The sequence below is a fragment of the Hibiscus syriacus genome, unplaced genomic scaffold (genome assembly GCF_006381635.1).
Source record: "Hibiscus syriacus cultivar Baekdansim isolate YM2019G1 unplaced genomic scaffold, ASM638163v2 tig00116954_pilon, whole genome shotgun sequence".
NCBI lineage: Eukaryota > Viridiplantae > Streptophyta > Magnoliopsida > Malvales > Malvaceae > Hibiscus > Hibiscus syriacus.
In genome coordinates this window covers 733400-786081 of record NW_024063483.1, presented here as the reverse complement: position 1 = coordinate 786081, position 52682 = coordinate 733400, and the positions used below count along the sequence as shown (strand labels likewise).

The 52682-nt window shown below is 37.4% G+C and overlaps 4 protein-coding genes, 2 long non-coding RNA genes and 3 pseudogenes across 6 annotated transcripts; 4 read left to right on the top strand and 5 right to left on the bottom strand.

Annotated features, from left to right (window-relative positions):
• Nucleotides 1-8715: 8715 nt before the first annotated feature.
• LOC120189267 lies at nucleotides 8716-12026 on the bottom strand (annotated as a pseudogene).
• A 1058-nt stretch (nucleotides 12027-13084) lies between these two features.
• On the bottom strand, nucleotides 13085-15958 carry LOC120189268 (annotated as a pseudogene).
• A 10334-nt stretch (nucleotides 15959-26292) lies between these two features.
• On the top strand, nucleotides 26293-27568 carry LOC120189208. Its single transcript, XR_005522491.1, has 2 exons — nucleotides 26293-26756; nucleotides 27004-27568. It is a non-coding gene; the product is annotated as an uncharacterized LOC120189208 (long non-coding RNA).
• A 295-nt stretch (nucleotides 27569-27863) lies between these two features.
• LOC120189353 (phospholipase A1-IIgamma-like) lies at nucleotides 27864-29159 on the top strand. The gene is made up of 3 exons (XM_039192657.1): nucleotides 27864-27867; nucleotides 27975-28426; nucleotides 28509-29159. Exons 1-3 carry the CDS (start codon nucleotides 27864-27866, stop codon nucleotides 29157-29159), a joined length of 1107 nt encoding a protein of 368 aa, XP_039048588.1.
• A 1750-nt stretch (nucleotides 29160-30909) lies between these two features.
• On the top strand, nucleotides 30910-36820 carry LOC120189206 (TORTIFOLIA1-like protein 2). Its single transcript, XM_039192523.1, is given in 9 exon segments — nucleotides 30910-31059; nucleotides 31561-31826; nucleotides 31829-32229; nucleotides 32406-32600; nucleotides 32684-32786; nucleotides 33028-33695; nucleotides 34588-35298; nucleotides 35848-36013; nucleotides 36643-36820. Coding segments are annotated over 8 exon segments (2508 nt in total). The 5' UTR covers nucleotides 30910-31059; nucleotides 31561-31576; the 3' UTR covers nucleotides 36657-36820.
• A 1079-nt stretch (nucleotides 36821-37899) lies between these two features.
• LOC120189207 (probable serine/threonine-protein kinase PBL17) lies at nucleotides 37900-38744 on the bottom strand. The gene is made up of 3 exons (XM_039192524.1): nucleotides 38602-38744; nucleotides 38313-38436; nucleotides 37900-38118 (listed from the first exon to the last, which is right to left on the bottom strand). Exons 1-3 carry the CDS (start codon nucleotides 38704-38706, stop codon nucleotides 37979-37981), a joined length of 369 nt encoding a protein of 122 aa, XP_039048455.1. The 5' UTR covers nucleotides 38707-38744; the 3' UTR covers nucleotides 37900-37978.
• An 883-nt stretch (nucleotides 38745-39627) lies between these two features.
• On the bottom strand, nucleotides 39628-40801 carry LOC120189352 (probable serine/threonine-protein kinase PBL17). The gene is made up of 2 exons (XM_039192656.1): nucleotides 40632-40801; nucleotides 39628-39950 (listed from the first exon to the last, which is right to left on the bottom strand). Exons 1-2 carry the CDS (start codon nucleotides 40705-40707, stop codon nucleotides 39628-39630), a joined length of 399 nt encoding a protein of 132 aa, XP_039048587.1. The 5' UTR covers nucleotides 40708-40801.
• Nucleotides 40802-42039: 1238 nt separating this feature from the next.
• On the top strand, nucleotides 42040-43501 carry LOC120189236 (annotated as a pseudogene).
• Nucleotides 43502-51338: 7837 nt separating this feature from the next.
• Nucleotides 51339-51594, bottom strand: LOC120189269. Its single transcript, XR_005522503.1, has 2 exons — nucleotides 51525-51594; nucleotides 51339-51452 (listed from the first exon to the last, which is right to left on the bottom strand). It is a non-coding gene; the product is annotated as an uncharacterized LOC120189269 (long non-coding RNA).
• Nucleotides 51595-52682: the final 1088 nt, after the last annotated feature.

Sequence of the window (52682 nt, the reverse complement as noted above, 5' to 3'; positions counted from 1 at the left end):
TCGGAGTTAAAAGTGATCCAATTCTTGTTACGCATTCGTTGTACAAGTCTCTTGAATGCGAGACAACTTTCAATCGAATGCCCCTGCACACCGCCATGGTATTCGCAGTGGGCGCTCTCGTCATACCATTTCGGGTAAGGGGGATTTATTGGATTCATAGGATAAGGCGACACTGCATGAGTGTCGAAGAGCTGTTGGTATAATTCTTTATACGTCATGGGAATGGGGTCAAACTGTTCCCTTTCCCTTTCTCTTCTTGGTTCTCTCTGGTTCTGTCTAGAAGTACCGGATGGTACAGCTGCTGTGGAATTTGAGCTTGAGATCGTAATCCCTTTGCTGACGTTGTAGGTGTTCACATTGTTGATCTCTCGCTCCTTGTTTTTCATGGGAGGCTTTTTACTGGAGTCTCCTCCCTCAATCTTCCCTTGTTTAATGGCCAACTCGATCATTTCACCGGCCATGACTAAATCTGAAAAACTCCCTGACGTGATTGCTACCAAATGCCCGAAGTAAGGTGCCTTCAAGGTCTGTACAAATAGCTTTCTTGTTTCCTTTTCATCCAAGGGTGGATGAACTTGCACAGATAAATCCCTCCATCTCTGTGCGTACTGTCGGAAACTCTCATTATGTTTCTTCTCTAGGCTTTGTAACATGACCCGGTCTGGTCTCATATCGTTGATATGCTTATACTGTTCCAAGAAAGATTTGGCTAAGTCTTTCCACGTCTTGATATGAGTCCGGCTAAGCTGGTTGTACCACCGAATAGCTGAACCGGACAGGCTCTCTTGAAAACAATGGATAAGGAGTTGGTCATTCCCGCCATATCCTGTCATCTTTCGACAGAACATAGTAATATGGGCTGAAGGGCAACTGTTCCCGTCGAACTTCTCAAACTCAGGAATTTTAAACTTTGGTGGAAGCACCAAGTCTGGAACTAGGCTTAGCTCCATTGCGTCCACTCCATAATAATCATGGTCTCCCTGGACCATCTTTATTTGATCTTCTAATATTTTTATCTTTTCTTCCATCTTTTTGGCTTTATCTTTCTCGTCAAAGTCTGGGACATTATAATCATCCGGATGATCATCAGGGATGATTGTAGAAGTTGGTATCTTCACAGCAGGTGCAACTTTCGCTTTGGTAGCGAATGAGTCCCCGGGTAGTGCTGCTTTCCCTTTAGTAGCAGATGCGTCCCCGGGTAATATTCCGGGTGAGAGAACCACTTGCGGGGTTGGTGGTATGGCTACCCCCTCGGAAGAGATGCCCCCTGATGCACTAGCTTGCTGTAGACCCGATAACTTGGCTATGATTTGGTCGACCAAGGACTCCTGATTTTTCTTGATGGACTCAAGAGTACTTTCACTGTTCTGAGCCATCTTATCTTCTAGCTCCTTTTGAAGTCTTGCCATGTGTTCTTCGATCTTCTCCATTCTGGCTTCCATTTGTCTCTTTTTTGCTCGAGTGTTGTGCGGGTGATGTGTATCTGACGCTTGTGGTGGTAAGCTCGGTGTCTGAGACATGTTCTGTTAGTTAATACGAATGTAAAAACATGGAAAAAACATAAAATAACAAACATGAAATAAAATGCAAGAAATGCAATGCATGATGTATGCAATTGGAGGCATTGATCCAGAAAAGTGTCCATTATTATAAATAACCCTTGTTCAGACAAAATGTCTTATCTTTTAAGAGACATAAAAACAGATTAAAGGTACATTTGGACTAAATCCTCTAGACCCCGAACAGCTTCCAGTAGGTTGACAAGTCTTCTGCCTTCATCTGTCACTGGTTGAATGCCCTGTCGAACCACACCCGCTTCCCTTGCTAGGCCGTGAAGATGACGGGCTGCTTTTTGCACTTGATCTAGGAAATCTCGGATGGTTGCGTCTCGGGCCCTCACCCTCCGCTGTGCTTGTTCCCAACGGAAACGCCATTGTAATCCTCCGTCGAAAGGAACTATCTGAAGCTCGTTTGCTTGCCTCTTGAACCCCTCTATAATAGCTTCTAACTCAGCTATTGTCTTGCCATCTTTCTCATGTTGTTTTTCTAAGTCAGCTACCCGAACTCTTAAGCGTTGGTTCTGATATTGACTATCTGCCAAGCGTCTTTGGGCATTCTTCATCTGTTCCTTCCAAGCTTTCTCATCAGGCCCCTCAAACTTCCTTTTCAGGCTATGAGCTTCGTCTTTCCAGTATTCAGAGGTTACCTTCAACTTGGAATTATCCTTGACCTTATCCTGATACCCTTTTCTCAAGTCTTCGAGCTCAAAACAGACTTTTTTTTGTTCTTTTTCCAGTTTCTCTGCCCGATCTTTCTGAGAGTCAGCATCGAGCTTCCACTGATAACGTTCAGCTTCAAGTTCCTTTATTCTTTGCTTCAGCTCATTATTCACGGCTTCAAACTCGGTCTTGGCTATCTCGAGTTCAGAAGGGACATGCATGAGGTGTTCTTCCATGGTCCGGGTGTCATCACGGTCGGGCACAGGGATGTTGTCATTCTTTCTTGACCTTCGCCACTCCACATAATCCGGAGTGAGCATGCTTCTGGCAGCTACAACATCCATCCGGAATACTTTCCTCCACGAATCGGCTGCTTCTTTGATCATCTTCTTATAGCTGTCGCCGTGATACTCAAACTCTGACTTAGCCAACCCGCATGTTGCTGGGACAAACTGACGCGCTCCATATTGTCTAAGTGCTAATAGCGGAGCATACTCGACTGCTCCCCAAAGTCCAAGTAAGGTCACAGTGTCGGAGTCACCACATCGAAAAAGAACATCACTGAGGAATAACCAAGGGGCTCTCCAGACGATATCTCGGTCTTGAAGATGCGTAAAGACCTTCATCCATTTTTCTTTCGAAGCGCCTTCATGCCATTTCAAGGTAATAAATTCACCTAGAGGTGAATAGGTGGTGCTGAAACGGCGGTAGGCAACCCCGTTAGTCTTCCAGAAGTGGCTGTGAATCCAGACCTGAAGGAGCTGAATACACCCGGTAAATCTTCCTCCGCCAGTTCTTCGGCAATGGTTGAGCGACCGAAAGGTCTCGGCCAAGATGGCTGGTGCTGGGTTAACTCGTTTAGAAAGTTGCTCAAATAGTTCCACTACGGCAACGTCAATGCACCCCAAAGCTTTCGGAAAGATAATCAAACCGTACAGACCCAGTGCAAAAAGGTCTATGGTCTTCCACTCATCAGGGTGGTTTTTCATTAGTTGCTTTATGTGGATCCATTCAATTCCTTCTCCACTGCCTCTACGCTGAGTCCGATCGATTACCCATTTCTCATCTACTCCTGCAACTTTGGCTAGTGCATTCTTGAAGGGCTGGCTTTTGATGTGTTTAATGTAGGCTCGCTCAAGCTTGATGTTTTCACAATGCAACAGTGTAGTGTATTCTTCGATGGTAGGCACCATGTCCTCTTGGTTAAAAGTGAAGCAACTATATCCCGGGTTCCAGAATTGAATTAATGCTCGGAGTAAGGGTTCATCAGTCTTGACATGGAGCAAGAGGGCGATATCACCATATCGTTGGCTGAACTTCTGCTTTCTGTCATTCTTCCAACTGTCCCAAATGTTTCGCAGCTCCTGGACATTATTCTGTTTCAGGCTGACAGCGGCATAACTAACCAGTTCTGACACATAGTTTCCCTGAAGACTGTCTCCCTTCTCTTTCTGAGCCTTCTCGGACCATAGTCGTGCCTCAGCGTTTTCAATCTCTTGTATTACAACACCTTTGTCCATTAACTCGAATTATTTTGTGTATAACAAACGTTTTTTAGGGATCAATAGCCTCTTGTAATGATGCAAGTGCTAGAAAACAAACACAAAGGCAAAAGCGTTAGTAAAATAGAAATAGATAAAATAAATAAGAATAATGGTAAATGAAAAAAAATAAAAAGGTTAGGAAAGAAATGTCCTAGGTTTTGGAATGTGGTTTTGGGGTAGGCTCTACTTATTCAAAGCCTCCCTTTGGGTTCTAAAAACGGTACTCGAGTTCTCCTTGCTGGCGCCCCCTTGGACCGACCAGACCCTTAGTCCGAACCCATCACAGGCTTGTGTGGACTAAGTTAAACTCGAGAGGACACATTCCCTTATGCCCATACGGAGAATAAATTCACACGAAGGCATAAGGTATATGAATCCCGAAGGCTACTTGCTAGGCCCATACGGTGAATAAATTCACACGAAGGCGTCGCTTTCACCCCCACTTAAAACGGGTTCGGAGCTCGGGTTTAGAGCCTTAGATGAAAAATGTTTGGAAAGCTGAAATCATGAGAAAACGATTAGTACAACTATTTACTCGAAAAAAAAGTAAGCAATAAGGATCGAAATTTTACCTTAAAATTTAAACTTACCCTTTTCGTTAAAAAGACAACTAGAAATTACCTTAGCCTGACTCACTTACCTGTGTCCCCAGCGGAGTCGCCAAGCTGTCGTAACCGTCTTTCGGTTGTGCCCCGGAATTGGGCTTCGACTTGAAAAATGTGATTGGAGTCGCCACCGATCATTTATTTAAAAATAAATGGGTTGACCGGGTACCTTATTTCTTACCTGATCTGCGTCTTACCAAAGATGTGTCGGATTCGGGAGTCGGTTACAGCTAAGGAAGGATTAGCACCCTTAAACTGCCCTTTCGGTACTATGTAATTTCCAGTTGTCTTTAATTAAGAAAGTTGTAAATTTAAATTAAAATGTAAAATGACGATCCAAATTACTTACCTTAGATTGCTTAAATTGTACCCTTAAAAGATCGAGACATATATTAGATAAGGAATGCAAATAAAACACCTAAGGTAAAATGGAAAACAAATAAGATGAGGAAAATATAGAATATAAAAATGATGGTAATAATAATAAAGATATATACAATAGATAAAATAAAAAGATATATAATAGTAATAAATAAAATAAAAAACTAAAAAAAACTAAAATAAATAAATAACTATAATCAAATATGTACAAATAAAAATAAAAAAAGGAATAAATAAATAATTAAAACATAATAAAGGTGAAATAAGATAACATACAAATGTAAAATGACAAGAATTAAATAAAATGTCCATATGTATATAAAAAATGTAAAATAATAACGTATAAGGTAAAATTAATAAAAAACATATAATAATATTAATTCCATATATATATATAATAACTAAATATGAGAGGAAAAAAAATCTATATAATAGTAATAGAAAAACTAAATAATGAAGATAAATATAATAAGAAAAAAAAGTAAAGAAATAATAAGATAAAATACAAAATGTATACATATATATATATAATATAGCATATAAGTAAAATGATAAAATATTAATAATACGTATATACGAAACTGAAAAAAAAAATATAAAATATATATAAATATTATATATATAATATAAAAAGATGATTAAAAATAAAATCCTGAAAAAGGACTAAATTGAAAGAATTACAGGATGGAGGTCAAAAGTCAAAGAAATATTAAGGTTTAATTCCAATTTGGGGGGTGAAATAACTCTTTTAAAAATGACGAGGGATCAAAAGAGTAGTTTACCCTGTTTTATTAAAAAACGCGTGGGTCACCGGCATAAAATCCAAAATCGTTTCAAAAAAATCTTATTTCCTTCATTTGATACCACCAAAAACCGTGAGCCTTCCCCCCATTTCACAGCATTCTCTCGCCTGTTCTTCGAGATTGAAGAACAGGGTCCCTGATTCCAGATTCCGGCCACCATGGCCACTTCAAGCCGCCTCGCCAGCCGCCGTAGAACGGCGCCGGCCGCCGTTCATCGGCGGCAAACCTTGAAAAGTTTCGATTTTTCTGGAAGCCCACAACACCCTCGTCATAAAAAACACCACCATTTTCTAAAATAAGCCTCGTGGGGGTGTAGATCTAGGAAAGAAATTTTCGTACACCCCTACTCCGGTCATCGGCTTTCAGCGCTTAAATATGGGAGAGACAACATGCAAAAGAAGGAAATCACAGCCCTCATGCGAGATCGACAGTAACGAACGAGGTAGAGCATGCTTACCCTTTTTATTCAATTTCGAAGTTGGTACAAAATGATTTGGTTCACTGCTTTGTCTGTGTATTTTTTTGCGGGTATTTCCTCCCCTGATCATGTTCACTTTACATGTATTTATAGTCTAAGAATACTAGTCTTAGTCCCGATTTTTTAGCATTTTATTTGGACTAAATCACTGCTTGGTTGGTTGTGGATGTATCCTTGTAACACACGTCGTTGCTTTGTTGAACATGCGAGAAATGACTGTGAAAGGAGGCGTGCGACCGTGAAACTCGGGAGTCGTTGGAGAGGCATGCAAGCTGTGGTGTCCTCGAGCGGCTGGAAACAAGGGATGCGTGGCTGCTGGTGAGGGGCGTGCTAGGGTCTGAAAACCCTAGATGGTTTGGGGTTTGACTTGGGCTTCAGCAGATGGGTTGCGCGTTTGGGTCACATCTGTTGGGCTCCATTTGATGTATCGGGCCTGACATAGAAACAAAACAAATGTAAATTTGTTAGTTTACTAAAACAATAATATTTATACCATATATAATATATATATATAACATATAAATATGTGTGACTTAAAAAAAAAAAAAAAGTGTGTCTACACATTTGTTTTGGGGTTTTAATGGATTTGAAGATTATTTTTTTTATTGTGTGGAGTTAATTGATTAGCTGATGTTTGTAGTATAGTTGGATATTAATTATCATTTTAAATTTCTTAACTATGAGTTGGTTTAAATGATATGAACCGATTTCTGGGTTCAGAATTTGGGTATGAGGTTTTGCTTTAGGGTTTATGAGTGACAAGAGATACAATTTTGGTCTTTTATTTCTTTAAAAATTGTTTCTGATTTTGTTAGAAGGGGGATGATGAAGAAAATCAGTAAGGATTCCCATTGATTGTTAGATGAGAACATTACCACTTCTAATTCATGTACATTTACTGATTACGTTGCTTGAACTAAGATAAATTCATGTACACACTTGAAGCTGCATGAATTCAAAAAATCTGTAGAAAAAAACATGCCGGCTTAATATGAAAATTGCGGCCAAATTATATATAAATTAAAAATTGTTTTTTAAAAAATCCAAATTCTTTTAAAATATCAGAAGCCCCCCTAAAATTTCTAAAATATCAGAAATAACCTAAACCCCAAAAAACTTGTCGACCATCCCCTTTTTCCGGCCCCATTGTAGCCACCCCCACCCCAACCTCTAATCTCTACGCGTGATGAAGTTTGCGCCGTCGTAGTTTGATATACCCAATTACATTATGATACAATCGACACCTCCAATGCAGCAATGATAAACGCAAATTGTTTGCGACTTAAATCAATGCAAAATTCAGTCGTTTGGTGTCTCAAATCAACGCAAAAATACACAAAGGCACTGATTATTTTACAATTGGACGATATCGATTAGAATTAGGATTAAGAGTTAGAGATTTGAGTATTGGGAATTTTAGAGATTTAGGAATTTGAACTGACAGCTGATTAGTGGGCGGTCGGTTACGGATGGGTGGTTGTTGACAACAAGGAGGTGGTCGGTGACGGTGGCCATGGTTGGTAATGGAGATGGTGAGTTTAGTGTTAAGGATTTTAGGATTGATTTTTAAGGATTCAAGGTTCTTTTTAATTTAAAGAAATTAAATTTTTAACATAAAAATACTTTTTAAGTTTTTTTTTAAAAAAATAATTTTTTAAAAATTGAAACATAATTAAAGCATCCAAATTAAAAAAATGATATAATTTATACACTTATTTTTATATTAAGCCATAGACACTTATTTTTGGACACCTAAATATGTCCATGTTTACAGGTATCAGTGGCTTTAATTTCAGGCTTGAACAGAGGATTCATAAGAGCATCAAGAATGACGTATACATTTTACGTAATGTAAAATGCACACAATCTCGAAAATAATGGAAATACATAGACCGAGTTAAATATCAAATTTTGAGTGTATTTGTCCAGTATTCTTATTGTTAGAGGGGAGTATTATTTTGTTAATAAGGAGAATATATTTAGAAAATAATCTTATTAGGTGAGTGGGTTAGTTGAAATTCAATTTAAAAAGTGAAATGTTCGATAATATATTTTGTTGATGAATGATGATTAACCATCAATGGTTCAAAATAATAACAATTTGTTTTATATTGAACCACTCAAATGTTACTAAAATTGAAATGGTTTAAACATTAAATGTTGATGCTTGATTTTGTATGAGAACACCAACGTGTTGACATACCCAAAAATTTACGTAGGAAATTCAAAACGGTGTCTTGAAACGTACGTATGACGTATTCAAATATAATGTCACGTTAACTAAAGTCAAATAAAAACATTAGATAGACGCAGCCACAGTTTGGGGAATTCCAATGATGATGGGTTTTGAATTTGAACCATCCTTTTTTTTTCATAGATAGATACAAAAAGCACTACATGTAAAAACTTTATAATGATTAATAAAATAATAATAATAATAATAATTATTAACGGTAATGAAATATCAAGGGGCAGAAAAAGGTAAACGAAAAAAAGAGAGGCAATAACAGTAAGGAAACGAACACTTGAAATTAAAACCCAACACCTTACCTAAGAAAACACTAGACTTCAACATTCCCTGCCCTCCAACCAGCCATGGATTATTCACTTTCTATATCTTCACCGCAACAAAACAACGGAGAAAAATCCCCTTGAAGTTTGGGTCCACGGTTCTGTGATCTATAATAAATAAATTCTAAAGCAGTTAAAAAAAAACTCACTCTGGCATCATATTCTACAAGAGACCACAACACCACCTCAAGGGAATTCACGATAAAGCTAGCAAACGACATTTCGGGTATCTCCAGATTCTGGCAATGAACCATTGGAGTGAGCAGTTAAACTAGGTTCCTTGGTTAAATCACCGTTTGTTGCTACCTCTTTCTTTTCATCTGCTGCAGCCTTTCCTTCCCATACCTGCAGTTTTGAGGAAACCAAATCAGATCAATTTTCATGGATGGACAAGCACACAGATTTATCAAAAAGGCAAAAAATTATTCAGTCGTGCAATGTCTCGCCTGGTTTTGCAACCGAAGTTTAGCCTTTTTCTCCTGAATTGCTTTCTGGCGAACCTCGTAAAATTCAAAATCATCTAAAATGCAAGTTTTGCTGGAATACTCCTTAAAGATTTTGAGCAACTTAAGCCCTTGCTCAAGCCTGATCTGCACAAACAAAACGGAGGTTACACTTAGAATTGGGGGCTGGGGGGGGGGGGAGAAGAGAGAAGAAAGAACATTAGAAACAAAGAATACCTCTTGTGTATCCCTGCTATTTGTGACGGGCTTATTCTCATTGTTCTCTAGGGTAATGTGCTTCAAGGAATTGTTAGGTACATCCTTAGCAATGTGCCATTTTACTGGGAAACAACCCGTCCACTTGTCTTGTTGCCAGAACTCCACGTTCTTCTGAAAGTCAACGGGCCCTACCATCTCTGAAAGGCCAACAAATTGCCCACTTGTATTGACCTATAAAATGTTCAATAAATTTGAAATAAGTTAAGCACGGCAAAAGCTAGGAAATTACCATTCGGTGTATGATTTAATAACAAGACACGAACCGAGAAAAAAAGAAATATAGGGCAGTGACCGGATTTCTGCTGAACCTCATGGTAAGCTGCATCAAGCTTTTTGTTACCATTTGGTGTGCTTGCCCAAACGTTGTACTTGATGCTTTTATGCACATCATCCTCACTGTATGATTTAATAACAAAGAATTTGGCATCTTCATAATCCACAGGGAATTCCTCTCGGTTATATTGTTCAAAGTCCGGAACAACACATGCTTTTTCCTCATCCGTGGTTTCATCTGAGGGAGTATTTTGCCCCTTGGTAGCTCCTTCTGTGACAAGAGTTGCACCCTTTTGGTTCTTAGGCCCCTTAGCCCTAGGTCCCCTGTTCAATTCATTGCAACTGTCCATGATATCATTGCCAGCACCAAAATACACATTGCCTCGTCCCCTTGGTCTATAATTGTCCGCCAACCAACCCCTTCCATTTGTACGCAAATCATACCCATTAGATCCAAAGCCCATTCCAGATCTGAATGTGTTCCCATACTGGCTGTATGGTTTGTTTGGGTACATGCCATTAATATAACCATGCGCAGTGCCCATGCCAGACATTGGCCCAGGATGCTGCAGTCCCTACAAATTTAAAGGTACAACCATCAGAAGCCAAATATTAGAACACCAAAATAACTAAGAAGAAGATCACTATAGTGTCAAATACAAAGGAAAATATTATATAAGTCAAATCATACAAACCATGTAATTGGAATTTGATTGGAAGTTTCGATTCCTTGAAGATGGAAAACCATTTGCTTTTGAAACCGAAGAGTTTATTCCAGTGCTAGTCACAGGCCTGTGTTGCCCATCGGAATAAAGAGTTCCATCAAGCCATGGGATAGGAGAATGAAACCCATCAAAACCATATCTTGGATCCTGATATCCGGAGGTAGGAACACCTCCTGCCGGTGCTCCCCGTCCATAAGAATTATTGGAATTAAATGTGCTGGGGTATGCTGGTTTTATGGCGCCTTGACCATTACTGCCCTTCACACAGCCTCCATTAGCAACTACATTGGAATTTGAATTCACTGTTTCAACAGGCAAGGGCTTTTGATCAGCAGCGGCAGAGGTCACAAGCTCCCCATGTGGCGGAGCAGAAGGGTTTGGTGTGAACGGACCACTGGTCAGAGTCACCGGCTGGAAGAAGGGAGGATACTGGTAGTGCTGAGGCCCATATAGTTGACCATCACTTCCCAGAGTCGGAACTGGGGATGTTGCAGGTGAATATGGTCCATATGGTGCATAGCCATAACCATGATCATACATAAGAGATCCATTGTCTGCATACACTCCCTGACAACACAGTATTACATAAATTTAATAAGAATTCATGAAAGATATCTGACAACAACTTCCAGTACATAGGAAAAACGAAAAGGACTCACATTACTCATTTCAACTCCATCTGGATTCACATATTGTGAATATTCATCCCACTCATTACCAGAGGTGTCAAAGCCTGCAATAGGCAATATACAGATTAAATCCAATTTTAGCCCCAATCAGTTCAGAATAACTGACCTGCAATCGAAGGAACAATTAGTTTACTACCTCCATAGTAATAGGCAGATGGATAACCACTGGAATATAGCACATAGTTGGATCCATATAATCTGGCAGCAAAGGCGTTGCAGATCTCTCAAAGATGGAACTTGGATATTCCCTGCGTTGCCTGAATCAACAGAACCATACTGATAAACAGAAGGCTGCAAAGAAAATAAATCACGGATTCAGATAACCATCAGACGGGGTATTCCTTGCGTTACCAGTCAGATGTGACCGACCAGATAGAGATCCAAATTCTTTCCTTCTTAATTTCAACAAAAACATCCGCATCACCTAGCACAGTTTTATCCATAATTGCAAAAGTAGGAAAAGGAGGCTACCTTCTTGGCAGGCTCAGGAATATCCACGGGCTTCTCTTGTGATTCTACAGACAATTTCTGCAACAGCCCTGCTGTTTCTAAAATAAAGCAACAAGTTAAAGAAAAACGAAATTTTGCAGTTTTCTTTACGATTCAAAAGAGCAACAAAGAACAAGTCAACACAAATTCAATCAATCAATCAAATAGAATACCAACAAAATTAAAAGAACTCTTCGGAATAGTTGAAAGAAGAGCAAGAACCATATAAAAGAAGCAAACAGCAAGTTTAATGCATAAGATGCGGATAGAAAAGCGTCAACAAGTACAGATCTATATGAAAGAAAGATTTAAATGAAAAATTGAGGATACGATCTACGGAGGGAGCAACTGTAGGCGCCATCACCACACCGAAGAATCTCTAAACCCTAAAATCGAATCCCAAAGCTATGATTGGGGGTTTTAGGAAGAGAAATTACACTCTCAGTCTCAAAGCCACCGCCGCCGAGACAGAGACAGAGACGGAGACAAAAACCAGAAAAAGGAGAGATTTGGGAAATTATGGGAGAGAGGGGGATATGAAAATCCAAATCCGGTGATTCAAATAGCACCACGAGGCTTCAATCAATTTTGCCTCTTTTTCGTTTTGGTCTCACCCAATCATACCTTTCCAACGAGCTGTTATTCCACGTGGCATTAAACTATTGGTTTGGTTGAACCATAGTTCATTTTTTATTGGTGGGTGACATAGTTCCGGTAACCGTCGGGGACGTTTCGTTGTTAAACGATCCGTGTGCCATTAGAGGACAAATTCCTTTGGAAACCCTAAATTAGTTATAATTGGAGAGAAAATCTTTTCTATTAAATAAATTAAAATAAATTTATTTTTATCCTTTTTGAAATGTACCTACCACTTATATTTAAATTAATTAAATCTAATTATTACAATTGAAATATATTTTCAATTCCACAATACCTTGATACTCCTATAGTTTTGAACTAGTTATATATTTTTTATTAACAATTTAAATTATATGTTATAATGGTTTATTCTGATTTATAATCACTTTAATTGTTCTCGTGAATTTATAAAGGTATAATTTTTTAATATTTTGTATCATTTGAAATATAATCGACAAAATTAATCATATATTTCAAAATTGCTAGTGTAATTTATTTTAAAATGCACTTTTCAAAATAATAATTAATATTATTATAACGATATTTTATCTTTTTATATTTTAAAAAGAAAAACGAAATTTAAAAGTACACTGAAACCATTGAACTGTGCTCAAATAATAGTTTATCATTAAATTTTTAAAAGTTAAAAATATCATTATATTTATCAAATTATTACAAAAGATCACTTTAACATTTAATAATTATAAAAGTTTGATAAATTTAATAACCATTTTGAAATAATTCTATAAAATGTAATGATCATTTAGTAACAGTTCCTTAAAATCTAATGACAAATTTTTAAATTTTAAAAGTTCAGTGATTAAAACGATTATTTGAGCATAGTTAAATGACCTATTATGTACTTCACCCAAAAACTAAAAACCACCGATCTAGTGAACAAAATTGTGTATAATAATGCTTTCTCTCGCTTTTAATTAGAATTTCATTTAAAAAGTTGAGCCATAAATGTTCATTAATCCGTTTAAAATGTTGGTGAATCTTTCCACCATAAACCCTACATTGAATGCTCAAATAAGGGCAATAAATAAAAATAAATATATAGAAGGGAAGAAAGGAAGAAGTTATAGTTCAAGTAGTAACATCCTGCCATTACTGTGAAATCTTTAAAACAGGGAAAGCAATGACATCTCGGATGCTGGCGGAATCCGTCAAAAGCATTACCAACCTATCAATTCCAAGTCCCTACGAACAACCGTTTTCACCGTTACATTTTGTCAGAAAAACTCAGAACACATCGATCCATGTATGTATTTGTATGCATGTCAGCTTGCTAACAACCATTTTCACCGGTACATTTTGTCAGAAAAACTCAGAACACATGGATCGGGTACGTATGTATCTGTATGCATGTCAGCTTGCTAACAACCATTTTCACTTGTACATTTTATCAGAAAAACTCGGAACACATGGATCCATGTATGTATGTATGTGCATGTCAGCTTGCTAGGGACGATTGCAGGTCCAGATTATGTGCAACAATATCAATCCAATCCAAAAGGCATTCTCGGAAGTCAATAGCGCATTCGGGGCTCGGTTATAACCCAGCATGAATATGATCAGGTGGAACCAACTATCCTTGACAAATTTAACAACGAATGATTAATGTCAAAATCTGCAAACAAGAAGATGAGCGTACCATTCCCGAAGCCGGAGGCATTCCGTATTCCAAAGCAGTAAGAAAATCATCATCGAGAGTCACTTCATACATGGAGTCCTCATTTTTATTCTTTTCTTCTTCCGTGCCATCTGCAATGACTTCTGCTCTCTTCCGTGCCAAATCAGTAAGAAAATCATCATCGAGTGTCACTTCATACATGGAGTCCTCTCCTTTTCAATTTTCCTCCCACGTTTTTCCTTACCGTAGTAGGAGAAACCATATCTGCTGTTGCTTCCAGAAGTTTCACCTGCCGCTCCTGATGCATCTCTAGTTCTCCTGGGCTGAGACGGGGGTTGGGGCTCCATGGAGAAATCTGGAAATGAACAGAAAGTTGGAGGAAAGGGTTTTTCCTAGCCGAACCAGATTTCTGGAAAATAAAGGATAATAAAAAACGATTCTCGACACAGGGTAGGAGGGTTCTGGACGCAAGAAGACGCTGATTCTGGTGGAGAAACGATGGTGTGCACAGGCGGCGGAAAGCGGCGAAAAATGGCAGTGGACTTCTTGAAGATCTGCGTTGATTGAAAGTCTCAAACGCAAATCTAAGGCCAGATTTGATATCACAGATAACCGGCGATCTTCACAGGAAAAAATCGGCGTCAAAAGGTGGTCGGAGTGTAAAAGTGACTCTGGATTCTGGAGACAAACTAACCAAGAGATTGAAGTGTTATAAGAACAGCCTGATAGCAAGAAAAACAAAAGGTAATTCAGCATCACTCCGAAAAGTGGAAATACATCACCTTTGCTCGTTTGCGGAATATATCAGCTACTTCAGGATTTGCAATCATATCAACATACCTAAACATGTGCGAAGGGGGGAAATATGGTCAAAAGGGAGAAACGATCCAGCAATATCAAAAGAAACACCAAGAACAGGACATATAAGGACACACAGTTTGCAATGTGTTATATGCATAGTAATAAGCATTTCTCTTCCTTGATGTGATTGCTAATGAGTAAAAGAATTAATGATATTAATAATGCAATGGTAAAAAAGAATAAAAATAACTGATAATTGTCCAAATAAAGATAAGTGACATTAAGAATATCTTATATCTTCCCCCTTTTTTCCTTCAAGGGAAAAAATGTAAAAGAAGAAAAAAAGAATCAAATATCCCGCAAAATCCATTGAGGAGCTCAGTAGGATGGGATTTGAAGGAAATATGTGTTTGAATGAGTGCATTACTAGATGATTCACAAAAACAAATAAAATAGATGTTGCAGATAGAAAATCACCTTTGACGGTAGCGCTTATCAATGTCGGTTAAACCTTGAAACTTGTCCGGCAGCGGAAGTAGTGATTTAGTAAGGATTGAAAAAGAATCCACCTTAACAGAAAGTTCCCCTGAACAGTGAATCAGAAAAAATGCAATAAAACAGAGGGAAGTTGCTTTGACTTTGACTTTGACAACATACACAGATAGAGAATAAAATAGAAGCTACAATTAGAGTAAATCCTCTGTAAAATGAGGAAGTTCACCTTTCTCAGTCCGCTTTATAGAGCCAGAAGCACCCAATATATCACCAATATCAACAAGTGTCTTTAACTGCTCAAATTGATCATCCAACAGCCTTTCCTTCTCACAGTATAGCTACAATCATTTGACAGAAATACAACAATCTAAAGTTTTAATCAAATTATAGCAGAAACAATAGATTATAAATGAAAAACGAGAAAAAAACCTGATAGTGCCGGAGTCATCTCTTAAAGTGAGGAAAGCAAGCTTCCCAAATGATCTACGAGCCACAATTCGGCCTGCAATGGAAACATGGTGACTCCCGCCATCCAACTCCTCGCCATTGCTAAGATCCTTGTATATCTCTTGAAGCTCCCTAGCACTGTGACTTCTATCCAATTATATTCGTACGGCTCCAACCCTTTGCTCCGCAATTGCTCCACTTTCTTGAGGCGGATGGCACGGACGGCTTCACGGTCCGAAGTGGAAGTGGAGGTGGAGGTAGGGCGGTTGCGAGTGTTGGTGATGGCGTTGGCGGCGACGCCGGTATTTAAGCAGCGGAGGAATAGAGTAGGGGAAGCGCCCAATCCAAAGAGTTGCTTCAAACTCGAAGGCCTTGCAATGGATGAGGATAGCCTCCACACCTTCAAGCCCTCCATCCTCAGTTTCTTTTACTTGCTTTTCACTGTTATTACCAGTTTACCACTATTATTACTCTTCTTTTCCCTTTTATATGCTTTCTATCTTCAAACATTTTTCATTTTCTATTTTCATTAATTAGGGAAATAGATCATTATAACACTAATTATCAAATTAGTATTTTATTTAAATTTAAAGGTGAATTAAAATTTAAATATTTTTAAATGGCTATACCATTAAATTAACCTGAATTAATGTCTCAATATTTAAAATGTAATAAATTATAATATAGATTATTAAAATATTATTTTTTCAAAATTAATAATTAAAATAAGACATTTTAAAAATAAAAAAGCATCAACGTCCTAATTTATCCTAAAAGTTATTAGAACTAAGGATAAAGTACATATTCCGACTATATGATATTGTTTTATTGAATTATTTAACTATTAAAAACTATAAAAGGATCTTACGATTATTAAAAATTACAAAATTATCATTTGACTATTCATTATGTTCCAAACTCATCATTTTTCTTTAAGAAGTTTACGTCACTCTGAGCTGAACGTTAACATGCTGACTGAAATATTATCTCATAATCTCAAATGACTATCATATCGCAATATGCATATTAACGTTCAACTCAGAATGTCGTTAAATCGTTATTTTTTTAACAAAAAATTATGAGTTTGAAATATAATTAATAGTCAAGTGGTCAGTTTGTAACTTTTAATATTCGAGGGGCTCAACAAAATAACTCTCTATAGTTGAAGGATCATTTTATAATTTTTAATAATTGGTAGATTCAATAAAATAATATCATATAGTCGGTGATCATTTATGAACTTTACCCTATAATCAATTATAAATTAAATGTTAAAGTAAAATCAAAACTTATAATGATTGAATTATAAATGAAACAAATTAAATTGAAAAAATAATTCTCTGATTCATTTATGTTGTTCTCGAATGTTTCTTATAGTTTTATTATTTGTTTGTTTCGAAACTTTATTCTAATTATTGCTCTTAATTTTAACAAAATAATCGATCTTTTATTTCATTATTTTGAATTATATTTTATTCAAATATGAATATGAAGTGTTTTAAATGAGATTAATTTCTTTTTTTTAAATAATTGATGTTGTAGGGTATTACTTTGTTAAATCTTCTAACTATTAAAAATTATAAAATGGTCCTCTAACTATAGAGCACTACTTTGTTGAGTCTCCAGAGTACTAAAAATTACAAAATGATCTTTCAACTATTTATATGTTTCAAACTCATCCTTTTTTGTTAAAAAAATTGACGGTCATCTGAGCTAAACGTTAATATGCTGACTAGGATATGATAAAATCATATTTTAATGATGTCTTCTGACATTGCAGTTTATTTCAAGCACTGACTCAATAACATAATATTTCAAGCACTGGCTCGACGACACAATATAAACGGAGAGTTGATCCACAAAATATAGCTCAAACGGTTTTGTGATCAAATTTTATAATATCTCAATTAACAAATTAACGTCCAACTTAAACGACCATTGAATTTTTAACAAAAAAAAATTATGAGTTTGAAATATATAAATAGATAGATGACCATGTTGTAATTTTTAATAGTCAGGAGACACAACAAAGCAGTACCCTATAATCAAATGACCATTTTATATCTTTTAATAGTTAAGGGATTCAAAAAATAATATCTTATAATTGAGGACTGTTGTGTACTTTATCCTAGAATTTATAATTATCATATATTTACAAATATGATTTAGGCTTTAATTGTAGAAAAGTTTAATTAAATCTTTAAAAAAAGTTAAAATCCCATCATAATCCGCCCCAATGACCGTAGGGTTGTTCAAAGTTTGTAGAAGAGTTTAATTGAATCGAAGTTTTTTTTTTTATTAATCAGTCGATTAACAATTAAAGTTTTGTTTGATTAATCAGTCGATTAACAGTTAAAGTTTTGTTCAAATTTAGTCGGTTAATTTGGATTGAAATTAATTAATTAATCAGAATTATTAAATATTTAATAATATATATATATATATTATTTATATATTACTTATTATTAAGAGTGTTTAAACTTTGATTCTAACCGAATTAATAAAAAATATTAAATATTTGATATAATATATATTATTTATAAATTTCAGTTAATTCAGTTAATCGATCGATTAATTGAATTTTGTTTGGTTCGATTAAAAATTTTCGGAAAAAAATTCAATTAGATTAACGATTAAAACTTTTCGGAAAAAAATTCAGTTTGATTAACGATTAAAAAAATTAGATTAAAATTCTTTTAAAAGTTCGATTTGATCGATTAATTGAATTAACTGTTGCGGAAGACGGCTATCGGATAGAGCAAAATCGCAACTGATAATTTGAGAAAATAAAAATGAAGATAAAAAAGACACAAAATTTACGTGGAAAACCCCTTAATAATATAGGGTAAAAACCACGGGCAACGGTAGAATAATTTCACTATGAGAAAATATGAATTACAACTTCTCTCAATCGACCAAGGAGAAAACAATGATAATTCTCTCTTGATAAAAAGGAGAAAACAACTCTCAAGAAACTCTCTAAATTCTCTCTAGTATTGGAAGAAAGCTAGAATGTTTTGGGATGGTTTTGAAGCCAAATGGGATAGGGTATTTATAGCTAAATCTTAAGGACTTAATCTTATAAATACACTAAAGTTTAATGACTAAAGTTTGTAATTTGACCATATAAAAAATCAACAAAATTGGCTTTTAATAAAAAAAATTTCAAAGCCACCGGCTGCTTAGCATCCCATGTGGTTTGATTTTTCAACAATCTCCCACTTGAAGATTTGATTGGAACAATCATATCTTCATACCATTATTTCTACCTTGTACCATCATGTTGCTTACGTCTCTGACAGGCCACAAGAGGATCGACACCAGGTAAATTTATCAGCGTTGATTGCCTTTGTCATGAAATCTGCTATGTTGTCTTTGGTATGGATTTTCTGCATATCTATTGTCCCTTCTTCCATCTTTTCACGAATGAAATGGTACTGAACTCGTATGTGCTTTGTCCTTGAATGAAATATTGGATTCCTTGCTAGATGCAAGGCGCTTTGATTGTCACAAAACAGATAGACATACTCTTGATTGTGCCCAAGCTCCTCCAATAACATCTTCAACCAAATTGCCTCTTTACTGGCTTGTGTAGCTGCTACATATTCTGCCTCTGTTGTGGATGTAGCCACAACTGACTGCAATTTTGAAACCCAGTTTACAGCTCCACCAGCAACTTTGAACACATATCCTGTAGTAGATCTGCTTTTATCCAAATCCCATGCATAGTCAGAATCTACATACCCATTGATTAGTAAGTTTGATCCTTCGTAACATAATGCAACATTTGAGGTCCCTTTGATGTATCTCAGGATCCTCTTTACTGTATTCCAATGCTCTTTGCCTGGATTTGCCATGTATCGACTAACCACTCCCACTATTTGTGCAATGTCTGGTCTTGTGCATGTCATAGCGAACATTAAACTTCCCACTGCTGATGCATATGGTACTCGAGACATCTCCATCCTCTCTTTTTCACTACTAGGACTCATACTGGAGGATAATTTGAAGTTAATAGGAAGAGGGGTAGAAATTAGCTTACAATTTTGCATGTTGAATCGTGACAAGATCTTCTTCAAGTAATTCTTCTGTGAAATCCAAATCTTCCTATTACTTCTGTCTCGGTGAATTTGCATCCCTAGAATCTTGTTTGCTGATCCCAAGTCCTTCATTTCAAATTCCCTAGCCAGTTGTGCCTTCAATTCTTCAATATGATCTTTGTTGGGTCCTGCAACCAACATGTCATCTACATACAACAGCAATATAACAAAATCGTTATCACCAGACCTCTTGAAATAAACACAATGGTCTGCATTAAGTCTGTTGTATCCAAGGCACATAATGAAGGAATCAAATCTCTTACACCAACACCTCGGCGCCTGCTTTAGACTGTACAGAGATTTTTTCAACCTGCAAACCAAGTTCTTCTTTTCGTCTTCTTTAAAACCTTCAGGCTGGAGCATATAAATCTCTTCTTCAAGATTTCCATGAAGAAAAGCTGTTTTAACATCTAGCTGTTCCATATGTAAATCCAATGTAGCACACATTGCCAATACTACTCGAACTGTTGTTAGTCAAACCACAGGAGAAAAAATTTCATTGAAATCAATACCTTCTTTCTGAGCATATCCTTTGACCACCAGTATTGCACGATACCTCTCCACTTGATCGTCACCATTTCGCTTGATTTTGAAAACCCATTTGTTACCAATTACTTCCTTCCTTGTGGTAGTGTCACAAGATCCCATGTATTATTTTTATGAAGAGCTTCGATTTCTTTTTGCATCGCCATCATCCACAGGAAGCATCTGAGCTGTTTATTGCCTCCTGGTATGTTGATGGCTCACCGTCCTCTGTTAAAAGACAGTATGCAACATTTCCTTCTATAACATAATCTGAGTGCCAATTGGGACGTCTTCTTACATGATCTGATTGACGAGTTGTTGGAGCTTCAGAACTCTCTGGTTCTTGTTCATCATGTGCTGGTTCTGCTTCAGAAGAATCTCATTGTTCAACTCCTTTTCAGCGCTGTCGTCGTATTCTTTTCTTTGTAGCTTATCTTCTACAAAGATAACATCCCGGCTAATGATCACTTTGTGGGCAGTGGATCCCACAAGCGATACCCTTTACTCCATCAACACATACCCCAAGAATTGTATTTCCTGAATTTTGGATCCAACTTTGAAATTTCTTGGGCGTTGTACATCACTACGCAATACTTCCAAATACATCGAGGTTTGAATAATCAGCTGGTTTACAATCCCCATTCATTGATGTTCAGCTCTATTGCAGTTGATGGAGCTCGATTCACCAAATAACAGGCGGTATTGACTACTTCTGCCCAAAATGATTTTTCTAGGCCTGCGTCCCTCAACATTGCTCTTGTTATTTCTAACAAGGTTCTGTTCATCTGCTCTGCCACTCCATTTTGTTGAGGAGTGTTCGCCACTGTGAATTATTTTGATGCCTTCTTTCTTGCAAAAGTCTCAAATTTTCGCTTGGTATTCTCCTCTATTATCTATTCTGAAACAATTGATTATTTCCAGAATCAAGTTCCACCCGCGCTTTGAAGATTTTGAAAGTTGAAAACCACATCTGACTTCTTCTTAATAGGATACGCCCAACATCTCCTAGAGTAGTCATCAATAAATGAGACAATTATTTTGCTCCACCTAGGATGTACTGGTGCTTGCCATACATCAGAATGAACTAATTCTAGACATTTTTGCCTCTAGAATTTGACGTGTTGAATTTCAACCGGTGCTGTTTACTTGTTATGCAATGCTCACACAAGTAAGTGATACCTTTGTTAGCCTGGAAGTAGCTTTTGCTCCACAAGAACTTTCATTCTTGTTCTGACATGTGTCCAAGTTTCTGATGCCATAGCATTGCAGAATCTGAACTACATGAGGCAACAGAGGCTTCTGCTTCTAGCAAAGTCTCCCTTCACATGTACAAGTTTGCTGCTATCTTTTCGCCTTCAGCACCACAGCGCTCTACGGAACACCTTCATGATTCTTTTTTGTGTCTCAATCTTGCTTGCATTATTATCCAACAATCCGTAGGATAATAAATTTTTCTTCAGTCCCTTCACGTGTCGCACATCTCAAACAACTTTGATTGTTCCATCATACATCTTCAATTTGATGGTTCCCACGCCAACGATCTCTAAGGCATGATCATTGCAACTATACACAGATCCTCCTAAAACAGGTTCATAATGATGAAACCATTCTCTTCTTGGTCATGTGATATGTTGCTCCCGAATCAATGAGCCATATATCTATATATCTTTTTCTACCTTCCACGGTGGTTAACACTTCACAACATAGAGCATCTCCATCATCTGAAGTGTTTGCGGTATTGCTTTATGGATTGGAAATTTTATTTAGACTCCAACAATCCTTCTTCAAATGACCCTTCTTTGCACAGTTGTAACACTTTAAATTCTTCTTGCTCCTTGACTTCGATCTACCATTTTTGACTGCTACTTTGGCCACGTTCTGTTGATCTCCCTCTCGTCGTTGTCAATGCTTCTGCTTGTTGCAGATTTACTTGTCTGTCTTCCTTGTTCTTGGGCCGGTTTTCTTCTTGTAGAACAGTAGCTGCAACGTCATCGAAGACTAGACTGGTGACATTACTATTTGTCAAGTTGATGATGAGTTGATCATACGAATCTGGTAGACTTTGAAGTAGAAGTTCAGCACGTTCTTGTTCTCCTATTTTACAACTTAAGGATGTAAGCTGAGAAAATAAAGTGTTCAGTGTATTTAAGTGTTTCGTCACTGAAGTAGATTCTGACATACGGAGAGTGTACAATTTTCTCTTAAGAAAAATTTATTGTGCAGCGATGTGGCCTCGTACAATTTGGTGAGATGATCCCATATCTCCTTAGTTGTCTCTTCTCCTCGATGCTTGACAATACTTCATCTACTAATGCTATATGATAGTTTGCCATAGCATTCTCGTCCATCTCGTTCCATTGATGTCATCTGCGAAATCCACGGCCTTTCACTGATAGCTGTTAGACAACCGTATTCCTCAGGATAGCCTTCATCTTCAATTTCCACAATGAGAAATTTTCCCATTGAATTTTCAATATCAAATTTCGTTGACATACTTCTTTTACGGATAGCTCCCATTATTTCACTATCGTGAATAGTTCTCTGGAACCTCAAAGAATGGGTAATACCTTCTTATTTTCTTATGTTGGATGATCCACCTTTTGGTGGCAACCACAAAGATAATAAGCATATATTACACACTCAAATCTGACTCTGATACCAATTGTTGCGGAAGACGGCTATCAGATAGAGCAAAATCGCAACTGATAATTTGAGAAAATAAAAATGAAGATAAAAGAGACACAAAATTTACGTGGAAAACCCCTGAATAATATAGGGTAAAAATCACGGGCAACGGTAGAAGAATTTCACTATGAGAAATGGAATTACAACTTCTCTCATCGACCAAGGAGAAACAATGATAATTCTCTTGATAAAAAGGAGAAAACAACTCTCAAGAAACTCTCTAAATTCTCTCTAGTATTGGAAGAAAGCTAGAATGCTTTGGGATGGTTCTGAAGCCAAATGAGATAGTGTATTTATAACTAAATCTTAAGGACTTAATATTGTAAATACACTAAAGTTTAATGACTAAAGTTTGTAATTTGACCATATAAAAAATCAACAAAATTAGTTTTTAATAATTTTTTTTCAAAGCCACCAGCTGCTTAGTAGCCCATGTGGTTTGATTTTTCAACATTAACCGTTTGAAGATTCCTAGCATGAAATTTGGAAAAGAAAAAAAAAAGTGATGGGTGGATCCATAGCAAGCCGTTGGCGAGAACTAGGCGGCGAGAACAATTGGGAAGTTCTCCTTGAACCTCTACATCCTCATCTCCTCAGATATATCATTCATTACTGTCAAGGAGTGCAGCCATGAAAGATATGTTCAACGCAAAAGACCAGAGAACCTGAGCCTCGAAAGAAGAGTTTTCTCAAGGCTTGTCTTGTAAATGGAAACCCATACGAGTACGACGTGGATCGCTTCATTTATGCTGGCACAAGAGTTCGGTCCTCATGGTTCGGATATGTAGCAGTGGCCACCGATGAAGGAAAGCGTGCCCTCGGCCGGAGGGATATTTTGATCGCTTAGAGAGGAACCATGACAGCCTGGGAGTTGCTCAATGATTGCTTCATAAAACAAACGTGAAACATCCGATACAGAGACATTCCCCACCGCCAAGGAACACGGTGCTAAACTGCACGGGGCCTTCTACTCTCTTTATACTGGAAAAAGAACTCGACGCAAAACTAGAAGGTACGTACTTGTTTTCTACTAACCTGTTGTATAAGTAGATAGTAAAAACAATAACTTCATTTCCTTGCTACCCTGCTTTCTTCGGGTCCTGGACGCGGTAAAGGAACTTATTAACAAGTACGAAAATGAGGAAATAATCATAACTGTGACGGGCTTCAGCTTGGCTGCACCACTCGCAACGCTAACCGCAATGGGCATAGTTGCCAATGGATATAACAAGCCCACCACCGGCAACAAGCCGTTCATGGTCACTGCCTTCACGTACGGCGGTCCGCATATCGGAAAACGCTAATTTGAAAAGCCTACTTGGTAACTCGGCAAACACCTTCATCTTCTTCGTATAAAAAAAGATTTAGTTCCTAAACTTCCACGGAGTTCGAAAACCAGTTCAGAAATAAATTGATTGTTGACTCCTCGGTATCGAACAACTTGAAGGGAATCTTTTCTCCTTCGAGTATGAAGTCGATGGGATCCGTTTTCTATTATATGCTTTAATGGCATAGGCACTAAGCGCAAACGTACCCTGCGTAGTCGCATAGTCCCTCTAGATGATGAACTTAAACGTATCCGCGGAGATGAAGACGAAGATGAATCTCAACCAAATTCAGATGAAGATGAATCTAAAATTTCAGTGTAAAAGTTTGATAAATTTAATTATATTTTATAACAAGTTGATAAAATTTAATGATCATGTAGTGTTATAGATCCTTTTTTCAACGGATTATTAGAGATATTAAATCAATCATCAAGAGAAAAGTACACCATTTCACATCCTTTAAAGAACGATCAATGCCAATAAAAAATCTGGTCTACTAGCTACGTACTATTGGATTTCCCAATTTTCAAAAGGCTTACAAAGTAAATTGAGCCCTAAACTACATCTTAATTCTTATTTTGGTCCTTCAACTTTTTTTTAATCAAAGTGACCTTTAAGTTTCATTGTCTAGTCGTTTTTGACCCCATTAACTGACGTGTTAAATATGTGATATTTCTAATCAATTAATATACATGTGAAGGTTAATTGTGAATAAATGATTCAGGGGTAAACTTAGAAAAATTAAAAATATACATCAAACTAAGTTATGAATTCAAGAATGCTCTGATTTCTTATTAACCCGATTTTTACACCAAAAAATCGTTATTGTTTCATAAATTATCATTAGATTTTTATTAAATTTTTTATGAATATGATAAATTAAGATCTTTTTGGATGTTGGCACTTTAATCTCCAAATTTGATCATTTTAATTGTGGCTTACTTTTCTTTAAATGTCTTTCGAGAATTCGTATATATTAAAAACATCTCAAAGTCCAATTATTTAATTCAAATACAAAGAAGATGGTGAAGTCTTACATCCCAAATCATGTTTTTTATATGTTCCAACTACTCAATGTGTTTAAATATGGTTAAGACATGTTTGAGTCTTTTGAAACTCAACTTTATGCATTAGAATTGCAGGGCATCTACATAACCTCAAGGCATCAATACCATGCATTCTCAATCTCAGTTCTTGCAAATTAGTAAAAAATATCGATATTAAGTATAAAGTATCTATACATGCCTAGTTATTAGTACCTTCAGTTAGGTGTCGATACTTATTTATTTTCCAAAATTTTAGGTAGTATAATACACGTGAAGAGTATCAATAGTCTATTGATCATCAATTTTAACTCTTCTAAATTTTAAAATGTCAAACTTGTAAAACATCGATATTTAAGATAAGTACCGATGTTATGGTAAAATATTGATATCTTTTTCCTAGTATATACATAGGTCTATTTTCTTAATTTTTTACACCATACTAGTAAGGTATTGATACCCTTATCATGTAAATTTTCTGTAACCATCAATCGGGTAGGAGTGTACTCATTTACTGACTCGCGTACCATATTTTCATGATATACAGTAAGCAATAATATGAATTGAAGAGTATACAAAATTGTGACACAATATGTTGTTGTCAGACTATTTAAGTAAAAATTTTATTATGAGTTTTGAGCTAACAGTTAAATTTATAACTACTAATATGCAAATAATTTTAATGATTGTAATTGGATTTACATATGTTAAATTTTAATAATATTTTTATATAATATCACATGTTCTATATATTAAAAGTTTTATTTATTTTATTATATTGCCTCACTAAATAAAAAACTTAGTGTGTGATTGGTTCATACGTAGGTATTAAACTAACGAGCAAGGTAAAACGCACACCAGCGTCATTTTGAAAAAATCAAGTCTTACACCATAATAAGTAAGGAGGTCTTATTTTATTGTATTTGTAGTTATTGACATACATATTAATAAGTTTATAGTTGTTTTAATATTTATATCAGTTAATTGTTAAAAGAAATAAAATTTTACTAATTTTTAAATAATATTTTTTATAATTTATGTGACATATTTAACTCGTATACGGTACGAATATGAGTTAAGGGTGTTATACAAAACCTCTCAGAAAATTGCTTTTCAAGATCAAACAACATTTTCTTTCTCATGTTCTTCTTATGTTCTTATCCAACAACTCATTTTGATCCACGTAAACACCCAAAATCATATCCAAACTAATTTTTTTAGGATCAAAACACCTAAAACACCAAAATCTTCAACCTCTTTCTCATCCAACCCCAAAAATCATCAAGAATAAAACCTAAGCTAAACCAAAATCCAAAAGGATTTTCCCAACTTCACACAACCTAAACTACCAACCCCTAAACCAAAACCCAATCGCCACCATCTCCTTCGTCGGAATCCAACACCGACCGAACACTAGCCACCACTCGGCTATCAAATCCAACGCCAGCCGACCACCTAACCATCACCGACCCTAACGCGTTAGAACCAAGAAACAAGCAAAAAAAAGCTCACATTGAAACCGGAATCAACGACGAGCGGTGGTGGCGAAACTTCAAAGGTAAAAACCCATTATTTTCCAATACTTTACTTCGAAAATCCTTGGATTAATCTGGATGCTTGTTGTGTGATTAATGCTAATAATTGAAGCTCATTTTATATTAATGAAATTCGACTCTTAATCTAATCGTTCTCGCTAAAAAACAATTAGAACAGGCTTATATTCAAGAATGATCTTGAGCTATATTTTTCTTTTTTTCTTTTCCTTGATTTTTTGCATGCTCGAAACATGACCGGCGGCGATAAAGCGACGACTCGACGAGGAAGATGACTGGACATGCGCTGGTGACTCGTCGGTGAACTCTCGGGTCGGCTGTAGAGGGCGAAGCTTTCTTTGAAAGATGAAATCTTAACCATTGGATCTAATCTTGATCCAACGATTGAGATTGATCCTTGCTTTTTTACTTAGATGCATGATGTGGTTTGATGAGAGCCATTGAATCTAGTTTCTCATCCAAGGGCTCACATGAAATTGTGTTTCTTTCACATGGATTAAAGCAATAGTGATCTTTGGATGAAAGCTAATCAAGGGTGGAGATTAATTTGTGTTACTTCACAAAGATTGGTGATGTGATCACCTAAAAATTTGAACTACTATAAATGCCTCATCTAAAAAGTTGAACTAACATAAATGCTTCATCTTTAACTTTTCAAAACAACAATCCCCCAAGGCATCCAAAACCGGCGGCTGAAGCATGTATTTAGGCTAGTTTTTGTTGTTGTTGTTATATTTGTAAAAATATGGGCTATTATTTGGGCCTAAATAACTATGTAAATGGATTATTATCTAATGCAATGGACTATTATTTTTGAGTTTTTATTATTCAAAAAATAAAATAAAAATAGACTATTTATTCTAACAGGCAAATTATATAGTTTATACTATGTAATATAAACTATGCAATATACAACTATTTAATATATAATACAATATGTAATGCAATTATTTAATATGAAATTATACGATATGCAATGCAACTACTATTTAATATTTACTATTACATGCAAATTATTATTTAATATGTAACCACTTAATAAAAATTATATACACACTATATGCCAGCTATATTCTATATACACACTATATATTATACACATGCCCACACCCATGGGTGCTGACGGGGAAAACCAGAGAAAAAGAGAGATGGTAGCTCCGTAGCAAGTCGTTGGAGAGAACTAAGTGGAGAGAACAACTGGGATGGTCTCCTTCAACCTCTAGATCCCGTTCTCCGCTGCTGCATAATTCACTATGCTCAAGGAGCTGGAGCCGTGGCAGACCTCCTCAATAGTAAAACCCATGAACCAGACGCCTCCAAAGAAGAGTTCTTCTCCAAGGCTTGTCTTGTAAAAGGAAACCCATATAAGTACGATGTGACTCATTTTCTTTATGCTGGCTCCGACTATGTTGAGTCGTCATGGTTCGGATATGTAGCAGTGGCCACCGATGAAGGAAAGCATGCCCTCGGCCGGAGGGACATTTTGATCGCTTGGAGAGGAACCTCGACAACTTCCGAATGGCTCAATGATGCTCGGTTTATAATTCAAAGAAACGCTTCGGACCTGTTCGCCACTGCCAAAGAACATCATGCTACCGTACATAATGGCTTTCACTCTCTTTATACTGGAACAAGACCCGATTCTACTCATAGCAAAACCAGTGCCAGAGAGCAGGTACCTATATATATATATACTTGTTTTCACCACATATTTAATTTTACAAACCATTGATTTCTTGTTGCGTTGCGTTTTCCAGGTCCTGGACGCGGTGAAGGAACTTCTGAACAGGTACAAAGACGAGGAAACCAGCATAACCGTGACGGGGTTTAGCTTGGGTGCAGCGCTCGCAACGCTAACTGCAATGGACATTGTTGCTAATGGTTATAACAAGCCTTCCACCGGAAACCGAAACAAGTCGTCCATGGTCACCGCCTTCACGTACGGCGGTCCGCGTGTCGGAAACCCCGGTTTGGCACTTGTATTTGATACACTCGGCGATCAACTTCATCTTCTTCGTATGAAAAATGAAAGGGATTTCGTTCCTACTCTTCCACCGGGGATGTTCTCGTACGCTGAATTCGGAAACAAGTTGATTGTCAACACTCATGAGTCGAAGTTCTTAAAATGGAAAGGACCATTCGGCTTATACGCTGCTTTTCCCGACGAATACGAAGATGAGCTCAACGGCACAGGCTCTCTGATGAAGACGAAGATGGAAATGAACCTAAACGCAAACGCACCCGTAGAGCCATTGGCTCTTTCGATGAAGGCGAAGATGAATATGAACCTAAACGCAAGCATCTCCGTGGAGGTATTCCAGAGTACTATAGTTGTCACAATATGGATTTATATGCTCATGGAGTTGCGATCAAAGACATCGAGAAGAACACTCCGGCAGACAAACTAGACCATGATAGGACTCGTGAACAAATACTTAGACCGTGTGAAAAATGAGCACAAAATTCCTCCGAACTGGTGGGTCGGTGAGAACCTCAGAAGATGGTTCAGTTGGAGAATGGTCGCTGGATGGTTTACTGAATCTCGATGGCGTTGCTTGCCTTGGTTTACAAGGCATTTTATGATATATATTATAAAATAAGAACGCAGAGCTAGGGCTTGGTGTTTCCGATTAGGTTTACATTTTATGCATGCTATAATACTTGGTTTGCAATGGAATATAGGCCTTGGTTCTCGATTATAGTAATATCTATCCATAATTTTATTTAATTGATAATATATTTTGATTCTTAAAATTTTATAAATTTACATTTTTAACATAAAGTTTTATAATCTGTGCGTGTAATAGTGTTATTGGTTAGTTTTTTTCAACGGATTATTGGATATACTAAATCAATGATCATTAATGCCAATAAAAATCTAGTCTAGCGGCTAGTATTGTCTTTTTCCACTTTTCAAAAGGTTTAATAGATAAATTGACCCCTAAACTATATTCAATTCTCGTTTTGGATCTGTAAGTTATATTTTGTTAATAACCATTCTTAAAATTTCACTGCATAATCGTTTTTGTCCCCTTTGACATAACGGTGTTAAAAAATTGTGAGGTCTTTCTAGTTAATTAACGAGTTACTTGTGAAAGGTCAAATTAGGGAAGAGATATAAGTTAAGAGCTAGAATAAGAGAAAACTTAGAAATATATACATCAAACCCAGTTCTTTTATTTAGTTTTTTCTTTATATTTTAAAATTTTAATAATTTCTTAAGCTTTTATTTTATTTTTATGTCTAAAGATTGAATAAGTCTTCAAACTTTATATAAAAATCAATTATGTTCTTGAACTCAGTCAAAAATTAATTACTTTATTTTGTTATGTCATCATTCACACAAGGACTATCATGTCAATAATGTATACCATCATGCATGTTCTTCCCAATAGATTTGGAGGTCTTGTGCAACATTTTAAAATAAGACCCCTAAAATATTTTATAATAAGATAGAATTGTAAAATATCACAATATACTATATTACGATTGTTTCTTATAAAATAAAATAAAAATTCAAACATATGAAATTAAGAAAATATCACAAAACAACTCTATAATCATGTCATTATTTAAAAAGTGTTAACATTTGAATGCTCTTAAAAGCAAAATCAAGATATTTTTAAAAAATATGGGGCCTCCAAATTTTGAAATCCTATGATATATCACACTCTACATTTGTTTATGGACGGGCTGCCATCATATTAGCTCAATTAAATACCATGTTAATACTTTTCTCAAAAAAAATCTATCATGTTAATACGGTAAATGTTAAAAATGATTTTCATCGATCAAAGGGCAACTTAAATCCAATTACATGAACCTGAGAGTTGAATTGATGTAATTAAAAAGGAAGGATAATATTATGAATTTGAGAAAATTCCTTAAGCTTAAAATTTTAATTAGATCACAAATTATTTTGTCAAAACTACCATTAGTGACTGAATAAAGTGTTAAAAAATTAAATTATTTTGAGTTAGATGACTAATAGGATAGTTTTCCTAAACATTTAAGCGCAAAGAGAAAAGACGATCGAAGTCGTCCATTGGGAATATGCCTTTGAAAATGACACGTGGCGAGAATAAGAAGATCACACGGTCAAAGCACTCCCTCAAATTCAAAACACGCAGAGAAAGCGCGAAAACTGAAGCAAAGCAAAAAACAACAACGTACGGAACACTGAGATTCGTGCATTTCCCTTTTCTTTTTTTGAAAATTTAAATTTCATATTTCATCTGTTATTTACAATTTTCCAGTTTAATCAGCTTTGAAGCAGCCCCGTTTCGCTGATGTTCTGGTCTCTTGGGAGTAAGTTACTAAAAATTTCAAATTTCTGCTGCAGTAAAATGATGTTGTTTTCGCCCTTTCAGCTCTGAGTTTCCCGTATTTCGTTGTTAAGTGTAAGCTACTAAGCTGGGTTTCTTCTTTTGGAATTTATGAAGTTTTCTGTTTGTTTACCGAGAAAATCTAAGAAAATAACAGAAACGAAATGGAAAATTTGAAATCCGTGTCTTCCGGGTTTCAATTAGGCGATCGTCCTGTTTGTGATAGGGTTTCGGTTTTTTATTTAAAAAGGGTTTCATGTTTTCCCAGATTCACAAAGATTATAACTATTCTAATTAGAAAGGAATGGAAGATGGTGTTTAAGTTTCAGAGTTGTCCATTGTGTGATTTCTTACCGGGTAAATGAATAGAATCTTTTATTGGTAAGAAGAAATCTTATATTTTATTTCATTCTTTTTTCTTTTTGCAAATTCATGTTACAATCAATGGTGCTTCCTGTAAAACTCTTTAATCCTGTAAAAATAGGTGGATAGCTAGTAGCATGATGAAGGCACACACGCAAAAGAAAGCCAAAGGACCCTCCAAGATCACTTCACAACAGGTAGCTTTTGAGCTAAAGAGTAAGGTGAATTTGGCGCTGAACAAGTTAGGCGATAGAGATACATATCAAATTGGAGCTGTTGAACTTGAGAAAACAGCAGAATGTTTAACCCCGAATAAGATTTCCCCATTTTTGTCATGCATATTGGAGACTGATTCAGAGAAGAAGAGCGCGGTTAGAAAGGAGTCCGTCAGTTGATGGCTACGTTAGCTAGATTCCATCAGGGCCTAATTGTTCCCTATCTAACTAAGATGGTTGCTAGCATCCTTAAGAGGCTTAAGGATCCAGACTCGGTTGTGAGGGATACTTGCCATGAAACAATGGGTGTTTTGGCTTCAAAATTGAGTGATCACGAAGATGATAATAATGGCGTTTTTATTATGTTAGTGAAGCCACTTTTTGAAGCATTGGGTGAACAAAATAACTATGTGCAATCAGGCGCAGCTTTGTGCTTGGCAAGGGTCATTGACAATACCCATGATCCTCCAGCTTCAATTTTGCAAAGGATGTTGGCTCGCACTACAAAATTGCTGAAGAATCCACGCTTAATGGCGAAATCTTCAGTAATTGAATTAAACAGAAGCATTATCCAGGTCCGTTTTAGGTTGGATGTGTAACAAATGATTCATAAGTTATTGCTATTTCCATCCTTGGCGATTCATGGAGTGGGTTTTATCTGCTGCTCCTTCACTATCATTGTTTTCTGTTGATTGTTTTCAATATACCTTCTTAATTTATGGTAAAACTTGCATTTTAATGTTCATTCCAGGCAGGGGGTGCTACAACACAAAGTCTTCTGGCTGCAGCGATGGCTAGCATTCAAGAATCTCTTAAAAACAGTGACTGGACAACACGTAAAGCTGCTTCTATAGCATTGGGAGAGATTGCTTCAAGTGGTGCATCTTTTTTGGGATCTTTCAAGGCTTCCTGCATCCATTCCCTGGAGTCATGTCGTTTTGATAAGGTTATAATTTGTTCTGGATTTGTACTCTGGGGAATTTGCTTATAAATGGTTGTACCATATTATGAGGTTCTTGTCTCTTATAGGTCAAACCAGTTAGGGACACAGTCCTGCATGCCCTTCAATACTGGAGAAGTGTTCCTGGACCTGATATTTCTGAACCCTCCGAGGCTGGATCTTATGTAAAAGGTTTAGTAGCTGGTGTTCTTACTCTTATTTTGTACTGAATTGTTACCCTTTGAAATTTGTTTCGCATAACATGTTTAGTTTAGGTGGCATTTGGTTGTAATAGAACTGGTCTCATTAAATAGCCTCTATAGCCGAATTGGAAATCTAATTTTGACTGAATATGATACGGTGATATTTTGTTTACATTACTAGTCTGTTTCCTCTTCATATGCTCTTATTTGTTTATTTACACTTTCTGCAGAAAACTTCTGTGGAGGTGATTACAGTGATGTCACCAGTAACAATGACTCGGGTTGGAAAGATGTCTCGGGGAAGAAAGTTACTACAAAGTCAGCTATGAGAAGGATGCCTCTATCTGCCAGAAAGACATCTCAGAATTATGTTCAAGACCCTCAAAGTGGCAAAGATGATGATTGGAATATTGAAATTTCTGTTTCAGAGAAGCATAATGTTTCTTTACCAGATGTTCAGAATGAAGAATCTGAAGGGAGTACAGTTACCAAGACATTGGATAGAATTTTGCCCTACACTACAAGTACACAAGATATAGGATATGAGTTTGTCCCTGTGGATGGCAAACAAGAATGTTCTTCAGTGTCCAACCTTCTTAGTGATAACTCACGGCCTAATTTTGTAACTGGTTCTCATAACCATATTGCCGAGGGACAATGGCAGAATTCCATGGGACGAAAACAGCGGTATGCAGGTGATGAAATTAACAACGAGGAGGAAGATGGTGTGTGCTCTGGAAAAATTAGGGATTGTAGAAGTCATGATTCAGCAATCAATGAATCAAGTCCAGAAACCATCTCGTTATTTTGTTCACGGATTGAGAATAAAATTGTTGGCATTCAGAAACAACTTTTGGAGATTGACAGCAAGCAGTCCAACTTGATGGATCTTCTCAAGGTAAATCTCAATAGCTAAACGATATATTTGCGATACTCTATGCATTCTAAACCATTCTAAGCCATAGGATGACCTTCAGCGTTGATGGTTTATTCTTTGGCATAAAATGCTTTTCACATATATATCTCATCACCATAAAGGACCGATTTTGGTATATTTTCTAATTTTTAGGAATATAAAGTTGAAATGTGAAGATTCTGAGTTGTTCTATCATGTCGATTTTCTAATTTTCTCTCTTTTGTTTTATATTTATTGGTCAACTTCATTAAGTAACACCATGAGAGCACATTTGGTACATAGAGGAATCGGATATGATGATTTCTTATTTGATGTTCATTGTGTCTAGTGTTTCTTTAGAACTGAAAAGTTAGATTCCTTAGATTTTATATGAGTATATGATTACATATCCTTTGGAGAGGGAGATTTGACAATCCTAAATTTTTGTTATGCATGCGCCAAAAATAAGATGCTCTAAATTAAAGACGATCACTCATTTTTATGCTATACATGTCAGCTTTAGTATTTTAATAGAATAATCTGGAAGTTAGATTAGTTATTTATATGGATATGGTGGCAAAACCCTATGGAGAGGGAAACATGGATAAATATACGTGGATAGGATGCTGAAAATTAACATGAAAACATTTTTTTGTGCTTGCAACCGAAATAAGATAATAAAAAAAGATAATTTACCCATTGATCCTGTATCATTTTATTCTTCCGTCATTAATCCTAAGCACCACATGTAAACTGGTGCTATATCTTATTGTCTTGAAGTCCTGAGTTTTTTGATATTCTATTTCTACCTTTGAAAAAGTTTTCTTCCAGTAATAATTGCTTGACAGCCAGTATTAACCTTTTCTTTCTGATCATGAATTATATTTTCTTTTAGGCATTTTCAACTGGTATAATGGATAGCATGTCCTTACTACAGTCAAAGGTCTTAAGTTTAGAACATGTATTGGATCAAATGGTGCAAGACCTCCTGCAGAAAGGAAAGCATTCTAATTTAGCGAATTCCAGACTTGAGAAGCAGGGTGCTGGTGCTTCATTTTCCCGACTGCCTACTTGCACTCCAAGGCCTTCTGTAGATATTCGTAACAGACAATCTTCTTTGCTGTCAGTAAAGAATTCTGATGTTTGGGAGGAAAAAGCACTTTGTAGAAACAGGTCACCCAATTGCGCGAAACAGGGTATGGAGCTATGGACTAATCATACTGTAAGATTTTGTAGAAATTCTACAGGGAATGATGTGACTAAAAGCTCCGGGCTTGGGGCACAAGGCATTGGCCAGGTCAGAAAAAATGAAGCTGCCTCTACTTGTTCTTCTGTTCCAGCTATGAGTGGCAGACATGAGTATCCTGACTACAAAGATGGTCTATGGCAACATGTGAAAAGTCTTCTATGCCAAGGTGACTTGGACTCTGCATATGCAAAAGCTCTGTCTTCTGGTGATGAACTTGTCCTCGTTGAGCTTCTTGATAGAACTGGTCCCGTTCTAGAAAGTTTATCCCAAAAGAATGTCTACAATATTCTCAGTACTCTGGCATCGTACCTCCTGGAACAGAGATTTATGAACTGTGTTATTCCATGGTTGCAGCAGGCAAGTTTCAAGTCATACTTTTAGCGTATTATTCAGACTCCTGTTATACATGATTTCGTATCACAATTTAGGGGAGGGTAGATTTTTCTGTTTCTTCGAGATATCTATTAGAACCCAAAGATATTGCTTTTAGTATTGGTAACAATATTCATGCATGTACCTCGGTCAGTATTGCTGAGCACTCCTTCCCAGCATAACTTGCTTTTCCAGTTGCTTGCCCGAAGAATTGTTCACTCTGTATGTCTGTCCAAGGTTGAGTACTTGATGTACCATGGTTGCTTTCTATTTCTCTCCAAGTTCCATCATTTTACTTATTGTCCCTTCAATTGTTTCAATGGTTTTCCATGTACAGCTTCAAACTTTAATTTTATTCAAATTTCTTCTTGTGGCTTAATATAATACGTATTACCTAATAAAAGATGTCTCTTGATGTGTCAAACCAATTACAATGACCTGAGTTGCAATAAGAAATACTATCAATCATGGTTTTTAATAATTTTGAGAGTTCAAATCAACATACTTTAACCCTCTATGATCCTTGGTTTTTAGGTGGTTGATTTGAGTGCTATCCATGGACCAAGTCTCCTTGTTCCCTCTGCTAAAATAAGAAGGGAAATTTTATCTGCAATTCAGGAGGCCATGAACATGGAGTTTTCTAACCCTGCTGAAAGAAGATCGGTTACTCAACTGGCAGTAAGGTTCCACCGAGAATGGGGTAAGGAAGTTTGCTTGCATATGATTTCATTTGTCACCCTGGCTAGAGTAGAGAACGGGTTAAGGATCATGGAAAGGATTTGAGAGGACTAGTAGTTTTTGTAGGCTATATAATAAATAGGTAGATAGAATCACAAAGTTCATAACCGTGCTTGACCTTGAATTGTTTATCCTCTAGTAAACTTGAAATTTGTGTCCTTTAGAGTTCAAATACATCTCCAGAATTTTGTGACTTAACATTGTCATTTTCTATTTATCACAAGTCTGTTTTCACTTAGATTTTCTGACTGCATGTCAGTGTTTTGATGTTCAGTCAAGGTTATGCTAATAAATGTCAAAGTATGCTACTCCAATAAACGTTAAGGTTTCTAGTTCAGATTCCCCTTGTGAAAAATACATTTTTAATACTTAAACTTTAAACAAAAATTGAATTAAACAGAGTTAAATAGATTTAAATGGTCTTTATTGGATGGATTAGATCTTGGATAAATCTTTGATAACTATCAATCAGACCTGATGTTAGTTCTGGTACACCATCATCTCTTATACTAACTTCCCTTTAAGAATTACTCTTCTATCATTTGCACTCCCAATTGAACTAGTTCACCTTTTTTCTGCTTTTGTTTACAGGAAAATGCTCATAGTTATTTACTGGTTGAATGAAAATTTTCTGCATGGATTCGGACCATCGAAAGAACAGCACAGGCATAATACGTTTTATCCATTGTCCCGACTGTTTTTGCTGTATAGAGGTCCTATGAAGTACTCTATAATTCATCTGTTCAGGTATTTTCTGCTTTTCACTGCGGGATTGCATGCCAATTGTTTGAATTGTTAAATTTTCGTTATTTAGTATTAGTTTGTTAAAGATGCTTCACCAAGTTTGAAATGGCATAATGAGTTGGTATCTATTTGTCTCATTGCTAGTACATGAATATCTTTTTCCAAAAAGCTAAATTGCCCTTATTGAGGTAAGAATGATTACTAAACGAAAGAGTTTTGTGAGCTATGAGTTTAGTACAAGGTGGAGACGCTAGTTTATATGATATATAGCCAATCGGATTATGAACCCTAAATTTCTCTTGAAGGCCTCAACCTCCTATACCTTTTGCCGGACTAGGATTTCTCAAAAAATGGCCTGAAAGAATTTAATACATGGCCAAAGATTTGAACCATTCTCTTTCGATCTCCCAATCCGGCCATTGGATTGAGGCTAAACATGAACTGTTGCAGTAATTACAGATATCTTTAGCTATTAATTGAATGAAGTCCTGAAGATTTATGACTTTACATGGGATAGTAGACGTTACAATTATGAAAATGGAACAAGTAGTGAAGTCGAATCTTTGAACAGTCCCTAGTCAAATGTATTAGGGTAAAGCATTGATAATGTGCATGAACTAGTATATAAATGCTAAGCCATTTTGCTATTGAAAAGATAGACGAGCAAATTATAAAAGAACAAAAGATTCATTTATTTCTTGAATTTTATACGATAAGTTGAAACAAAATGTTCAGATGTCAAAATTTACAAGTGCAGCAGCCATGTTAAAATTTACACTTTGGCCACATTTCAACCTTATCTTCAGCTTTAGAACTCAAAGGCTCAAAAAGTTTAGGCTCTTGGGGAGGGTTTGCTTCGGCTTCTTTCATTTCCAGGTTGATTTCTTTGATTGCACCCGTCTTGTGAGTTTCAGTTCTCCTAGTATTTCTCTTTTTCATAGTAGTTTGAGGGGACTTGTTGGGAGAGTTGTCGCGGGTTACACTGTTGTGGCGAGCCCCTTGGCTCATCAAAGGTCGGCCTTTCATCTGAAATTTCTCGAGACATTCGACCACTTGGCTCATCAATGGTCGGCCTTTTGGGTTTTCGCTGAGGCAGAGGTAGGCCAGATGGGCAATCCTCATTGCAGCTCTAGGCGAGTACTGACCTTCCATCTTAGGGTCTAATATCTTTATAAGCTTCTTGTCATGGTTCAATAGTGGTCGAGCCCAATCGACCAGGTTCTGTTTTTGGCCAAACACCTTGTCCATTTACTCTTCTTCCAATAAGCATCTCCAGTAACACTACTCCAAATCCATAAACATCGCTCCTTGCTGTTAAATGGCCTGTTTATACTGCAACTTGGTTAGCCATTATCATTGAGTATCGACATAACTAAACATCATGTAACCACTATGTCAGTTTATGAAAGGATGTTACAAAAGTAGCGCATCACATACATCTTATATAATAATATTTGACGAGTATCTAAATCTGGACACGGTTTAATCCTCTCAGAAACATAATTTATGTTACTAACCAGTCAAAATATATTCAGGAGCAGCGTAACCGTGTGTCCCCATCACTCGTGTTGAAACATGGGTTTGGTCTCCCATTGCTCCATCCTTTGCGAGTCCAAAGTCTGACAACTTTGCATTGAAGTTCTACATGTTTACATGCATTTTTAGTCTAAAATCCGACAAATTTGGGTATAGGATTATATATCCTCTTAAGGATTCTCTAAACGGAACATTCCCGTGTCTAACGCTCACAATCAAGTCCGAGTGGAAACTAATGAAATTGAATAACAAAGGGAAAGATGAATAAACCTCATCGAGCAAGATGTTGGATGTCTTGAAGTCACGGTATATGACGGGTCTTTCAGCACCATGAAGGAAAGCAAGCCCTTTTGCCACATCTAGAGCGATCTTCATTCTTTTCGACCAAGTTAAACTACAATCAGCTCCTAACAACCAACAATGATAAATATGGTAACAAAATGCAAAATGCTTTCATTCTGAGTATAACGGAAAACAGATCTGTAATTGTCGTCGATTGGCCGTCAAAATCGCTTGAGATTGTGATTTTCATCCTATGGTTCGCAGGGTATAAAACATTGATTCACTGTCGATCGACTTTTGATCAATCATGATTTCACAGGGGTTTTGGTCGCCGGGGGGAGGTGAGGTCGGGTGGAGTTTCGTCGACGGCAAAGGGCAGCGGTCAGCGTGGGTTTAGGGGTCAAAATGAAGGTTTTCAAAGTTTTGGGGTTATTTCAAAATTTGTGTTTTTCTTTTTGAAAAATATATAATTTTATTTTTAAAATTTTATATAGAATTTTTAAAATTATCAGGTCGTGACAAGTTAGGGATGACCCATTTTGAGTAACAAAATGAAACGTTAGGCACCAAACTAGAATAAAATAAAAGTTAGACATTAAATTAAAAAAAAGGACATATGTAGGGTACCTTTTATATATTTAAGTCAAAAAGAAACTTGGAAAAAATGTAACCTGACATTCACACTCGAGTCGGAGAAACATGGGGAAAAAAAGGACTAGGTTCCTATATACGCAAATATATAGCACAAACAAAACAATTAACACCTCAAATAAAAAGAATTACTTTAAAAGATGCAAGGAGAATAATGCGAGATTTACCAGCCATTCTCTATCACCTTGGAATCAATTAGGATTAAGCTCTTTAACGGCAACTGCTGTGGATGGCATGGGCGGACCTTATAGTTGCCCTGAGTATTGTATGTAACTATTGCTCTTTATTATAAGAAAAAAGTAATATCCTATTTAAAATTAAAAAAAGAGATCATGCCCAAAAAACAAATCTTAAACTCATGAATCAAGCACCTATTTTCAGTTTTGTGAGAATTGGGATACGCTTTTTGTGTGACCCCTGAATTTTTATCCTGGGTCTGCTTCTGGTGGATGGGAAACCAGGCCTCACATTCCCATCTATGAGTCTTTCATGAACGACCCCAAAACCCCCTTCGCCAACGACATGGTCTGGCCGTAATTCCTTTGTAGCCAACCTTGTCTCCTCATAAGTGAGTATGCAAACGTTGCCGTATCCAGAATTCTGCCGTAGATCTTTGACATCCTTGATGGATGTCAAAGGAAAGACGGTTTTGGTTTCATTTGATCTCTGAATTCCTGAGTTTTTTTCTGTCGGAAATGCAGTGATATTAAGTACTCAGTTCAAAGTTGTTGATTAAAGAAATATTCTACAAGCTAAAGGCCGGTAGTCTATTAAATAAAAATATGAAAAGATTCAACTACGAGACTGTTACTATTGTATCCACGAGTGCTTAATAAGCCCTCACGAATATGGTAATGTCCGAAACATCGAAATTCGTCATCATTCAACTCTATACAATTTTTCAAACAATATGTTACACAAGGCTCGATCAGATTTCTAGGTTGTTTGAACTCTATTCAATCAATTCATTCTCATGTTTCCTTTAGTATTCAATCAATTCATTCTAATCATGAATATGGTCATGTAGGAAACATCGAGATTAATCCTCCTCTCGATCCTATTCGATTCTCGACAGATCGGAATTCAGTCTCAGAGTCGGTTCCACTAGTTCTAGATTATTCAAACTCTAATCAATCAATTAAATCTCATCATTCCTCTAGTTTTCAGCAAAAAAAAAAATCCGTAACATATCAAATTTCTCTACACTGCAACTCTCCATTGTAGCAAACGTTTTACAAATTCAGAATTTTCATCAAATTTAAGATCAATGTTAATAATCTAACAAAGTTTCAACATAGAAACAACCCAAAATGTCAAATTAGACCCAAAGAAACATTCAGAAAAAGGGAAATGAAATTTATTCAAACCTGGAGTCTTCTTGGGAGATTTGGAATGTTTATGTTGGCACGGCTTTTTTCCTTTGGTGCTACCACAAAGCCCCATTAATCCAAAAAACCCGGACTCTGAAAATCAATCTGAAATCGGATTTCACCTCCCCAAAGCTTGGATTACAGCGATATACATATGTATGTATATATTTATCACATTGTGTATATACATTATATATATGGGTTCTCTGGCGGGGAAGAGAAATATCGACAATGTATTGCGGATCGAATCGACGATAGGATTAACTGTTCTTTCCATGTTGTTTTTTGCATTTTTTTTCAGGGACGCTGCTGCCGCCATTAACGGGCAATGTGCCGTTCACTCGTTCCAATCTAAATTCGAAGCGCGGGATTTTGGATCAAACTTTATCCAATGTTTGTTTTTGGGGTTTTGGATCAAACTTCAATTTTAGGAAATTCATTTGATTAAGCACAATATTTTAATCAACACTGGATAAAGATTGTTTATAACAAACCCGGGAACAACATTCCCGCGCTTAATGCGTTCATATAAACTATGTTTAATGTTAAAAATTATTATGAGTAATGTTATATGATATAGTTATAATGCTCTTATTTTTAAATATGATTTGGGCAACAAATGTGCATGGAGTTGAAATCAAAGACATCAAGAAGAACCTTACGAGACGTAAATTAGATCATGATATAGCACTCGTACATAAATACTTAGATCGTGTAAAAAATGAGTATAGAATTCTTAGTGGGTTGGTCAGAACTGGAAAAAAATGATTCAATTGATGAACTGTCGTTAGATCATTCAAAACCAACAAGCGTTTTTATAAAACACCTTACTTTTGGTGTTTCAATTAGGGTATAGTACATATATTTGTCACTAAACTATGCTGCAATATCTTTTATGGTTATTAACATTTCAAAAATTATTAAAGTTTCGAAATTATCATAAAATGATATTTAAATTTTATCAAACTTACAAAATTATCATTAAACTTATCGAATTATCGTAAAATGATTTTTAAACTTATCAAAATTTTAATAGTATGGATAATTACAATGTAATATCTGTTCAGAACATACTTAATCAATTAACAATACACATACCGCAGACGTAGTTGCTTGAACCCAAAACTCCTAGAAAGAATAACATTTCCTTTTATTATTGAGACTACTTGATGGTTCATTTCTTGAGAGAGAGAGAGAGGGATAAAAATTAATCTTATGTCACAAATCATGTTCTTGATATGTTCCAACTACTTATATGTGGTTTAGATATGGTTAGAACACGTTTTGGGTTTTTTGAAACTCAATTTTATATATTAGAATTGCAAGATATCAACACACAGCCTCAATGTAACATGCATATAAAAAACAACTAAAGAAAGAAAGGGGGGGAAACAGAGAGAAAGAGTTATGGTTAGCTCCATGGCAAGTCGTTGGAGAGAACTAAGTGGAGAAAACAACTGGGATCGTCTCCTTCAACCTCTAGATCCCGATCTCCGCTGCTGCATAATTCATTATGCTCAAAGAGCTGGAGCCGTAGCAGACCTCCTCAATAGTAAAACCCATGAACCAGACGCCTCCAAAGAAGAGTTCTTCACCAAGGCTTGTCTTGTAAAGGAAACCCACATAAGTATGATGCTGGCTCCAACGATGTTGAGTCGTCATGGTTCGGATATGTAGAGTGGCCACCGATGAAGGAAAGCATGCCCTCGGCCGGAGGGATATTTTGATCGATTGGAGAGGAACCTCGACAGCTTCCGAATGGCTCAATGATGCTCGGTTTATAATACAAAGAAACGCTTCGGACCTGTTCGCCACTGCCAAGGAACATCATGCTACCGTACACCATGGTTTCACTCTCTTTATACTGGAACAAGACCCGATTCTACTCATAGCAAAACCAGTGCCAGAGAGCAGGTACATACTTGTTTCCCACCTCATTTTTATTTTTACAAACCATTGATTTCTTGTTGCGTTGCGTTCTCCAGGTCCTGGAGGCGGTGAAGGAGCTTGTGAACAGGTACAAAGATGAGGAAACAAGCATAACCGTGACGGTGTTTAGCTTGGGTGCAGCGCTCGCAACGCTAACCGCAATGGACATTGTTGCCAATGGATATAACAAGCCCACCACCGGCAACAAAAACAAGCCGATCATGGTCATCGCCTTCACGTATGGCGGTCCACGTGTCGGAAACCGCGGTTTCGCACGCTTATTTGATACACTCGGTGATCAACTTCATCTTCTTCGTATGAAAAATGAAAGGGATTTCGTTCCTACTCTTCCACCAGGGATGTTCTCGTACGCCGAATTCGGAAATAAGTTGATTGTCAACAGTCATGAGTCGAAGTTCTTAAAGTGGAAGGGACCGTTTGGCTTATACGCTGCTTTCCCCGATGAATACGAAGATGAACTCAACGGCATAGGCTCTCTCGATGAAGACGAAGATGGATATGAACCTAAACGCAAACGCACCCGTAGAGGCATTGGCTCTTTCGATGAAGGTGAAGATGAATATGAACCTAAACGCAAGCGTCTCCGTGGAGGTATTTCAGAGTATTATAGCTGTCACAACATGGACTTATATGCGCATGGAGTTGCGATCAAAGACGTGGAGAAGAACACTCCGGCTGAAAAATTGGATCATGATATAGGACTCGTGAACAAATACTTGGACCGTGTGAAAAATGAGTACAAAATTCCTCCGAATTGGTGGTTCGATGAGAACCGCAAGAAAATGGTTCAGTTGGAGAACGGCCGCTGGATGGTTGTTTGAATGTTGATGGCGTTGCTTGGCTTGGTTTACAAGGCAGTTTATAATATATATATATATTATGATATAAATAAGAGCATTTAGCTAGGGTTTGGTGTTGACCAAGCTGAGACATATATGGTGTACCTGAGAGATTCAGCTACATCTTCGTCTTGCATGGGATGCAATAAAGCACTTCATATATGGACTTCTCAATTATGTTTACATTTATGCATGCTGTAAACCTTGGTATGCAATGTGATGAAAGGAACTTATTTTATGACAAATTTATGAAAATTTAAGGTAAAATATGATTTTTTTGTAATTATCTATATTTAATTTATAGCATTAATACTCGGTTGTCCCAAAAAGTAAAGGTTATTAACCTATAAGCATACAGGAGCAAGGTTTAGTCCCCCTGCGTGAATTTCTAACTCCTTTTTACAGGCTTTATGGAGATAAAACTTTGATTTTTTTAATTATTTTTTAAAGTCTATCAATTTTTTAAAAATAAATTAAATTTCAATTCTCTATTTTTATAATTTAATTATTATTTAAGATCCATTCATTTCAAAATTAAATAACTTAACTGTCTTTGTTTGCAACTAAGTAATTAGGATTTTTTTTTTCAATAAGCAAAAAGGACATGAAAACTTCATATTGGTCGTATCACTGGATGATGATCCACACCCAACTATCCCAACTGGAACAGTAATGGGTAAAGACGATGATTGAAAATGATATATCATAGGAACTTTTCCATGATATTGACAATGATGGCGACTCTCTCTGGGTTAAGAAAAACACATTCAGCTTTTAAACCCATGCAGTTGAAAGCAAGTTAGCTTTTTCCCATGATTTGGATTTAAAGTATTGGTTGCAACAACACATGGTATTATATTGAGCAAAACAAACGAGGGAGAGTATAACCTACTTAATTCGAAAATTTAATTTTTTTACTCGACTCAATTTAAAAAATTTCGATTTGAATTAACTTCTAGTTGTAATTTCATAGACTCGACTCGAAAAAATTTCAAGTTCAAATCGATTTATAAAATACAACTCGAAATTTTTAGTAATTAGTAGATTGATTTTCAAGTTTGAGTCAAGTCCCTTGACTCTGTCTAATATATGTATTATTACATGTGAAAAAATATGAAGAAATATATATGTATTGTTTATGATTATAAAAAATTATTTAAATTAAAATCAAACAATATCATAATATTATAAATATTTGGAATTAAATTTATACAAAAACTCGACTCAACTCAACTTGACTCGAAAAAATTTTAAGTTAAGTTCGAGTTATAAAATAAGACTCATTAATTCGAATAACTCAATTTTTTTACTCGACTCGATTGAACGCTAACTCCTATATTTAGTAATAAGTTCTTTTTTGTAATTATTTTTAGGGTAAACTACAAGTTTAATACCTAAACTATTACTTTTATTTCATTTTGACACTAATTTTTTTTAAATCATACCTAATGTTTAGTTTAAGTTTTATTTTGATACCCCACAGTTAAAAACTTAATGAAATTGTTGACGTAGCATTTTTTTTATTTTTTTAAATGATGACGCAATATTACCTTATGGTGGCACATCAACATCGTTGTTAAAATTTTAACGGCAAAATACCAAAATAAAATCTAAACTAAACGTTAAGTGTGATCTTGAAAAATTTATTTATTAAAATGAAACAAAAGTAGTAGTTTAAGTACTAAATGTATACATACATACATATAGAGATATATACAAACACTAAATCTTAAAGAACAAACTTTCTTGTTCACCACGAATCTTTATTTTTCTTCCAATTTTAATTCTTCACCACAGATATTACGAGACTCCCGAAAAAGGGACATTGGTGGAATGGTGGTGTTTTTTAAATTCACTTTTAGTAGTATATATTAAAATTTTATCAAAATTAAAATATCTTTTGTCAATACATCACATGATGAAAATATCATAAGGCTGTGTAAGACTTAGATTTATTTTGATCTAAATTCAAAAATATTCCAATAATTTTTTTCTAATACAATATTAAATCGTATAAACACGCCCGAACTCTTATACTCCTGAATCAATTATTAATTTAATTGTACGCTATTGTTACGGGGCTAGACTGCTGCTAGCAAGCTCGTGCGGCCTTAGTCGTTTTCGAGGTCGAAACTCGGCTAAGTAACTCAAACCTTCACTAAGCGAGAATGCTTAGAACGTTGCAAAAACAAAGGAAATGGGAAAAATAGAGAGATGGGCGCTCAAATGGAGAAGAGAGAGTTTAGAGTGAATGCTAACTTGTATTCCTCAATCTGAAGTGAGTAAATGAGGTGGGGTTGAGCCTCCTTTTATAGTTGGAGCCCCTCTACAATCAACGGTTAAGATTAAATTACATCAACGGTCAGAAAAGAGCTCTACTCTATCTATAACTCTAAATTAAATAATAATTAGTGGGAATTATCTCTAAGATAATTTCAAAATAATTATCATGCCTCTTCTCTCTCCAAGGTGGATGGGCCAGCTCTGCTGGGTCTTCTAGAAGGCCCAAAACGTGGCAAAGGTAGTCTCTGGCAGCCTTGAACGAACTGTGCTCGATCTTGGGCTGGCGGTCTGTGACATTCTCCCCCACTAGTTCTAGCGACGCCCTCGTTGCGCGACCAGAGTGAAACTGGTCAATCTTATCTCGGAATTGCCACAAGGCTTCGGAAGGTTCCCAACTTCCCTCACTCTCTGGAAGTCCCTTCCACTGAACAAGGTATTCATGCCTTGGTCGTTTTCCCACTCCATGAACGGCTCTCTCTGCGTGGATAGCTTCTACTTCTCTCTCGTATGAGACCTTTACCCCGACTGGCGCTCGGTGTGACTTGCCTCGATCTAGCTCCTCCTCATCCTGATGGTATGGCTTTAACAAACTCACATGGAACACAGAATGAGCTTTGATGGTCGAAGGCAACTCTAATTTGTAGGCCATGGTGCCTACTCGCTTCAAAACTTTGAATGGCCCCTCGTATCTTCGCACAAGCCCTTTGTGATATGGGTTGCGCAAGATACCACTTAATTTGGCAAGGACTAGGTCACCAACCTCAAAGTTTACATCCCGACGCTTTCGATCTGCCCACTTCTTGGTTCACTTCCCGGCCTTGTGCAAACAAGCTCGGGCTAGTTCATGTTGTTCTTGCCACTCCTTGGCAAATTGGTATGCTGTTGGATTTGGCCCTTGGTACCCGATCACAACCGCATTTGGTGTAAGCGGCTGCTGCCCGATAACAATCTCAAATGGACTCTGATTGGTCGCTTCACTCCTCTGCAAATTGTAGGAAAACTGGGCTACATCCAACAATTTTGGCCAGTCACGTTGCGTGGCACTCACATAGTGCCTCAAGTAGGTCTCTACGAGTGCATTCACTCTCTCGGTTTGCCCATCCGTCTGTGGATGAACACTTGTCGAGAAGTTCAAGCTTGATCCCATCAACTTGAACAACTCCTTCCAGAACCTCCCAGTAAACCTTGTGTCTCGATCACTGATAATCGTCTTTGGAACACCCCAGTACTTCACCACGTACTTGAGAAAAAGACGAGCGGCCTCCTCGGCTGGACAAACTTTGGAAGCTGGAATAAAGGTCCCATACTTGGAAAATCTATCCACCACGACCATGATGCTAGAAAATCAATCGGAAACAGGCAAACCAACAATGAAATCCATGGAAAGACTTTCCCATGGTTTCTCGGGGATAGGCAGAGGCTGCAACAATCCAGCTGGTCTCCTTTGCTCTATCTTGTCTTGCTGGCACACAAGACAAGTTTTCGCATAGGCTTCGACATCATTGCCCATGTGCGGCCAATAATAGTGCTCCGCTATCAAGGCCAAAGTCCGGTGGATCCCCGGATATCCCGCCCACTTGGAATCATGGCATTCCCTCATGAGCTCCTTTCGCAATCCTTCAAATTGTGGCACATAGAGGCGGTGTCCTCGAACATACAACAAGCCTCCATCTAGCCAAAACTTTCTAGTCTTGCCCCCCTTGGCAAGCTCAATCAATGAAGGGGCTATCGGATCATGTGACAACCCCTCTTTGATGCGCTCCCGCATCTGTCCCGTCGGCAAACTCACAAACTCCATGTCACACCTTCGGCTTAAGGCATCGGCCACGGAATTCACTTTCCCAGGTTTGTGCTCCAAGGACAAGTCAAACTCGGCAAGGAACTCTTGCCAACGAGCCTGCTTCGGTGACAACTTCTTCTGGGTTAAGAAGTAACTGTTGGCAACATTGTCTGTAAACACCACGAACTTGGACCCAAGTAAGTAATGTCGCCATGTGCGTAAACAGTGCACAACTGCAGTCATCTCTTTCTCATGGACCGTGTATCTCTTCTCGGGTCTCATTGAGCTTCCGGCTTTCATAAGCAACCGGATGTCCCTCTTGCATCAGGACCCCACCAATGGCAACGTCGGATGCATCGGTGAAAACTTCAAAGGGCTTGGTGTGATTTGACAACACCAAAACTGGCTCGCTTATCATAGCAAGCTTGATTTCATCAAAGGCACTTTGACACTTTGGGCCCCAATACCACGCCTTGTCTTTCTTTAATAACTCGGTTAAGGGGGTTGCGATTTTTGAGTAACCTTTGACAAACCTCCGGTAATAGTTGGCCAACCCCAGGAATGATCTCAGCTCCGTCACCTTGGTTGGCACTTGCCATTCATCAATGGCTCGAACCTTGTCCCTATCCATCCAGATCTTGCCACCTCCAATAATGTGGCCAAGGAAAGGAACCTCCGTTTTGGCAAATGAGCACTTTTCCTCTTTGACAAAGAGCTCATTCTCTCGCAACACCAGAAACACTTGCTTTAAGTGTTCAACATGCTCCTCCAACGTCTTGTTGTAGATGACGATGTCGTCGAGGTAGACAACAACGAATCGATCCAGAAAAGGTTGCAACACCCTGTTCATCAGGGTGCAGAAAGTGGCTGGAGCATTCGTGAGGCCAAAGGGCATCACAAGGTATTCATACGAACCGTACCTAGTCACGCAGGCTGTCTTCGGTTCATCTCCTTCGGCTATCCTGACTTGGTAATAGCCCAATCACAAATCCAACTTGGTGAACCACCTTGCACCACCAAGCTGATCGAACAAGTACGCAATGAGAGGAATCGGGTACTTGTTCTTTACCGTGAGCTTATTCAAAGCCCGATAATCGATGTACATCCGTAAAGAACCATCGTGCTTCTTTTGAAATAGCACTGGGGTACCATAGGGGGGACTTGGATTGTCGGATGTACCCGGCATCGAGGAGATCCTTCAACTATCTGCGCATCTTCTCCAACTCGGGCGGAGCCATTCGGTAAGGAGCTCGAGCGAGTGGCTCCACATTCGGCACAAGCTCAATCTTGTGATCCACCTCCCTCTTTGGAGGCAACTTCTTAGGCAACTCGGCATGCATCACATATTGGAATTCTGCCAACACGTGGCTCACCACGTCAGGAACTTTCTTGGTTGTGGCTGGCTCCTCACACACCAAGACAGCTAAGAAGGATGGTTCCTCCTTGCGCACCGCCTTCGAGAATTAAATTGCGGATAGAACTTTGGCCCCTACTCCGGGCCCTCGGCTCACTGGAACAATGCACTGTTGCTTTGGATCCAGGATGCACAAACAATCGGCAAAAGGTACTGGAAAGCATTGATCCGGTCCAAGAAACTTAACCCAAGCACGAAGTCGAAGTCATCAAGAGGAATCACCTTGATGGCTTCCGTTCCGGACCAACCTCCAACAGTTAACTCAATTCCCTTTGCGAACCCCGCAATCGGAACCTCTTTGGCGTTGACGGTCTTGATAGAACCACATGACTTCTCGACATGAAGACCAAGTCTCTTGGCAACTGGTTCTGACATGAACAACTCTGAGGCACCGGTGTCCACTAGTGCACTCAATTTCTGGCCAGCAATGATGATGTCAACGAACATCAACCCTTTCTTCTTTCGACCCTTCTTGACCTCCATGGTGCTAAGGATGGATCCAAGCTTTAGAGTCTCACTCTCCTCCCCATCTTTCTCCTTGATGGCCGAGAGTTTATTCTTCTGCGGACAGTCCCTCGCCAAATGCCCTTGGCCCTTGCAGTTGTAACACTGGATAATTTGCTTGTCTTTCTTATCCGAGTGCTTACCATTCGATGGCTTGCCATTGCCACTCGAATCTTTGTCAGATTTGGACGCCTTGTCCCTATCACCACCATTACCTCGGAACTTCGGCTTTGGTTTGGAGTCCACCTTCTTGACGCCAAGCTCAATGATTGACTCGGTCGTCGTCAAGGCAACTAAGAGCTCCTTAACTCCTCGTCGCCTTAGCTCATTCTTCGCCCATGGTTTCAACCCATCCATGAAGGTGAAGAACCCGTCCTCTTCACTCAAATTTGGGACTTGGAGCATTAGTTCGACAAACTTTCGAACATGCTCCCTCAGTGACCCTTCTTGCTTGAGACGCCTCAACTTGGATCGCGCCTCATCCTCAGCGTACTCTGGGTAGAACTGTTCCTTGAACTCAGCTTGGAATTCTACCCAGGTCTCGATGGCAGCGTTCCCACGCTTCACATCGTTGCATCTGCGTCGCCACCACATGAGGGCAACCTCTGACAAGTAAACACTAGCGATGCTTACTTTCTTGGCATCCTCTGTGATGCCCGTGGCTGCAAAGTACTGGTCCAACCCCCAAAGGAAATTCTCAACATCCTGGGCGGACCTGGTTCCTTTGAACTTCTCCGGCTTAGGGATGTCACCCAAGGCTTTGGGTGCAACCGTGGCTACGCTATTCCCGAACGCAGCTTTGCACACCAAACAACTCGGTCTTGAGCAACTCGACCTCCCTCTTTAGCTCGACCACCTCAGAATCAGAACCCTTACTCTTGAGTTCCTCAACTTCCTTCCTTAAAGCCACTACCATGGCTTCTAAGGAATCACCTCGATCAGTTGCCTTCACATCCAACTCGTTGAGTGAATCCTGAACCTCCTCGCTGATACTCTCCAAGGACTCCAGCTTATCGAGATCCAACGATCCCAGCCTTTCAAGGTCTACGGACTCTAGCGCATCCAGCACTACCTTGGCTTCCGTCATGGAACCCTCGAGCCTGGTAACCTTCTCCTGGATGGACGTGAGAACATCTTAAGAGGGTGCTCTCTTCTTTCCAGCATTGCGGGTTTCATTCCCATCAGAACCCGTCGCTTCATCATGTTGTGGTGCCATCTTGAACCAACGGAAAAAAAAATAGGCTCTGATACCACTTGTCACGGGGCTAGACTGCTGCTAGCAAGCTCGTGCGGCCTTAGTCGTTTTCGAGGTTGAAACTCGGCTAAGTAACCTAAACCTTCACTAAGCGAGAATGCTTAGAACGTTGCAAAAACAAAGGAAATGGGAAAAATAGAGAGATGGGTGCTCAAATGGAGAAGAGAGAGTTTAGAGTGAATGCTAACTTGTATTCCTCAATCTGAAGTGAGTAAATGAGGTGGGGATGAGCCTCCTTTTATAGTTGGAGCCCCCTACAATCAACGGTTAAGATTAAATTACATCAACGGTCAGAAAAGAGAGCCCTACTCTATCTATAACTCTAAATTAAATAATAATTAGTGGGAATTATCTCTAAGATAATTTCAAATAATTATCATGCCTCTTCTCTCTCCAAGGTGGATGGGCCAGCTCTGTTGGGTCTTCTAGAAGGCCCAAAACGTGGCAAAGGTAGTCTCTGGCAGCCTTGAACGAACTGGGCTCGGTCTTGGGCTGGCGGTCTGTGACACTATGATCATTTATTCAAATGTCTAACCCATTGACGTCCTTTATATGTTCACCCAAGGGATTTGGCTAAAGACCTCTCCATAAAATAAAAAGAAGTATTCAATTAACATGGCAAACATATAGTAGCCCTACAAGCAACAAAAAGTTAATTACCGTTGTTCGACGATGTCTTCCGTTCCGGCTGCAATACTCGAGTGCGATATTCGCCTAATGCCCAAATAGGGAAAATGTCGCGATACGCGGAGTAACTGATCATGCAATTCCGGTTGAACACTCCCATGATTTCCTGCATGTAAAAGAGGGTACGAAATCAATCAAAGAACATGTTTCGTACACACCGAGGAGTCGAAAGATTTACCTGTTGTGGGAAATCCCGTTCTCCATTTGAGAATTTATCAAATATCTAGCTCCTTTGTGCAGTGGCGTCGAATCTCTCTCAGCCTGTTAAACAAGTTCAGAATAGACACAATGAGACTGAGAAGATACTTACAAACTTCTAAATCGACAAATGTGCATCTACGGAAGCTTCGGTATCACTCAAGCTGAAACATTTTCCAGACTAACACATGCAGCAGGCACATATATATTATTTATTAAATATTAATAAATATTTAATAATTACTATTTTGATTAAATGATATTAAATATTTTATTAATATTAAATTCATAAAAAAATTATTTTGAGTATTTATTCTTTGAAGTGAAAAGTTCGGAAAATGACTTACGAAAAATTAGACCGTAAGTCATTTTCAAGAAAACACAAAAAAATTCTGTTGACCAGGAAATATTTTACGTTGACCAATTAATTTTCTTCTAACCAACACTGGAAAATGAGAAAAATATTTTATAAAAAATATTTTACGTGAAACAAACGTAACATGGGATTGAAATATATGGATGATAGCCCACTGAAAATCATATTTTTAAACCATGTTAATGTTAAAAACTTAAAAAAAAATTAACTCGTTTAAATTAAATATAATTAATTTAAATTATTCCATCGCGAACAGAAGTGTTACTTATTGGGAATCTTTCAGTCAATGGCATCTGACTGATTATTGTCGCCGCGGAAACCACAGTGGCTGTTACCGCCATAAAACCAAACCACGGTGACATTACCGCCATAAAGACCACCGTGAAAGCGATTGAAACAAAGAGGAAATGAAGAAAACGAGGGCTTGGATTAGTAACTATTGGAAACTGAGACAGAATTATTTTGTGTATATTTTATTAGTTCTTTTTTTATCCCAAAATTCACAATTTCCTGGCTTAGTCAAGATATTGTGTTTGCATCGAAAGGAAGGGCCGCACTCCGATTTGTTTGTTTTATTATTGGTTAAAGCGCGCTGGAGGTCCATAACTAGGATCAAATGATCGGTTTTGCTATTAAATTGTTAAACATTACAAACTGATTATTTATTTTATCAAATTATTATAAATGGCCATTGTGACAGACATGAGTATATGACTCGACCTGACCCTAGGGTCATTTTTTAGGAAAAAATGGACTTGGGTA

Coding starts and splice junctions, on each gene's coding strand:
- LOC120189207 (XM_039192524.1), bottom strand. CDS start 38,706: ATGAAGATCGCTCTAGATGTGGCAAAAGGGCTTGCTTTCCTTCATGGT. Junction 38,437..38,601: donor CCAACATCTTGCTCGATGAG/GTTTATTCATCT, acceptor GTAAACATGTAG/AACTTCAATGCAAAGTTGTC. Junction 38,119..38,312: donor TCCTGAATATATTTTGACTG/GTTAGTAACATA, acceptor CAGTATAAACAG/GCCATTTAACAGCAAGGAGC.
- LOC120189352 (XM_039192656.1), bottom strand. CDS start 40,707: ATGGGGCTTTGTGGTAGCACCAAAGGAAAAAAGCCGTGCCAACATAAA. Junction 39,951..40,631: donor ATCTCCCAAGAAGACTCCAG/GTTTGAATAAAT, acceptor CATTTCCGACAG/AAAAAAACTCAGGAATTCAG.
- LOC120189353 (XM_039192657.1), top strand. Junction 28,427..28,508: donor AAACCAGTGCCAGAGAGCAG/GTACCTATATAT, acceptor TGCGTTTTCCAG/GTCCTGGACGCGGTGAAGGA.